This window comes from Schistosoma mansoni, chromosome 6 (assembly GCF_000237925.1).
Source record: "Schistosoma mansoni strain Puerto Rico chromosome 6, complete genome".
Classification (NCBI taxonomy): domain Eukaryota; kingdom Metazoa; phylum Platyhelminthes; class Trematoda; order Strigeidida; family Schistosomatidae; genus Schistosoma; species Schistosoma mansoni.
In genome coordinates, this window is record NC_031500.1 from 17,963,393 (window position 1) to 18,035,481 (window position 72,089).

General features: G+C 36.6%; 2 protein-coding genes and 2 non-coding genes across 4 annotated transcripts in view; 2 read left to right on the plus strand and 2 right to left on the minus strand.

Annotated features, from left to right (window-relative positions):
* Positions 1-2,804: 2,804 nt before the first annotated feature.
* Smp_tRNA_00124_Pseudo_TTG.1.1 lies at positions 2,805-2,871 on the plus strand. The gene has a single exon. It is a non-coding gene (tRNA).
* An 18,205-nt stretch (positions 2,872-21,076) lies between these two features.
* Positions 21,077-48,136, minus strand: Smp_127140 (cell wall protein Awa1p-like; the record flags this gene model as incomplete). The annotated part of the gene is made up of 12 exons (XM_018798471.1): positions 21,077-21,391; positions 24,087-24,826; positions 26,971-27,550; positions 30,239-30,373; positions 33,949-34,124; positions 34,743-35,336; positions 37,014-38,015; positions 40,586-40,874; positions 44,431-44,561; positions 44,708-44,836; positions 47,694-47,804; positions 48,094-48,136. The coding sequence occupies 12 exons, from the start codon at positions 48,134-48,136 to the stop codon at positions 21,077-21,079; spliced, it is 4,245 nt and encodes a 1,414-aa protein (XP_018653410.1).
* Positions 48,137-68,216: 20,080 nt separating this feature from the next.
* On the minus strand, positions 68,217-68,288 carry Smp_tRNA_01271_Pseudo_TGG.1.1. Its single transcript has one exon. It is a non-coding gene (tRNA).
* Positions 68,289-68,846: 558 nt separating this feature from the next.
* The window catches only part of Smp_127130 (venom allergen-like (VAL) 20 protein), a gene marked incomplete at both ends in the record, with an annotated part of 9,227 nt that continues 5,984 nt past the window's right edge, over positions 68,847-72,089 (plus strand). The window contains one exon of the mRNA XM_018798472.1: positions 68,847-69,023. Coding sequence (XP_018653411.1) covers positions 68,847-69,023 — 177 coding nt within the window. The remainder of the gene's footprint in view (positions 69,024-72,089) is intronic.

A 72,089-nucleotide genomic window follows, 5' to 3' on the forward strand; every position in this document is an offset into this window, starting at 1 on the left:
TATATATTAATAACATATTTCATTTTGTACAGTGTTTTTATCCATTTAATAAGGGACACTTTCTTGAAATCTATTCTCAATTCAGTGACTGTATTCAATATAATCATTACTTATATTATTTCGTCTTTAGATTGAGATGGAAAACATTATAACGAAAAAAGTAACGAATACTTTTATAGAACAATAGCCAAATAAAGATGATCCATTTTAACGATCCTGAGCTCATCGAGTTAGATAGTTTGACAATGAAGTTTTCATTGTCATTCTGAACAACAATAGTTTTTTTGAATTTACTGATATAGTTGAAATCATGAATCAATTGAAGCTAGACCACCATGGAAAACCTGGAAGCACTGGACAGCCCAGGTTCAGGTATTCCATGGTGGTCTAGCATCAATTGACTCATAATTTCAACTATATAAAATTACTAAAATCTCGACAAAATCCCCTTCTCGATTTACTGATAAGTGAAAAAGATTTTGACTTCTTTACAGAGCTAAAACTGTTGCGATTAATGATAGCCCATTTTTACTCATTACTGATCTCATCTCCTGGTCTCCCTCATTGTCTGGACATTTTATTTATCGTTCTTAGTTGTTTTTCTGATTGTTATATAAAGAATCTTGACTTTCACCATAAAGCCTCATAATTCTTCAAATCCCAAGCCAGAGTATAAATAGTTCAAATTATTTATTCTGGTTGACGTTTTTCCAGCAAGGTTGTTCATGGTAAGATTGAAACTACGAAGATCAATCGAAAGGACTTTTAATGCAGGTAAACTACAACTAATGTTTTCCACACGCCCAATGATCACGCCGACATTGAAAGATAAATTGCCTAGACTAGCCACTTCTTTCTGTATCTATCAATTCAACTGCTCCTGTGGAGCAAGTTATATAGGCAGATGTTCTAGGAATTTGTATACTCGGGCTCGTGAACACCTTCCAGTGTGGTTAAGCAAAGGTGTAGTCAGAACGGTTAACAGCTCTGTTTTAGCCCATTTAGTTCAGACGGGACATAGAGCCGACATTGAGCAATCTTTCACAGTAATATATCGTGTAAATAGCAGTCTACCTAATTCTGTCAGACAGAGAATCCTGCAGACGGCTGAGGCAATTGCTATTCGGATCAAAAAGCCAGAGCTCTGCATCCAAAAGAAATATGTCCAGCCGCTCCTTTTACCCTGGCCAACTTCAGGGTCAACTTGTTAATGATCAATTTTGTAATATGGTGACATTAATTTGATTAATGTTCACTTCTTTATCTACACATCTTATCAGTCATTATTCTTATTCTTATTATTATTATTATTATTATTATTATTATTATCACACCTGCTAACCTTTTAGAGAAATTTATTCGTCATCCACCCCCTATCTACTATATCTGACCTAATTTATATAATTCTACATATTACGTAATTTCCGATTTGTAATCCCACTGTTCTATCTCTCACCACCATGTCAACTATTGCATATATTCTGATCATCATTTTATCTTACGATTTTATTTCACCTATAAACTGATTCAAATTAACACTTCATATTAGTTATCCCCAAAAACATTAACGATTCGATCTTATTTTATATGACAAGCAACACTCCTTGATTCACATATTACAGTTATGTTAAATTGATGTACTCTGCCTTAAACTTGGCCAATCTTCTTTTATGGATTATTAATTTATAATTGTAGAACCTGATGAGAAATTATTGAAAAGAATATTCTTCGTTCATATAATTGTGTTTTAATATGATGGGAATTTTTTCAGCGATTAAAATCTTACATTTGAATATATACTTCATCGTTTCATAGAGGCCATATTTTCGTAAACTATAACTTGCTAAATAATTTAGAAATTCTTCTTTGTTGACCAATTTCATTCTGATTATCTTCGGGGTAACATGTCTATGTCAAGTATCCGCAGTGACTAATCTTTTAAACAAGATACTCACATCATGTACAATAGATTCTTACCTTACACTCACCTCTTTTTCCAGTCAGTTTATTAGTGAAACGAAATAACTAGTCATTTAGTCAAGTGTTCATCAGAACCATGTAATCATTTAAATTATATTATAATAGTTGAGGAGTTCGAACACTAGTTGTTATCATTTCTCTTATTACAACCCAGCTATTCCTATTGCTTAGAATTCTTGAACACCAATTCACTCGAAAAGTCCCCAAATCAGAACACGGTTAAACAGGAACGAAATTATATTCTAAATAACAAGGGTATATGGATGTAGGAAGCACAATAAGAGAAATGTTAGTTTACTCATAGTGTCTACATGAGAAGATTCTTGAGTCTTCTCTAAGTATCCACTAACGCTGATTGAATAAGAAGTAACCAATCAGCGTGCACCAACACAATCATGAACGGAACATGCTTTCATCCAATCTATGTTCCAATAACATCAGTTTAATCCAACACGTGTTACATTGTTTCTTTAGGTATTAAGGTAACTAATCATTATCTTCAGATGGAAATGATCAAAGTCCAAGTTGAACAATAAACCAAATAATATGAATTCACTTAGTATTGTTTGTTTGAATCTTCCCATCGATGTGTTAGGACTGCAACTGGTCAGTCTCTAATTGGCATATGTGCATACTGTGTGTATTGCCTCGATAAAGCCTTAATTAAGCCTTAATTCACAAGCATTGTAAGCAAAGATGGATAGTGGCCAGCAGTGGAATCCAGGATGCGCGTTTCGTCCTAAGCATCAATGGGAACATTCAAACAAACAATACTATGTGAATTCAAACTCCACCCCATTGCACAAGCAAGTGGCTATCAGGACTCAGTGGCCGAGTGGATAATACGATGGCGTTTGAAGCGAAAGGTACTGGGTTCGAGTCCCAGAGTGAACATCAACTCTGAGATACAGGTACATCCAGCTGACGAGTCCCAAATAGGACGAAGCGGGGCGCGTCCTGGATTCCACTGCTAGTCACTATCCTTCTTTACTTATAAACCAAATAATAGTTTCAAACTTATTATATTGACTTCATGAAATTCACTACTGACAAAAGACAAATTTCTCAAAATAGAAACTTCTACCGGTAAACTGTTGGTATTTTAGGGAAAGTCAACTTGCATTTATGATTTTCATAGTTGAAACCATGAGTCAATTGAAGCTACACCACCACCATGGAAAACCTGGAAGCACAAGACGGCCGTTTCGTCCTATTATGGGACTCCTCAGCAGTGTGCATACACAATCCCGCACCCGCGAGTACAAGTATTTCTATGTATAAACCTCAATAGTGTTGAAATTCCTATGTCAAATTACATTTAAACCAATAAAATCACTTTAATCAATCTAAGGCAAACTAAAATGTTCATTATAAACAAACACAAGGGGATCGGTTAGTATTCATTTCCTACTATGATATACTTTCAATGTCTATCAATGAATGATAAAGTCTCACATATATAAACCATTATCATTTCTTATTAATAATTAACATATATTCAACCCCTATATATGACCTTGACTTATTATAATAGAATACTATGATTTGACCGACTAATATAGGTCATAATAGTTATATTATGTTTATGATTTAGTTAATCTAAAATGTGAAGATGAAATCTATTTGAATTGATTTGAGGTTATTCCAATGACCTGTAGATTAGTTAAGAAGTATATAGATAAATCACGAATAAGTAACCCAATTGAACATTATTATAATTGTAAACAAAGATGGATAATGGCTAGCAGTGGAATCTAGGAAGCGCATTTTGTCCTATTTGGGACTCATTGGCATCTCAGAGTTGATGTTCACTCTGGGACTCGAACCCTGTACCTTTCGAGTCCCAGAGAGAAAATCAAGTCTGAGATGCAGGTACATCCAGCTGACGAGTCCCAAATAGGATGAAACACATGTCCTGGATTCCACTGCTAGTCACTATCCACCTTTGCTTACAATGCTTGTGATAAAAGGCAATATCGAGGCAATACGTACAGTATGCATATATGCCAATTAGAGACTGACCAGTTGCAGTCCTAACACATCAATGGGAAGATTCAAATAAACAGTATTAAGTGAATTACTATAATTGTACATCTTTAAGAGTGAAATCTTTGAAATATGACATGTACATGTACTTCTATTGGTGTTTTAGACTGAAGGCTAGATGTATAAACGAGAACAAATCAAGGATGATCAATCAAAGGAAATAGAGGAATGTTAGTAATAGTAGACTGAAACTTGGAGAACTACCATCATCAAAAATACACAAGTATTTCTAAACAATTATCTACGTAAGATACTCATTGTCCGTTGACTGGATACAATCAGCAACACTCTACAGTGAGAGAGGACAAACAAACTTCCAGCTGAAGAGGAAATTAGGAAAAGACATTGAAAGTGAATAAGATACACATTGAGGAGATTATCGAATCGCATCACGAGGTAAGCAGTAACTCGGTATCCTGAAAGGAAACGGAAAAGGGAAAGATCAAAGAATACACTGCGTTGAGAATTGAAAGCAGACAAGAAAAGAATCAATAGCAACTGGAAAGGATTGCCCTAGACAGAGTTGCACAGAGAATGCTGGTGGGTGGCCCATGCTCCTCAAATAAGGAGTAACAGGAGTAAGTAAGTAGATAGTAAGAGCAGAATGTGCAATTCTATTGACATGATAATTCACTGATAATTTAGTACAAATCAGCGCTTCTTTACGTCATTAACCTGATGGTTGGTCGTCTTCAAGCACAGTTTCTCGAAATATAAAAGTCATGTTTTGAAAGACAATTAAAGATAAAGGTTAAACTTAAATCAACAGTAAATGAAAGTTCCAAGAGATGTTATTAACTACATTCGAATTTCGATATATCATAAGAGGTTAAATAGGTCTAACGATGAATCTACCCTACAGACTAGTAAACAGAAATTGAGATGAGACTGAATTAAAATCCCAAATACCTAACAAGTATTGTGATTGAGATTCAAAATGATATCTTTTAAACTGTTAGGACAGAATGATAACAAAATTCTGTGTGTATTTCACTGTTCTGCGACAGACTGCGTCTGATAACAACACCTGTCTGTATCGTTTTCTTCGTAATTTCTTAAGCTACAAGATGATCTTAAATCTGTGCTATATCACCATAGTCTCCAACAAGACCTTAACATAATATATTGATTGATTTAATTATTTAAATACATAAATATTGGTACAAAGAAGCACCAGATATATATGCGCCTCACAAATCTTATTCGATTTGTGTGAGGGCTTTGATACTTCCAGGGTGCCCAAACTGAAACAGGTGGTTTTCTCAGGTGGCCACACCCAGAGCCTTTGACCTAAAGATCTGATTCACAAGGCAGTGGAACATCGTGAGGAGATGCAGTCCCATGGTAGCCGGTGACCGACGATTGATTCATACACCATTTGTTCCCTCAGGATACTGGAACCAGCCCATGTGCACCATCGGTTCGGAATCATGGTTTCCCAACTCCCCTAGGTGAACTTTTCGTGTCCACCAACCCGGTTAAAGCTCCGGACATTCGCTTTTCGTCCTCTCAATTTGGGAACCAATACCTGCGCCATGAGAAGGCAATGAGTAGGACTTCCCTGACAGAAGTTATATACTCGTGGTCATGTGAGAGCATTTCTAGAGGGAGAGTGGACTCTCATCACTCTCGGTCGTAGCAAGGCATTTGGGGGCTCTTAACATAATAGTCATATGAAATATCCCAAGTTGTGTTCCCCTCATACATCATCACTTGACCTCTTCTCATGTCAAATGTAGGATTTCAGTAAATGTTAGTATAGTATTAGGAATGTATAGAATGCAATGATGGAATATAATCATTTCTTTGAATAAAAAGCCAAACTATATGTTCTGCACTTATAACCTGACAAAATAACAGTTATTTACGACGCACTAACAAACTAAGTCAGATGTATAATAGATCACCTTTGAACAACAGATTTGTATATTAAGTCATTCCAGGGTCAAACTGTCCCAAGAAAGTTCACCTTACATTTCATTCCTTGTTGATTATATAAAGCTGTAATGAAAAATGTAAAATAAGAATGAAAAGTTACTCGTTTTTTAAAATCTTAATCGGTTTCAATAAGTGAAAATATGACAGTGAAACTAAGTTAGAGTATACAAAGTGTAGGATAATATTCACAATTTCAGGTTTTATCGTTCCGGTTCTCTGTTGTTTAGAATTCTATGGTAACTGTAGTTAGGCTGAATTCATTAACTCTTATACATATTTTCGGTTAATTCGAAGGGGAAATTACCATAGTGAATTTTTTCAGTGTATCCCCTATTTTTATTGTTCTATATCACAAATTGATCTTAACTAGATCACTATCAGATCTTGAGTGCTGTTAGAGGTATGAGGGAAGTTATCACTTCCCGGTTGCCCACACCGTGGAAGGGTTCTTCTAGAGGTACCTGAAAAGGAAATTGGGTTAGAAGTGATCTTAATGACCTGAGAGTGTGACCGCAGTGTCCAAGAGATAACTGCTTGAGGTCGGTCACACACGACCTTTTTCTGAGTAATTTTTGTGTTAGCTCCGTACTTGTCGGGACCTAACCGTCGGAGACGGATATCCGTGGGATAAGGCGAGGTGTACATTTTTAGGGTCGACCTTTTCTAACCTCACCCCTCCTTGTGGGAAAGCAGCATCGCTGTTATGCTGGTTGTGTGAAGGAAACACTTTACTGCTGTCACACCTCTGTACAGTCAGCAGTACGACTTCACCTTCGGACCTTGAGTTCGCTACTTTTCGTCTTACCGCTCTTCAATCGACCTGCCTGGCATGGTAGGAACTTGAGAAACGATTGTTCCAGCCATTATAGCTCGATTGGCTCATCACGATAGGCAAGCCTTACCACCACGTCAAGGTAGCAGCAACGGTTGGGACTAGATCACCATAGAACATCTCAAAGTAGTAGATGATCGTTTTGTTTTACTATATGGCTTAAGTAGAATCCAAACTAAGGTTTGGACTGAAGAATAACTGTCTAGGTAGTTTAGATATGCGCTATTGCCCAGTTAGAAACAAAACAAGGTGATTGGGTAAATGAAAGTTCTAGGTTTCATTGTAAGTATACATTATTATCTAAACAGATATTACCATCCAGTTATTCAACCAATAATTGTTCAATCAGTAATCAAATCTAAATTACAATCAATAAATAAGTTGATAAAGAATGTGAGAGAACTAGCAAGTGCAACAAATAAATGTTATCCCATCATTTCTGGATAGATCACATACAGATTCGTTCGAAGGATAATATTTGATAGAGTTATAACACAGAGTGTTTTCAATTCTGGAAAAGTACTTCAATATACAATCAAAAATGTACAATTTCAGTCAATGCATACAACACAATCAAAATGGGGAACAAATCAATATGGCCGCCGCCAAAACTAAATATCAACTAAAACAACATCAATGTAACTCAGGAAGAAACATGGAAACTCAATGAAGGCGAAAGAGAAATTAAACAGTGTAATAAAATACAAATATTACCATTTCAAATAGAATCAAAAAGACTAACAGAATGTACAATTGAAGGAATCAATAGGAGAAAATTAAAAGTTTATATATGAAGGAATTTTCATACAAATAACCTTCAAAATAGATTTTACACCGGCTGAGAAAATTCCCTCCATACAACACAAAGCAAATTCGATGCTTTTGGTTATGGTTAACTATATAACATAATCTACACTAGAGGAGGGAGTAGGACTTACAACAGTATGCCTACTTGTCCTGCCTACATTGGTATAACAAGGAACTACTTTGATCCTCCAAGGAGACATACCTTACATATATTCCTATTAACCAATACGTCATTCATATGAACAGTTATCATCCTAACCTTTCCTTAGTTATCTGTTTCATTGCCCCCAAGTGCCCTGGTATGGCCCAAAGTGGTGAGAGTCCGCTCTCCCTCCCGAAATGTTCTCACATGACCACGCGTATATAGCCTCTGCCAGGGGAGTCCTACTCACTGCTTTCTCACACCACGGGTGTTGTTTACGAAATTGAGAGGACAAAAAGCGAATGTCCGGTGCTTTAACCGGGTTGGTGGACACAAAAAGTCCACCTGGGAGAGTTGGAAAACCCTGACTCCAAACCAATGGTGCACATGGGCTGGTTCCAGTATCCTGAGGGAACAAATGGTGTATGAATCAATCGTCGGTCACCGGCTACCATGGGACTGCATCTCCTCACGATGTTCAACTGCCTTGTGGATCAGATGTTTTAGATCAAAAGCTCCGGGTGTGGCTCCCTAAGAAAACCATCTGCTTCAGTTTGGGTACCTGAGCAGTATCACAGCCCTCACACAAATCAAACGTGATTTGTGTGGCGCATGTATATCGGGTGAATCTTTGTACTAATATTTATGTATTTAAATAATAACAACCACTCTTAAGGACTACCTTCCACCGGTCGAAATGTCCAAAGCCATGATTACTATATCTCCCTTCTGAAAATTATCATACTCAACTAATCATTTTTAATATGTTTCTAAGGATGGTCAATATTCTCTTAACCACCTATACCAAAACACATTAATATCTAATATCCTATTCATAGTTCAGTCTATATAGACAGTTCACTGAACCTTTATCAAGCATTTGACTATTGACTCTACAAAACACTTATTGTATAAATTCACTTAGTATTGGTAGGCAGAGATGGATAGTGGCTAGAAGTGGAATCCAGGACGCGCCCCGCTTCGTCCTACTTGGGACTCGTCAGCTGGATGTACCTGCATCTCAGAGTTGATGTTCACTCTGGGACTCGAACCCAGTACCCTCGCTTCAAACGCCATCGCGTTATCCACACGGCCACTGAGTCCTGACAGCCATTTGCTTGTGCGATGGGGTGAAGTTTAAATTCATTCAGTATTGTTTGTTTGAATCTTCCCATCGATGTTTTTAGGATTGCAACTGTTTAGTCTCTAATTGGTATATGTGCATACTGTGTGTATTGCCTCGATATTGCCTTGATTCACAAGCATGTTAAGCAAAGGTGGATAGTGACTAGCAGTGGAATCCAGAATGCGCGTTTCGTCCTAAGCATCAATGGGAACATTCAAACAAACAATACTATGTGAATTCAAACTTCACCCCATTGCACAAGCAAGTGGCTATCAGGACTCAGTGGCCGAGTGGATAATACGATGGCGTTTGAAGCGAAAGGTACTGGGTTCGAGGCCCAGAGTAAACATGAACTCCGAGATTCAGGTATATCCAGCTGACACTTATTGTATAGTTGATACAATTAAGTTTATTCAAGATTAAAATAAACTTTACACAATGTTTACAATTTATCAACACATATTCATATACACCATACGAAAACAAACAATTTACTTACTTACTTAGTTACTAACTTATTTACGTCTGTTACCTCTCGTGGTGGTGTATAGGCCTCACACACACACAGAAACAAACAAACATATCTACCAATTACAAAAGTCATTAAAAAACTTGAGTAAACTTGTATTCATATTGGCCATTTCAATGAAATATCAATATTTAAAAGAAAAAAAGAAAAAAAAGAGAAAAGAGAAAAAAAAGAAAAAATTTTTTTCTTCTAATCACTATGCAATACAATTTACATTGTATAGATACACATAGATATTAAAGTGTACCGTAGTTTTAATAACCTTAATATTAACATTATACAAAATATTAAAAAAAATGGTTGTCAACTCCTTTATATAATTTTTTCTCCTTTTTTTCACTTTTTTTTAATTTATCATTACCAATTAATCAATAATAAGTGATTGTTGACCTTAATTTATTGATTATTTTATAAATCGTTAATATTCATATAGAAATGAGTAATATTGTTAATTTTTTTCTAAATGCACCAAATGCCCTGATACGGCCGAGAGTGGGGAGAGTCTGCTCTCCCTCTCAAAATGCTCTCATATGGCCACGCGAATATATAGCCTCTGACAGGGAAGTCTTACTCACTGCCTTCTCGTGACGGGAGTGTTGTTCACAAAAGTGAGAGGACGAAAAGCAAATGTACGGCGCTTTAATCGGGTTGGTGGATGTGGAGGATCCACCTAGGGTAGTTGGAAAACCCTGATTCCAAACCAATGGTGCACATGGGCTGGTTCCAGTATCCTGAAGGAACGAATGGCGTATGAACCAACTGTTGGTCACCGGCTACCATGGGACTGCATCTTCTCACGATGCTCCACTGCCTTGTGGACTAGACCTTAAGGTCAAAGGCTCCGGATGTGGCCCCCTAAGAAAACCACCTGCTTCAGTCTGGGCACCTGGCCAGTATCACAGCCCTCACACAAATCGAATGAGATTTGTGTGGCGCATATATATCTGGTGCTTCTTTGTACCAATATTTATGTGTTTAAATAAATAAATAAAATTTTTTTTAAAAAAAGAGAGAGATTAGGTGAGATAATATAAAGTTTATATAAATATGATGTTCATAGTTGAAAGCGTGAGTCAATTGAAGCTAGACCACCATGGAAAACCTGGACAGCCGTTTCGTCACGCTATGGGACTCCTCAGCAGTGCGCATCCACGATCCCGCACTCGTGAGATGCGAACCAAGGACCTACCAGTCTCGTGCCAGAGCAGTTAACCGATAGACAACTGAGCTGGCATCCAACGGTGTTAATATCTAACTTCAACCAATTCACGATGTTTGAGCAACCGTTCACCAATTGTCTTCAGTGTGTTGATATCTCTACAACAGACTTGGTTGAACTCCACTGGTCACTGCTTCCCACCAGAACTCAAGGTAAAATCCCTTGAAGTCAGTCACTAATGAGCACATGATTATAGATCAGTAGATACTGAAATCTCCACAAAATCCCTTCTGAAATTATGATTTTGTTTAGAAGTTTTGGATGTGAAAACATGATGGATAGTGAAGGAATTTTGTGAATTGATTGAAGTTAGACATTAACATCATTGGATGCCGGCCGGTTCAGTGGTCTAAATGTTAAGCATTCGCGCGTGGGACTGATAGATCCTGGGTTTGAATATCACGGAGTGGGATCGTGGATGTGCATTACTGGGGAGTCCCACAATAGGACGAAACGACCGTCCTGTACTTCCAGGTTTTTCAAAGTAGTCTAGCTTTAATTGACTCGTGAATTCAATCATTAAATTACTAAAATCTCCACAAAACCCCTTTCTAATAATTAAGTTTACATAATTTTAGGATTAATAACATTTATCTAAATGAAAATAGTCTCACCAAGTAATAATGATTTAATAAACAACTATTAGGTGTTGAGGCATTACATTTAATACCATTTCATATAATGAACACAATATGGAATAATTGTCATTACCGGTAAAGTTCAATCGAGTAGGCAAGAAATGAAATCATTCAACTAAAAAAAATCTAACATCATAGCACAGTTATTTTGATGTGAAATAATAAATGTTACGTAATAGCGAGTCTAGATATGATCTTAGCTCAGAGACCCGAGATATACATCAACTTCATTGACTATGAGAAGGTGTTTGATAATGTGGACAAGAAAACATTATGGAAACTACTTCGACAATATGGAGTTCCTAAGTAGATTATCAACATTATCCAGAACTCATATAACAGACTACAGTGCAAAGTGATGCATGCAGGACAGTTGACAAATGCATTTCCAGTAAGGACTGGAGTCAGACAAGGCTGTCTACTCTCCTCCGTCCTCTTTCTTCTACTGATTGACTGGATTATGAAGACTTCGACATCTGAGGGGAAGCACGGAATACAATGGACATCTCAGAATCAATTAGACGATTTGGACTTCGCAGATGACCTAATCCTCCTATCCCATACACACGAACAAATGCAGATGAAGGCAACTAGTGTAGTAACAGACTCTGTATCAATAGGCCTCAACATACACAAAGGAGAAAGCAAGATTGGATAAGTCTTTCTTTATTTTTTTAAATTCATAGCAACTACTACAACAATCGTCAAGATGGTGCAAGTATTTATAAACAGTTGTCTACGCAAAATACTCAACATTCACTGGCCGGATACTATCAGCAACAGCGTTTTACGGGAGAGGACAAACCAAATTCCATCTGAAGAGGAAATTATGAAAAGGCTTTGGAAGTGGATAGGACGTACATTGAGGAAATCACCAAACTGCATCACGAGGCAATCCCTGACTTGGAATCGTGAAGGGAGTAGTAATTCGTATAATAATAATCCATAGGTCAAAATGAAACTTATAATAAGGGGAATACAGATATAAAAAATATAATTACTCAATAGTTAAACAATAAGAATATATATAGAATAATCGTCCATTAACAGATTCCGGAAGTTACCCGTACTCACGTCTTCGCTAGGATGCAATAGTATTTTTCCACGTTTCAGCTCCTTAGAGTAGGACTGTCTTCACATTCGTATTGAAGGTTCTCACTTCGTAATTAGTTGACAGTTGTTTTTAGTTCTATATGTTCTTCAATTGTAGGAATGCAGTCCCTGCTTTGCCAATCGTTACCGTTGCAGCTGCATCCGATCCTCCTTGTTCATCAGTGATGCTTCCTAGGTACGTGAATGTTTCTACATCTTCCAGAGTTTCGCCATCAAGTGCGATTGGGTTGGCGTTCTTCTTGCTGCATTTGAGAATCTTGCTTTCTCCTTTGTGTATGTTGAGGCCTATTGATACAGAGTCTGTTACTACACTAGTTGCCTTCATCTGCATTTGTTCGTGTGTATGGGATAGGAGGATTAGGTCATCTGCGAAGTCCAAATCGTCTAATTGATTCTGAGATGTCCATTGTATTCCGTGCTTCCCCTCAGATGTCGAAGTCTTCATAATCCAGTCAATCAGTAGAAGAAAGAGGACGGAGGAGAGTAGACAGCCTTGTCTGACTCCAGTCCTTACTGGAAATGCATTTGTCAACTGTCCTGCATGCATCACTTTGCACTGTAGTCTGTTATATGAGTTCTGGATAATGTTGATAATCTACTTAGGAACTCCATATTGTCGAAGTAGTTTCCATAATGTTTTCTTGTCCACATTATCAAACGCCTTCTCATAGTCGATAAAGTTGGTGTCTAGTGACGAATTCCATTCAATTGATCGTTCCACGATGATCTGTAGTGTCGCAATCTGGTTTGTGCACGACCGATCCTTACAGAACCCGGCATATTGATCTTGAAGTCAGTGACAATTGAATTACATAATCATAATTCTGGTTTAAATTTAATACGATTGAAATCTTTTTTGATTTTGTTCTAATAATTAAACTGTTGAAAATTATTCTGACTTCGTACCTTATAATGTTGGGGTCATCTATATAACCTTGATTTGAACAATTTTAAATAAGTTCAAACAACTTTTTATATCAATGCCATCATATTGTAATATATACATATAAACAAAGATAGATAGTGGCTAGCAGTGGAATTCAGGACGTGCCCCGCTTCGTCCTATTTGGGACTCATCAGCTGGATGTACCTCCATCTCAGAGTTGATTCCATTGCCAGCCACTATCCACCTTTGCTTACAATGCTTGTGAATTAAGGGCTATATCGAGGCAATACGCACATATGCCAATTAGAGACTGACCAGTTGCAGTCCTAACACATCAATGGGAAGATTCAAACAAACAATACTAATTGTACATACATATAAGGTTGATAATTTATACATCTAACTGATATGGACTTGTTGAATTAGTTAATAATTAATCGAAAGTCATTATTTAATAGAGAAAGGAGAGATTGTATTTTGAATTAAAGTACATGGAGTTAGTTGGCTGAAAACCCTATATGATAACGATTTCTTTGTAGTTGGTAATCGTCATCAGCCCGCATCTATTTGATGCTTAAAGTAGAATTAGAATTCATGTCATCAAGCAACATTATACAAGACGTCACTATTGATCTATTCAGGTTAAAACTAATCTCGTTTAGGAAGATCTATTATAGTGATTATAGTGACCGACATTTTCCTTACCTAGGCATTACTGATGATAAGATCACATCGTTCAAGTCTGAATGTTCATTTAATTGTTGCCTATAGTGGTCAACTATGCAGGCATGTTCGGGATGCGATTCTCTTCCTCGAAATGCAAAATGTTACTTCAGGATTGGGTTGCAGCGACACCTGAACTAATGATAGGGAGTGAAGTAGTTGAGCGTGTAGACCACGTCTCATCAGCCCTTGTGGTCTGGTGTATGACGAAATCTCAGCACGGATACAGAAGGCTCGGCTAGCTTTCGCCAACTTGCGTCATTTATGGCGTAGGCGAAATATCCGTCTGGCAACCAAAGGACGGGTTTACTATGCAGCAGTTCGCTCCGTTCTACTTTATGGCAGAGAAACATGGCCGATAAGAATGGAGGACATTTGTAGGCTACTAGTATTCGATCATAGGTGTCTTGGAAGCATTGCTCGTATATCCTGGAACCACCGGGTAAGTAATGCAGTTGTTAGGAAACGGGTACTAGGTAAGGATGGCAAACCAATTGATGAAGTAGTGAAACTTGATCAGTTGAGATGGCTGGGACACGTGTTACGTATGCCCAACCACCTACTACCCCGACGTGCAATGTTTTAAAGTGTAGGCGTAGGTTGGAAGAAAGCTAGGGGCGGCCAGACCAGAACGTGGCACAAATCCATGAAATCACTGACAATTGGACTGGGGCATGTTGGTAGGTGTAGACTACCTGGTTGGGATCCGCGAGATGATAGCAACCGACGGTTAGAGACCTTAAATGACATGGTTCAAAATCGTTTACAATGACGAAGGTGCATCCACTCTTTGTGTTCTACCAAATTCTAATCTTCTGAATTCTTCATGCCTCGATCTTTCTTCTCTTTCCAAATTTATTTCACTGGATTATACTCCTTGAATAGCATCTTCAAACCCTAATCTTTCTGATTACTGCTTATACTCTTATTACTTCTACCACTATGGGATTTGAATGGACAACTGTATCTCTGTGTTATTGTGGTATGGCAACTCGAACTGATGTACGTACGTCAGAAGTTCTACGTTGTGACTGACTGACTGACCTTACCCCTTGGCAGATCAGGTAACCCGAAAGTCACGAGAAGACCATCAGGGCATATGACAAGCTAGGGGCTAGAGGCAAAATCCGACTAACACGTCCTCGTCGTGCCTCTTGGATCATGGCAACCATCCCATATACTAACGTGAGCGGTAATGTGGGTGGAGGAGATCAGCCTAATCAACTACTCTACCTATACCCACAAACGATTACGAATACTACAAAGAGTCATTGCATAACTATAAAAGGTTCAAAAGGATGGTAAAAAATAAGTCTGCTCAAAAAAATACCGAATGTGAGTGTTATGTAGTGGTTCAGCGTAAGCAGTGCAAAAAACAGCTATCCCGCTCCGGTAGTTGTACCGTGCTTCGATGTAGTACTCTTCTCCAGAAGGGCCTACTAGGCTTCACCATGTTCCTCCTCTTATTTAATTTTTGGTTCATCTAATCATTCACGCTAAATCATATTATAAAAAAGTATGACCTAGAACTCCGTTGCAGAGTATTGCTCATTTAAAACACAGGTAAAGGTGTATTAAAGAATTGAGCCATTTAACCAATACGTTTTACAATTCAGTGTAACGATATTCTCACCATAAAAGCAACATAAGATGATTATTATTTGCTTTATTCAATATTATATTTTTGGTACAATATAGACTTCTCAGCACAATGTTTCCGTTTCTTATTTCCTGATCGATCCTGATAATAAGTACTGAGTGATCGTCAGTTAAATGTTAGCAGTTCAGGAATCGACACCTGAATAATCTTCATTCTTTTCAATGAATACTGACTGTCAGGCACCACGATATTTCTGATTGTACTTTCTGGTAACTTGCACAGCGAAAGGTCGTAAACTTTTCCTAAACGCATTTGAATAGGTTATACGATGAACAGACATAATAATGTATTAAAAAACAGACAAGGAAACATATAATTTGTTGAAATATCTTAGATGGAAGGAACAAGTAGCCCAGATATTCAAACAGGCTGCTTGGGGACTGTTGAAAATCAACGTATACTAAACAATTGTTTTATCCTATTTGGGGATTTTTCAGAACTGTGAATATATAACCCTACAAGGAGTCCAAATTAAAAACAATATCGTTATCACTATCATCAAACACACTTATCTAAATCTCAGTATTAAGATTTTGTTACTGAATTTCAGAAATCCTTCGCAGGTCATGATGATTGAACATTAGTTAATGAAAACTAATTGAGCCGAGATTTTGTTGTCTTTATTACTTCAACCGATGCTAACGTTAGGAGAGAACTAGGTAAAGACAGGAAATCAGTTGAAATAGCGAATCTCCATCGAATGAAATGTTCATGAGCTTCATTACAAATGACTGACAACAGTTTACATCTATGTGAAAATTTGGAAGTTGCAGAAATGGGTTTGGAGACAAAGCAGCAGCCCATGAAGCTAGCACCTATTGAACTAAAACATGTAGGTAGATGAAGATTACCTGGTTGATATACGCATGGTTATCGTGATCAATGATTGAAGATGTCGAGTGAGATGACTTTAAGAGGTCTTAATGACGAAGATAGATTCACTTTTCTCCTTTAGATAGTGAATTTTAAAATTACCTTATCACAGTGCATGTGCCGTATATGTTCTGTAAAGCTCTGGAAGAGTTGTAAACTTTCACATACTTGGACAGGATCATCAATAAAGAAGGAGATTCTAATGCAGATGTAAAGGCACGAACTAACAAAACAAGGGAAGCATTCCCACAATTGACGAACATTCGCAACTCAAAACAACTGTCAGTCATCACCAAAGTCAGGATTTTCAAAATCAACTTCAATACATTTCAAGTGTACGAAGCTGAAACTTCGATAATATTACGTCTGGCCGATTGGACGCTATATTCGCTTCCCTAAGCTAGTTCCGTACCCCCAAGCTAGAACTATATATCGACTTGAAGACCAGAGAAAAGGCACAAAGTGTGAGGGAAGCACTTTACTATATTAGGATCCTAAGCTATTCTGATAACCCCAGGCTAGAATTACACAGCGACTTGAACACCAGGGAGAAGACTCGAGTATGAGAGAAAACACTTTACTGCAAGGATCATTTATGTACAGAAAATACAGGGATTTTATAGTAATTAAGAGACCTTGAGTTTACATAGTAAGTGTGTCGATCAGCCAATCAGGATCTCGTTATTTTAGTAACAGCTTCTGACTAATCGCTGATTGGTTGGGGCTCTTTATGAGCCTCTGTTAGAGTTCTCTGGAAGCCGACTTAACAGATAACAACCTCAACTATGATCAGAAAAGCATAGGTATTCATAAACAATTGTCTACGCAAAATAATCATTGTTTGTTGGACAGATACCATCAGCAATAACCTATAGTAGCAAAAAACTATCCAGCTTACAGATAATGGGGAAATTCAAAAACGGTATCGGAGAAGGACAAGACACAAATTGCTAACAACATCAAACTGTACCACAAGACAAGCCCTTATCTGGAGTTCTGAAGGCGAGAAAGAGGAAGGTCAAAGGACATATTTGGCGAGAAATTAGAGTTATACATCAAAAGAATGAACAGCAATCAGAAACTGGGAAGCAGTCCAGAACAGAGTTGCTTAGAGAATCCTTGTCCGTAGCCTATGCTCCTACGGGGTGCAACACCAAATCATTTCTCCACTCGCTGTCATTATCACTACTTCTACTATTCCAGCATTTTTCTGAATAATTCCATCTGATTATGATATGAACTGATGTAAATACGTGCCATTTTGTTCTAAATTGCTAATAACTAACTGATGGTTAAATATACAACTTGAAGTGTAAGTTGTTGTAGTCTACATAATGGAGTTCAAGCAAGTCTGTTGTAGAGATATCAACACACTGAAGACAATTGGTGAACGGTTGCTCAACTTCGTGGATCAGTTGAAGTTAGACATTAACACCGTTGGATGCTGGCTCAGTTGTCTATCGGTTAACTGCTCTGGTGCGAGACTGGTAGGTCCTGGGTTCGAATCTCACGAGTGAGGGATCGTGGATGCGCACCACTGAGGAGTCTCATAGTAGGACGAAACGACCGTCCAGTGTTTCCAGATTTTCCATGGTGGTGGTCTAGCTTCAATTGACTCATGATTTCAACTATGAAAATACACATTATTTGACGTAAAAACGTCAGTGAGGTAGTCTACACACACACACGTTCCTTACTAATAACAAAATGATCAACTAATCCGAATTCTAATAGTTTAATGTGAAAAAAAACAAAAGACAAATAGAAAGGGTAACAAATAGAATCTATGCATTTGTATATGAATATTTATGTATAGAGAGAGTAATAGTAATTTACTTTTCAAATGAATAATGTTAGTGAATTAAAATGAAAAATACAAACGCGTACACACACACACATCATCGTACATTGAGGGGGGAGGGATTAATGTACTCAAGAAGAGAAGTAGGAAAAATGAAAAAAAAGCATGTCACATTTGGAAATGCAAGACAAATACACATACAGATTTAATTATAGGTACACCATAAATATGTATGTAAATGAAAATTACATTCATAGATATCACTACAGCAGAGCAAAACAACGAAGAAAACAGCAACCATTTAGTTGAAGACTTTCTGTTACCAAGAAAAAAAGGTAAAAAAACAAAAGGCGAACAGATAAACTGTTCCTTCCCTTTAATTTATACCCAGTATTAATATGAAATGGTGAATGTAAACACATAATCATCAATCTAGAAGGTAAAAGAGATATTGAATAAATTTAACAAATGCCTAGATAGAATCAATCATTATTGATGACCCATATTAGTTTTCTATCTGTCAATTACATAAAATAGACTGTGGTACATAGATATCTAACATGTACGGAATCCAATTGTTTGAAGGAACCCCACCCCACCCCAGTAACTGAAAATACATATACATTTTATGATTCAAGATAATTTTTAAGTAATGAATATTTTCATATATATATATATATATATAAGTAGTACAAGTAAAAGACACTAATGTCATGCGTGTATTAAGATAAAATATGAAAAACAAAAAGGCACAATGTTTGTTCCAGCCACTTATATATGTAAAAAAAATTACAGAAACGGGGAATAGTTCACATACACAAACAACTTATTGAGTACATCTAATATACACACAGAAATATATAGGAGAACTAGAAAGATTCAATCGATGTAACATAGTTGATTGATATCAATGATTTATAATAGATCCTGACAATATCATTGATATTATACTACTAATAACATCAACAGTAGTATGATGAACATACGAAAGAAATTACAATCAAAAAGGCAATCGACAAATTGTTTTGATAAACAAATATGGACTGACTGATATATTTATTGCTACAGAATTTTTCTAAGGAAAAAAAGATAGGAACTCGAATGCGTGCGCATGTCTATAATAAAAAATGGGGAGGGGGGAATAAAGGAAATGCCTTTCTTTGTTCAAATTGAAAAGAAGTCGGGGAACGAAAATTTCCAAACATTTTCTAGTCTGTTTTCTATCACAATTCACACTCTTAACATTTATTTACCATTTTAATCACTTTTTCTCTTAACACAAAGAGATCAGACGAAATACACCCCCCACACACACACACATTTATGTTAACACAATCCCACAATATACCCAGTTGCCCGACGAAATACGATACTCGTAGATCAAAAAACAGAAAAAGGGGGCAGTTAACTGATGAATCAGACAAGAGAATGAAACCAATAAACATACAAACAAAAATAGTTATGAAATAAAAAAATTCTTTTTTTTAATGTAAAAGGTTGAACACAATGAATATTCCTTTCAATATTGAATGAAATAAGTCAGAAAATCATAAAAATATAACATAGAATCGCATAAGTGGTGTTGCATAATGTTGACAAGATTACAAAAAAGAAATTATGATTACTGTGCATATATTTTTCTAATGAAATACCCCCACCCCCACAGACACAATGATTAGTTACCATATAAGAGATGTGTGTGTTTGTGTATGGGTTCATCATGTATATATATATATAGGGAGGGGCGGTAGAAGGGGGGGGAGATAAGATTGGATTGCAATCATATTAGTATTCTTATAATCAATAGCATTCGACACAAAGAAGACATTTTTCTTTCAAAATACACAATTAACAAACACAACAACAATTCATATGATTAAAAATAATAACAAGTTGATAAGTAAACAAAAAATAAAAACTAAATTTATGAAAAAGGGAATAGTCACATGAATGAAACAAAAAATTACAGTACAGTACAATTTATGTAAACTATCATGATTCTATTAAACAATATCAATATACAAATGTTTGTTTGTGTGTATATATGCGTTAAAGAGAGAGATGGAAAAGTACACAAAGAAGTCGAAATATAAAAACAAACAAACAAGTTGACAAGGAAAATATCATGGTTTGTTGTTATACATGAACAGGTTTAACATGGAGGCAATGGTAAATAGAAAATTTAGGTGAAAGTCGGGGGGGGGGGTTAGGTGAATGGGTCGTTGGGGCGCATTACAAATAACTATGTTTATTATTTATTTATAGTTCATTGATATAATGCATTTTATCACTTGATGAAATTTTAATATTGAGCTAACTGAAAGAGATAGTTAATATGTGTTCTTTTCTTTTTGTTCTATGAGGCACTGACTGAATAGTTGGATATACACAAAGGTAAACATGATCGTGTTATTACTGTTATTATTATTGATGATGATCATGATGTAACAAAATAAAGGAAAAAAAACAACCAAACAAACAAAAAAAGAAGAAATAATAAGCAGTACCAAATGCTTTGTGATATTTCTATGAATAATACCATAGATAATAAAGCTAATTATTAGAATAATAATATGTGACAAATGGAACACTAATTAACACAAAGTGTATACATACATACAAAGATACGTATAAAGTAAATGATAAATGTGAATAGTTATCAGTGGACAAATCGCCAACGAGAGAGAGAGAGTAGGGATCAGTCCCGGTGCTAATATCTTGATCACAAAACAGTAGAGTCTGAATTATTATTGTTGATGTTGTTTAACTATCGGAGCTATGATTATTGACAGTCGTGACAACAGTGTTAGCAGGGGTACTAGTAGCAGTAGTAGTAGTTATTATTGGAAGAGGAAGTGAAGGACTGGCACAATTATTATTATTAGTTGTGGCATTTATTCCAATTAATAAATGATTTGATCCAGATAAATCACTGCTTGGTATATTATTATTATGGTTGGAATTAAAATCACATTTCATGATATTGCATGACGATAATTGTGAAATGGAATGAATAGTAGCCGATGAAGTTGACTGAGATCCATCGGCATTTAAACCTTTCAGGCGAGAAGCTAATGACTAGAGGTATAAAGAAAAATATCAATATATGTATTAAATACAGAGAATATAAGAACACAAAACTATATATATATATATATATATCGCGTTTAAGTAAAATTGGACTACGCCTAACCATTGAGTTCCAGATACGTGTTTCGTCTTGTTTGAGATATATCAGCAAGACGTACCTCCATTATAGTCTTGATAGTCGCACTGAGATAAATCAAAACTATATTATGATATTTCACACAGCTAGCTAAAACTTCAAACTACAGATAACCATTCAAGTAATCCATTGACGATATATGCAGTAGGTTGATCGATAATGATTAAATCCAAAGCTGATAACCAAAAAGAGCGGAGAAGTGCCACCACTTAAACGTATATATTAATATCAGAAGGGGCTTTTTGTGGAGATTTAGTATTTTCATAGTTGAAGGCATGAGCCAATAGAAGCTAGATCACCAAGGAAAACCTGGTGCCCCCAAATGCCCTGGTACGACCGAGAGTGGGGAGAGTTCGCTGTCCCTCGAAAATGCCCTCACATGACCACGCGAATATATAGCCTCTGCCAGGGAAGTCCTACTCATTGCCTTCTCGTGGTGGGGGTGTTGTTTACGAAAGTGAGAGGACGAAAAGCGAATGTCCGGTGCTTTAACCGGGTTGGTGGATGTGGAGGATCCACCTAGGGGAGTTGGAAATCCCTGATTCCAAACCAATGGTGCACATGGGCTCCAGGACCCCGATGGAACGAATGGCGTATGAACCTACTGTTGGTCACCGGCTACCATGGGACTGCATCTCCTCACGATACTCCACTGCCTTGTGGATCAGACTTTTAGGTCAAAGGCTCGGGGTGTGGCCCCCTAAGAAAACCACCTGCTTCAATCTGGGCACCTGGGCAGTATCTCAGCCCTCACACGAATCAAATGAGATTTGTGAGGCGCATATTTATCTGGTGCTTCCTTGTATCAATATTTATGTGTTTAAATAATAATAATAAAGGAAAACCTGGGACATTTATTTAAGAGAAGATCAGTCAACTACCACGTAGGTCAGGCACATATATGATCGGGCCACGCTGCCATGAATATCCACTGGAAAAGATAGAGCACTTAACTGGTAGACCAGTAAGCCGGCATGCGTAAAGAAGAGGAGTCATGCAGTAGGACGAACCGAGCCGTCCCAGGGTGCTCCAGGTATTCCTTGGTAGTCTAGCTTCAATCGACTCATGCTTTCAACTATGCAAATACTAAATGTCCACAAAAACCCCTTCTGATGGTGATATAGTTGTAGATTACCTACAGAATGTTGGACCATTGATTAAGAGCATATGATACAGGTGTGATCAATAAATGATATGCTGAAAAGCCACAGAGTTCGGAGATGTGATTATTTGGTACGTATTAAAGTAGTGTTACATTTACGACAATATAATCTGGATGGAATCATTTCGAATCTCTACAACGTTTGTAAATTAATGCGTTTACGCAATATCTATTTCATTCACAGAAGCTGCATTATTCTCATTGGTTGGTCTTAAGGTCGCTATTACAATCATTCAAGAGCATAAACACAGCTGAGTTCTAGTGTGAGAAACAAACTAAAAATATTAACACAATAACCACAACTAAACTTGTAAAGTAACAGTATTGTATAATACGATGTGGGAAGGAATTTTTAACCATATCCTTGCAAAATGAAAATAACATCCCACAATTATTATTCGAATATATTAAAACTCGAAATGAATAAAAAAACAATCGAAATACAGTAATGATAAGTCGGTTGCAAGAGTAGTCAAATCTTATTACAAAGGCTAAAATCTCTTCAGAAAAGGTAACCACTCGCACACTTTTTATCAGTTCGATTTTCCGCACGACCTTTGACCTCTGGTTGGTTGTCATGTTTTTTGCAGTTCGCTAAATTGCTATATGCTTGAAGGTCATACTTTCTGTTACCATAACAACGATGTTTGTACCAGTTCCGCTTGAATTGCTTGTCATACCATAAATATCAAGTCACCTGCAATTCCGTCTTCTTCTTATATCAGCTGCCGAGGTTTGATTTGTTGAGTATAATTGGCTGTTTTCAGTTCCGAAAAAAACCGATCCTATTAGAGTAGTTCAATCATTTTCGTTCTTAGATCCATAACGTCATAGGCCATACTGAACCCCAATAACGAGACAACAATTGACAACAGGAATGGCTGTTAAAAGTATTGCTGATAAGCTTGGAACAACAGCTCAAGCTGATTGACTTAATTACGCCCGTTACACCTCGTGGAGGAGCTTGTGCAGCCCACCAACACTATTCCTCCAACTCTGTCCTGGGCAATCCTTTCCAGTTGTTATTCATGGCAGCTTGGGCCGATGCATATATGTGCCTGGACCTACGTTGTAGCTGACTGACTCTCTCTTATATAAACTATCCATTTATAAAAGCTGTTCTCTGATTGATTTTACAAACAAGCTGGAAATTCACTGCGGTTATTTTAAGGTTATCTCTTAACTACATCTACTACCATGGATCAACTTACTAACCTCAGGGAATCATCTTCGCCCTCCTAAAACACACAAACTCGATGTCAACATATCAAACAATGAAAGCATTTTGAAATAATAAGAATGTACATAGACGTATGTGTACATTTCGTAAAACTGTTCAACATGCAATCTATAGACCACATAATTTTTATAACAAATCAAATTACCTGAATCTCTTGCAAATGAAGAAGTGCTTCAGTTGGTGTAATTAATTTAATCGACCCATAACAACCAGTAGTCTGTTGTTGTCCGTTATTATTAGTATTACTATTACCACCTTCTAAAGTGTCATGAACAATAGACACATGTGTAGGACTATTTAATCCTAGTAGAACCCAACGAGCTGACATATTCGGATGAATTTCAAAATCGATATCATTATTATTACCATTACTATTAATAGAAGCGGTATTAGAAGAATTTCTATCACTGGATTCTCCAGATCGAAGGATATGATTGTTTAATGCTGATGACACAGTCATTTTTAACATCCCAACTGATATATGTGGTGGAATGTTATGTGCTAGAAGCCATGATTTACTCGATATAGAAACAGGAATTATTGGATGATAATCTAATCCACTGTTGTGTAATTCATCAATTTCATTAACACCAGCACTAAACGATTGTCGTCTTGTATCATTTATTGAATTAGTCACATCATTCATCATATCTGACCATCTAGGATCACCAAGTGATGAAAGTTGAGATGATATAAACGGCGGTGGTAGTCTACTACTACTGTTGCCGCTGACGCCACCAACGACTCCGCCATTGCCACCACCACTACTACCACCAGACGGTGTCCAACGCCTGTCAGTTGCTAATGAATTACGATTAGTTGGGAAATTCTCGTGTAGTTGTGGACTAGAACCTGACCAAGGACTAGATTCCCATAATAAAGAATCTTTAAAAAGGAAAACAAAGAGAGAAAATACACTAGTGTTTATTAAACTCGAGGGGGGGGGGACATGAAAAATATATACATAACCAACCAAACAAATAAGCAAATAGAAAGATCATTTCTATGAATAGAGAAGGAACATCAAAAACTGTAACACTAATGGTAATACATAAAATTAATGCACCAATTTAACAACAGCACAATATTAAGGTAAATTTGTTCACTGACTTATACAATGAAATCACCTTAGTTAGACAACCATTGGAAACGAGAGATTAATCTAAATCTATTTAGCAATATTTATGCAACACCTTCGCAGTTATGAACATTACAATCATATCGAGGGTTCCATATAAGATCTGTGGAGTTCAACTATGAAGGGTTTGAGGTGCTTAGATGCCTATAGCATGAGAGGAAGTTTGCGCAAAAATGTGAATTTCCTCGAACCAGAAATGCAAACCATCAGATATTAATTTAGTGACCTAAAGATTAAGAGCTCTCTCTGAGACATGAATGTCCTAAGTTTGATTACCTACGGGGTCAAAAGTAGGCATTCATTAGAAGTTATACAGCTGGACGAAACAGCTCTTTGTTTCCCAATGGGTCCCAAACTAAGGTCTGTTCGTCAGATATTATCACAAACTAACAGGAACCTCATTCAATATTTGCATCAATTAAATGATTGAAAGTTAAGCGTTAGATGTAGCAATTTGAAAATAACAACAGCTGATAAAAGAATTGTGCAAAACAAATGCCAATAAATATATTTGTCAAAACATCATGGATAACAATTTGTACAAGAATAAAACAACAGACTTTCAGTCATTAAATGATCACATATTTAGATAGTGTTTAACCAATTTCACTTCACAAAGCTAAATGGTTGTGGTGTACCAGCCATGAGGTTGACCCGGCATTATTGGGAAATCCTATAGGCTTTACTGGCAGGAAGACTGTCATATTTTGAAGCACAGAAAACCGCTATGCGAATATGTTTTCACGGGGAAATCGAAAACCCTCGGGTCTTAGTGAATGGGTGTCATGAACACAAGGGACTAGTATACGTTATATGCACGTCGGTAACATAGGTTTTCACTTACAGTCCGTAAGTCATCTACGACGTAGGACCAGGCACATATATGCATCGGTCTAAGTTGCCACACCTCATTAACACACCGAATTCATAGAAGCAGGGAGAAAGAATTAGTTCGTAGAAAGAAAGGTATAAAATAGTCTTAATCTCACGACTTAAGGGAAGACAGAGAGTGTATACACCTACGTCATTGTGATCGATTCTGAGCTGTCACCCGAAATCTTCAACTATTGGTCACAATAGTCGCGTGGACCCCAACGAAGCAGTTTGCATCTACTAACATTGCTCAGACCAGAAGTTAGTGACTTCAATGACTCATGCCACGTTTTGGTTTTACCGCCCTTACTTTCTTCCATTCGTCTCCAACACTAGTAGTCAGCATTGCGCGACGTGATAGTCAGTGGTAAGGTATGCGTAGTACGTGGCCCAAGCAACTCAGTCAATGTACATTCACAACATTAACTGATTTTCCATCATTACCCAATACCCTGAGTCTAACGTCACTATTACTTACCTGGTGATCTTAGCAGATGTGGGCAATATTTCTTAGACATCCCGACCGTCGATGCTACCTTAACGTGGTAGTCGGGCTTGCATATCGTGATGAACCAATCGAGCTATACTGACTAGAACCATTCAACAACGTGGGCAATCGGGAGGTGATAATAGCCCTCATACTTCTTACAGCACTCAAGACCACTGAATATACTATAAGTATACATGTTAACAAATCATTTAATAAAGGTGCTTCAAAACTCAGTCATGAATGTAAGTGAATTTCATCATTTCAACATTTGTTAACCATTCAACAAGAATATCTTTGACGAAAGAAAAACAAACACTAAAAATACGTGTCCACCGACTATTTGTATTACGATACCACTATGGGATTTGAATCAACAACTGCATCTCTGTGCTAATGTGGTATGACAACTCGAACTGATGTACGTACGTACGAAGTTCTACGTTGTAACTGACTGACTGACCGACAATTAAGAAAAGTTATTTAAGATAAAACAATTATTACTAATACAAAAATATTGATTTAACTTACTCATATTAAAATTTGATTGATCCGGTAGAAAATCAATACTTTCCGAACCATTACTATTATTACCGACTACAGAAATATTTAACGGTTGATTTGTTTTGTTACAACCACTAATCATATTACCACTTTGTGTTGAAATAGCACACCATGATGATGGTAATGCAGAGGTGGATGATGATAATGATGAACTATTACTGCTAGTCAATAAATTAAATCCACTACAATTGACTGGATTAGTTGTTCCTGTTAAACAATTAGGAATTATATGTTGTACATTAGTAACAGATTGACCAGTAGCACCACCGCCATGAATCATACCACTACTAGCTAATAACGATGATGGTGTAACAGTGGTTATATTAGTAGTGTTTAAATTTTGAGATGGATTAGATAAATTCGATGAGGACATAGTTATCTGTCGTAGCATGCCAGCTTGACTACGTACATGTTTTAATTGAGCCTGTTGAGCATCGATTTGTTGACCAACTTGAAATGCTTGTAACTGTAATTCATGTATAACAGGATTTGTAGCAAATGGAACATTGGTTGCTGAACGTATATGTGAGAGTTTTTGGTTTAAATCCTGTTTTAAAAAAAATCAGATAGTCATTTATGAGTTTGTCTTTATTCCAGAAGTATTGAAAAAAACGATGTCATCGTGTGTCAATCCTTCTTAAGCAACGTAGATTCCGGCATATATGTGCATCGGTCCAAGTTTATATATTATATCAGTGCAATGAAATGAGATTATCAAGATAAATATCAAAATAATAAACATGGTAATTGGAGTCATTTTCACCGATTTTTAATGACGTCAGCCAACTCCGCTAACGACTAGTTATTATCATAGCGCCAACCCCTGTACCTGACAAAATAAACCAGGTCAGCAGTCAATCAGTTCATAGACAGATTTCTCCTTTCTTCTAGCTTACTCTCACATGGAAAAACATAGCTTACCACCGTAGATGGTGAGTGGGGACAAGTAAAACATGTCTTAACCACCTCAGTCATGAAGATTCACTAACTCATTAGCCGGTTTCCCATCTGCACCTAGTACTCTGCATCTAACCTGAGTATTGTTTACCGGATGGTTCGAATACACGAGACCAACGCTTTGAAGTTTTTAATCATGATTAAAGCAATAATAATAAAAACTAAGGAATGAATTAAAGTTAACCAAAATGACATTGTACAAACAAGGTAATCATAAATGATACAAGTCTAAACTAAAAAAGAAAGTTATCAAATCACAGCAGATGAAATTAAGAAATATACAGTTTGCAACTAATCTAAGCTTGGAGGAAAATGGGGGGTAAGTGTATCTATGCCAGTGCGTGCGCATGCGTAATTGCTCTGGTCTTCAAAAGTACAGGTCATCTATGCAAGACTAGACACGAATTTTAGATCGGCCTACACGAACACACTCTATATCAGTATTATGAGAGCAAACAGACGACGAAAAAATATGGAAATCAACAGAAATCTAAACATGTACAACATAGTTCTAACAATGAATATGAACGAAATTGAATATATGAGTAGTACGTCATCACAAAACAAGCACACCAAACCTAAAAAAAGAAAGTATAAAGAGTAAATGCAACTAACTACATTCAATTGTAACCTATTTTAGACTATTTCATCAGCAGATTACCCTTATTCAATAAATTTAAAATTGAAAGTGTAAATCTACGTATGCAGTTCATTCCAACAGTTAGTGATATTACAGGTATCAATACCGAGGTTGGACTTGGTAGTTTTCAATAAATTGAACATTGGGTAGAGAGTTAACAACAATAAAAAAATTTGTGTTATATCGTAACGAGTATAAAAATTGCATTTTCCGACGTTCCGTGACTTAATGTCAGCCATTTCTTAAGAGTACTATCATACTATTTCAACTTGTATTAATTCAATCCGGTTATATAGTTACTCTGAAGAAGTAGCCGACATGAAGTCGGGAAATGACAGAAATACATTTTTCCACTCATTCGGACATAACAAATATATATTTATTATTAGTTAGTGATATTTATAGACTGATATTATATCTTTATTCAGTGACACCTAGTTTTTTTTCGAACGAATGATAACCGAGACAGCATTGTGTCCAGGTAAGTATAACAAGTAGACAATCGTAATAGAGATTCTAATCACTTTAAGCCGAATAGTTTATTCGCTTTTGAGTTTGTTTTCTTAATATTTAAAGTATAAATATACCAACCGGTCCACCAGGGTGTTTGGTACCTGAGTGGTTGCGCCACAGGATTGGGCCGTGCTGTTCCGATTGTAGCGTTGAAGCCTTTATAGTGTCTGGTTCTCCTATAAGGCGGGATTGAGCTGTACTGCTTGGGTTAAGCCTGGGTAGTGTCTGGATCTCCTGTTAAACAGGATTGAGCTGTACTGTTTGGGTTGCCGTGTGAAAGTGTGGATGGTGTCTTGTTCTCGTGAAAACCAATGAAAGATTACCCTGGCTCATAAGGGTATATTATATACCAGCCGGTTGTTTAAACCGATGTAATTAGAGATGGATTCAAGTTTTTGACCTAGTATTAGTAGTATTAGTAGCAGTCAAAAATCGAATGATTTGACAGTTGGAATATCGTTGCAAGATCCAGTCTGCAAATATACTTTTATATGTGAACATACTTCATAAAAGTTACAAATAAATTCAAGTGACCTGAAGTAGTAAGTAATCAAATTTTATGAAATTTTCTCAATTAAAATATTTATAAATTAAGTAAATTAAATAAGGAATCATCAGTCAGCTACAACGTAGGACCAGGTACACACATATGCATCGGTTCAAGTTGCCATACCTCACTCATTAGCACAATAAGATGAACACCGGATTCATAGAAGTAGTTAATTTAGTGGTGGTAATATGTATAAAAGATAGGTTGTATATAAGGATATAGTACAGGAAGAAAGACAGATATGAAGCAATTTTAATCTCAAAGTTTAAGTGAAGATAAAGAGATACCTCTAACAGCACTCAAGATTACTGTATTCATAATCAAATAAGGAATTTTGATGTAGGTTTGTTCTCTGAGCTGGAGCTTTCATTGTTCTACTGAACGACATCATCAGCATGAAAGCTCCACGAACAAAACCATCCAACTCAGAGAACAAACCTACATCAAAATCACCCACCTGAACTACAAATCTTCTCTACTAACTCAAATAAGGAATACAAAAGATAGATGAAATTTTGTAATGAACACATTAAATAAACTGTAGTTTATGTATGATCATCTAATTTATAACTTACTTGATGTTTTGAATGTAATTGTACAATAGTTTGAAGTATTTGTGTTTCACGTTGTTGTAATAATTGTAATGATAATTCTAAATTTTCTGTAGGTTGATTACTATTACTACTGACTGGTATATTGGATTTCATCATCTATGTATATAGGTAAAAAAAAATGAATACATAGATAACCCGTAAAAAATGTTAAACTGACTTTTAAACAATAATACGTTTCTACAATTGATTCAAATTGATTTATATTAGATAAAACGATGATATCTGAGCAGATCAAATACGTAGTTCAATAATCGTTTTATTCTCTTACTGACTATGTTATAAATTCGTGTACTTAGCTTTGAGTTACACATTGTTAAGTATGAGACCTAGTCACTCAGTCAGTCACAACGTAGAACTTCATACGTACATACATCAGTTTGAGTTGCCATACCACATTAACACAAAGATGCAGTCGTCGATTCAAATCCCATAGTAGTAGAATTAGTAAGAGTATAAACAGTAGTCCGAAAGATCAGTGTTTGAAGATGTTATTCAAGGAGTACAACCCAGTGAAATAAATTTGGAAAGAGAAGAAAGATCGAGACATGAAGAATTCAGAAGATTAGAATTTAGGAGAACACAAAGAGTAGATGTACCTTCGCCATTGTAAACGATTTTGAGTAATGTCATTCAAGGTTACTAACCATCACTTTCATCATCTCAATCATTTCGCCGATCTCAACCAGGTAGTCTACACCTATCAACATGGCTCAGTCCAATTGTCAATGATATTATTCGGTTGCACAAATTCAAACAGATGAAAAGACGCTAGAAGCAGAACTATATAATGAATGAGAATCGAACGTCTAAACTACTGAGTCACAGTACAACTGAATAATCAATAAATAATGATGTGATGTAATTATTGTATGCAGGTATTTATATTTGACTTAAAGTTACAATTCATTCAACTTGAAATGCATTGAATTTATCCGTTTTTGATATGTTTACTGAATTTTGATCAATCATAGTTAGAATATGTGCAGCCTACGACGATTGCCTAGATATAGCCATTACAAAACAAGTTTACACGAAACAGCTTAAATATGGTTAGCGATGAAATTTATGACGCGCGTTATAGCCTCTGCCGGGGAAGTCCAATTCACTGCCTTCTCGCAACACGGGTGTTATTTACGAAATTGAGAGGACAAAAAGCGAATGTACGGCGCTTTAACCCGGTTGGTGGACACGGAGGGTCCGCCTAGAGGAGTTGGAAAACCCTGATTTCAAACCAGGTGTGTACATGGGCTCCAGTATCCTGATGGAACAAATGACGTATGAATCAATCGTTGGTCACTGGCTACCATGGGATCGCATCTCCTCACGATGCTCCACCGCCTTGTAGACCAGATCTGTAGGTCAAAGGCTCCGGGTGTGGCCCCCTAAGAAAACCAACTGTTTGGGTTTGGGCACTCGGGTAGTATCACAGCCCTAACACAAATTAAATGAGGTTTGTGTGGCGCATATATATCTGGTGCCCCTTTGTACCAATATTTGTGTTTAAATAAATAAATAAATAAAAGATATAGCGATTACTAAACAAGTTTACATGAAACAGCTTAAATATGGTTAACGATAGAACCTATGACGCGCCTTAAGTCCAATTCAAAACTGGTCATCTGGATGTACTAGAACTCCAGAGTTGACGCCCATTTCTGGACTTCAACTAAGTGCCTTTCGTTTCAAACGTCATCGTGTTATTCATTTCAGAGAACATGAAATCAAAACAAATAGTATTTTCCATTGTGATTGAAAACTATTCGTCTATAATGTAAATTTTGAGGAATAAAATATTTGAAAAATTAGTTAGATTTTGAGATTTAGTTCTGAGTCAATGACAGGAATAGTAGTAGATGGAGACAATTTGTAGCTTAGGAGTAGAATGTAGTTAGAAGTATGGCATTCTCTGAACAGAACGATTTAGTTGTGGAGCTTTCCTCGTTATCTTCAACAATAACGTCAAAGCATCCATCAAGTAGAAATAAGTCTTCCTCTAAAAAAAAAAAAACTTCGTAAGTGATTATTCAGACAATTGTAATAATGTTGTTTGTAATCGCTTGGTTACCTTAGTATCTTTTTGTTGGGGATGTCAAATCCCCAGAACTTACTTGGTAAATGGCTTAGTTTTGTAATTTTATTTTGAAAAATTTGAATTTAGCTGTTTTCGCGCCAAACGCGCTCTTTTTACCTTCACGTCATATTTCCCACTTGTAAACTATCTTAGACGCTATTGGTCCATTGTTTCTTTGTGTGTGCTATTTACTAATGATGCTCAAGGACAAATTGTTGCTGTATAAATGTGCTTGACTTTTTCCCTTATTCGATTGCTAGTACTCGGCTGCTTACGGAATACATATATATTCCCCTACTTGCCTTGGACTTCTTCATCTAGTTAGCGGGGCCTGGGACAACAGATTAGAATAGCTTATCGTGTCATTGTGTCATTAGCTTTCGTTCGTTACCACGGAATCGATTTAGTATCCAGCATATCACTTTTTTTCGATTATTTTGTTTAATTGATCTATTATCAGGTGATCAATTAACCTTTGTTATATAGATTGATAAAATCAGATCTAAGTGTAAGTCAAAACAATGTTCACTCTGTTCACCATGGATAAAATTTATTTTATTGGTAGTATTGGATTTATAGTTTTACACCATTAGATTATTCGATTTACATAAAAATGGAATGAAGTGATTGTATAGTCATTTGAGTGTTAATGGTTTCAAAAGGACTCTGACCTTTTGTAATGGTTTTGAAAATGTTTTTCATACATGGTAGAACAATCTGATTTATAGGTATGATTTAACAGTAGGTCATAAGTAAAGCCCCCGAATGCCCTGGTACAATCGAGAGTGGGGAGAGTTCGCTCTCCCTCTCCCAATGCTTTCGCATGGCCACGCGTATATAGCCTCTGCCACACAAGTCCTAGTCACTGCCTTCTCGTGGCCGGGGAGTTGTTTACAAAATTGAGAGGACGAAAAGCGAATGCCTGGGGCTTTAACCGGGTTGGTGGATACGGAAAGTCCATCTAGGGGAGTTGGAAAATCCTGATTCCAAATGAATGGTGCACATAGGCTCCAGTATCCTGGGTGAACAAATGGCGTTTAAACCTGTTGTTTGTCACCGGTTACCATGAGACTGCATCTCCTGACGATGCTCCACCGCCTTGTAGACCAGATCTGTAGGTCAAAGGCTCCGGGTGTGGCCCCCCTAAGAAAACCACCTGCTTTGGGTTGGGTACCCGGACAGTATTACAGCCTTCACACAAATCAAATGAGATTTGTGTGGCGCATATATATCTGGTGCTTCCTTGTACCAATATTTATGTGTTTAAATAAAAAAAATAAAAAAATGAGGTGCTGATTGATCAGACGGTTGTTTCCTTTAAGAAATTCCATGGAGTGAAGATAAATATCTTCGACTTTATGTGAAGAAAGAGGGGAATCATCAAAAGGCTAAAATCTAGTTGGAGGCGCTGATTATCTTATCGTCTAAAAGAACAATCATAAATTCGCAATTAAATTATTTAGTTTAGTGAATGTGATACCACCACCAGAAAAGAATCTTTATTTCTGATGAAAATATAACAATAACAACTGTGAAGAAGTACTAAAACAAGGTAAATAAAATGTACATGTAAGATAAATAAAGAGAGAAACCTTATTACCTCATTTCCCCGCATTGCATTCATAGAACGATTGGGATTTATACTTTGTCCAGGAAGATCTGATTGTTGTCTAACATCATTTGGATTAAGTGTAGGCAACAAATTGGAAGTGATTGGTCTCAAAGCATTGATTAATTCATCAATACCTGGATGGCCTGATCGATCACGTAAGTCAACTAAAAGAAGGTATAATTGATAAGCAATGGAAGTTATCTCTTTGCTTATAATGTATAAAAAGTATAGCATGCAAAGATGAATTACACAAATGAATTGATGATATTGTGAAGAAATAAAAGAGAGAAGCGGTATATAATTGATAAATAAATAAATAGATAAGGATAGTAATCAATATGTGATAAAGTTCAGTCAGAAATACAACCAAGAAAGACGCTTCTCAGTTAATGTCTCTCACTTTCATAAAAGTGGAGACGAAAATCATTGGGAGAGTACCACTGGGTTCTATTCTGAGAGATGTCTGATGACGTGCCAACTCACTGGAGTTACACAAACTCTATAACCACAAATAAGAAGTTGTAATACACAAACAGTTGTTACTTCCATACAGATATCTTTAATATCGTGGCGTCAAGTCATAAACTAACTATATTTGTATGAAACAAGGGACTCATATTAGAAAGAGTTGTTCTATTTTGTCATAAAGCTTTGTAGTCGTTCCTGATGATCTCAAACATACGAGTGAAATTTTTGATAACTTTAATTCTAGTAAAAGGGTATAATAACTGAGTACAGATACAACCATGACTATGAACTAATTAATCTGAAATACAACTTACTCAATGCTCGTTCCACATTTGTATTTGTATCAGCGAATATAGGTTGTATTTCATCTTCAGTAAAACCGAAGTTAAAAAGTTGCCGCATCACATGGGCACGAATCATACTCTGTTGTTGTAGTTGATGTGAATGTTGTTGTGGACTCATAAACATACGTTGCGACATAGGTGTTGACGAAAAACCGGGAGTTATGGGTGGATAGAAGGCACTCTGAGGTGTTCTAAATGACTGGTTTACACCCCGAGCAGGAGTTAATGACGAAGGAAACTCTGAGGTACCAATCTGTTGAGAAACTCGAGGAGCTATACTTTGAGTAGGCTGATTGAAAAATCCTCCAGCACTACTACTATCCATCCCAGAAGCATTAGTTGACCAAGGTCCTGGAACAGTGCCTGGGCGTCGTTGGTCTGTATGTGGCCATATGCCTTGAATATGTGTAGTTGTTGCACCAGGAGGCCATCTCATACCAGCAGAAGTCATATTAGGCAAAACATGAGGTGTTGGATGTTGTTGCTTACCAGGTAAACGATTCATATTTTGTCCGGGCCATCGAGACTTATTACCAAAATTAATCCCAGGAACAGAAGGATCAACTATAAATCCAATAAAATTCAAAGTTAAATGATGAGTTATATCAATGTGTTGACAGAAATGAAATGCAAAACACAGAATATCAACTTATATTGTATGGAAAATAAATCAAAAGGAATTGCTTTACAATGTCACATTAAGAACCGAAGAATTATTGAAACAATAAGGCTGCAATTTTATAAATTGTTCAAATATCACCTATAGACTTCGGCAAAAGTTGTCTTAGACAAAAATTAATAGTTATGTAATATGCAATTAGAGTTTATTCACGACACATCAACTATTACATTAGTTTTGAGAGTCTAAGTATACCAACCATATGTCAGTCAGTCACAACGTACAACTTCGTACGTACATACATTAGTTCGAGTTGCCATACCACATTAACACAAAGATGAAGTTGTCGATTCAAATCCCATAGTAGTAGAATTAGTAAGAGTATAAACAGTAGTCCGAAAGATCAGTGTTTGAAGATGTTATTCAAGGAGTACAACCCAGTGAAATAAATTTGGAAAGAGAAGAAAGATCGAGGCATGAAGAATTCAGAAGATTAGAACTTGGGAGAACGCAAAGAGTGGATGCACCTTCGCCATTGTAAACGATTTTGAGCCATGTCATTCAAGGTCTCTAACCATCGATTGCTATACCAACCATAGTAACTGTTGTGTCGGTCAACAGTGAAATGACATTAAACTGTTAGTTAAGTATTCAATTGTAAATACAGAGATGTTAAAAAGTAAATGATAAAATAAAAACACAAAATTCAGCTAACGGATCTCTTTTCAACGAATTTATTATCCTACCGATCCACAGGTTTATTTCAAGGTTGTTTTTATACAATTCGTTCATATTTATCTAGATTTCTTCGTAACCAACTCCTTAAAACAGCAAAAGTTTTTACCATCTATGAGCTGAAGTCAGAACTGTGTGTACAAAAGAAGTACGTCCTAACGTTACTTTGGCCTTATTCTATTATTACATTTCGTAATTGAGAATATCCCCCTCTCCCTTTACTTATGTCTCATATTCTCATGATTTTATTTGTAATTGTTGTAGAGATCGCTTCATTTAATTTTACACCTTTATTACCTTTAATTACTGTAACAAAAACATTTTAATAGCTGAATTCATTAGTCGATCTAAGCTAGACCACCACTGAAAACCTGGAAGCCTTGAACGACTGGTTCGTCATAGTATTAGACTCCTAAGTAGTGCGCATCCACGGTCCCGTATATGGGACTCAAACAGAATCTTCGGTTTCGCGCGCGAACGCTTAACCTGTAGATAACTGAGTCAGCATTCAACGGTGTTAGATAGACTCATGAATTCAACTATTGAAATTACTACAATCTTCACAATCACCCATTCTAATAAAACATTTTAATCATCTTACTACATTCATATTATAATCCGTTCCTAACTTATTTTACAAGGCGCTCTCTATTTGCACACACACACACACAATCTTATTGCATCATTATGTTTATTCCTTGATTATGTCATCACGGAATTAAATTCTAAGGAATTTTAAAAGTGTTTCAATACTATTTCTATTCTATTTTTATTTATTTCTATGAAAGAAAATGGAAGATTTGATATTCTATATTGATATTGATTATTGAAAATAGAAATTATCAAACTAAATCTACAAATAGCTAAACATGAAAAATTTGACAAACCTGGCTGTGTTCCCGAGGTATAGGGCCAAGAAACTCCTGAACCAAGATTCACCGGATTAGCTATTGGAAAATTTCTAGATGAACCACCACCACTACCACCACCAGTTCCGACCATATTGCTATTAACAGGTCCTATTGGATGATTTCCACCGAAAATCGGTCTTGTATTCAAATTCATAACACTCGAATTTGAAGGTGGTTGTCCTAAAGGAAATATAGTCCCTGGGACTGCACGATTGATTCCACGAAAACTTTCAGTACTTGGTGGCAGTTGACCTTGTTGAGGTCGAGATCTAATAGTAGGATGTGAAGTTTGGTTAGAAGTGAAGTTAGGGGGATTGATAAGATGTGATAAAAATGGAGCCTGAGATGTTTGTGTTGAATTACCACTATTTTGATGCCATCGGGCAGTTCTCTCACCAAGACTTTCGTAATGCGACTCCCAAATCCCAGTACCGTTTGGAGGTTCACTTGGCCAAACATTTGATTCCAGATCTCTGCTAAATGAAGAAGCTGTGGAGCTAAGACGCCTGGAATGTAAAGATGACTGAGAACCTGTCGGTTGGATAGTTGATACTCCACTAGGTTGATTATGACCTGAAATTCGTGATGAAGCAGAAGTCTCACTCACAGGTGGAGATCCTGTAATTGGTCCAGAGGAATGTATTGACAAGCAGTCACCATTTGCTTCAGAACAATTCCATGGTGTGCTTTGATCAACTGGATGAATACCCCATGGTTCAGTTGTATTAACCGCAGTGCGAATAGCTTCCTCGGCATCACATGTTGAAGAGTCAATATCAGAACTAGATTTTTTTAAACTAGTTTGTCCAATATCAAATTCTGATAACTTGTTACTACCTCGTGTATTATTGTTTATGTTAGAAGAGAGTGATTGATTTTCAATAAAATCAGAAGGATTGCCGAATCCACTGACGGAATTATTACTATTATTATTAATGTTAATACTTGATAAAGGAAAAGCCAATCCAGATCGATCGTCTGAATCACGGGGAAAAAAGAAAACAAATGGATTTTATCGAAATATATGAGATCTCTTATAAATGGTAAAATAGCAAACATGAGATTACTTTGGATATAGATTTCCACTCCATAAAACATACAAATTTTTATTTTATTTAAACACATAAATGTTGGTACAAAGGGGCACCAGATATATATGCGCCTCACAAATCTCATTCGATTTGCGTGAGGGCTGTGATACTGCCCGGGTGCCCAAACTGAAGCAGGTGGTTTTCTTAGGGGCCCAAACCCGGAGCCTTTGACCTAAAGGTCTAACCCACAAGGCAGTGGAGCATCATGAGGAGATGCAGTCCCATGATAGCCAGTGACCAACATACAAACATACAAAACAATAAATGATATTTGATATCAGTGCGAAAAATAGACTAGAAGTAATGATGAACTTTTCACTAGATAAACGGAGGTGTATAATGCTCCAAAATAAATAAAAGATGCAAAATATGACTTAGCTACGCTACATAGGAGTATATGATAGGCTGTGAGGTAAACTAATATAAAATAAACTCATTTAAACGAAATCCGTGTCTAAATTTAGTGAGACACAGGATGAAGGATCGGTGAGATTTACATAAAATGATAGATAGAAACAAGTAGAGACATTACATCCATTAAGAGGTGGCTTAATGTTTAAAATGTTTAGCTTTTAACGGTTCCAGGTTAGAAATCCGTTTAACCAACTTCGGTTTGGGCAATTGGATAGTATCATAATCCTTCACATTGACTGTGATTTATGCCAAAGTACCTGATGAATGAGCTAGTTATGTAATTTATCCATCCACTGAAAGTAATTAGTATGTTTAAATTAGTCCAATCAGGTACACAACTATTATTATACTACAAAAACTCATTTAATACGTAAAGATTTATGCATCAGACTTTAAGCCATATTGTTTGTATGAGCACTAACGACACATACTGAGTCGTCTGAAACCAAAACACACAGATAAGAGTACTTCAATGCTGAATAAATTATGATCAATGCCTATACAACACAAGGTAATGATGGATATCCTATTGATTGGATATTATCTTAAATCAACTGGGCTTCCATAACCTTAAAATAGTATGTTTTGGATTATTACTACATTGAAAAAAAGTCAACCATGCATAAATTAAACCCAAAATAGTGATAAGATTCTCATCAAACTTTACATACTAGGACATACTACTTATTTCAATTTTAGTCATATGATAAATCATCTAATTAAACGCTTGATTCAGTTTCTTAAGCTCTTCTAGTAACCCCCAGGTTAAGTCTACACGACAAATTGAACACGGGAGAAAAGGCGCTAAATATGGAGAGAACGATTTAACCCAAAGTCAGTTTATATACATAAAATCTAGGGTATTTATAGCATTTAAGATGGTCTTGGGCTTCCGGAAAGTTCTGGAACCCTTCTAAACATAGTAGCAGGATAGGTAACCATCCAATCAGAAGTGTGGCACATGACTTTTCACTTTCTAGACGTTTCTGAGCGACTTCTCTTGAATGCTAATTGGATAAGATGTTTCCCAGCGTTTTCAGGATCCTTTTGGGCTTTTTTCGAGGAATTTTCTGGGCCTCCTCAACATCATAGTTTCTAGAATCTATTACTAACTATGAAGTATTGAATTAGTATCAAGGTATTAAGAAAATTATATTTGCATCAATATTAAGCTGCATAAACCAAAGACAAATATGAAGACATAAAAATCACTATTCTGTTAACAGTGATTTCACAATAAATATCATACTGCAGTGTATATAAGCAGTAAAAATGACGAAATCAATGTATTATATGCCCTTCGGTTTGAGCACCCGGGCAGTAGCATATCCATCACACATATCAATGATAGTTGCTACTGGCCACATTATAACTGTGTGGTGCATATGTATTCGGTGCCCCCTTGTACCAATGTTTATATGTTCAAGTAAATAAATAAATAATATGCGCTGAAATTTGTGATAAACTGTTAAGAATTCAAAATGACATAGGTAGATAATATTAACTAAGAAGTACACCTGTTGGCATCCTTGGTTGGATTTTGTAAATGATGTCAAAGGATGAGTCTGTATAGCTTGTATCCTACTACATATTGCATAATAAATGAAGTAATTAAAATGTGTTGTTCCTTATTAACCTACACTAGTGGATGAACCTAATTGCAACAAAGTGGGTTTGGCGAACAACCTATGAATCGAGCAGGAAAGCTTTAGTACAATCTACTATACTCACACTCTTGTATGCCACTCCATGGAAAATAAGTTGCCATAACTGACTATTTCAATGTACATATAACAGTTTACTTGTTCCCATGGAATTAGTCCATACAGATCATTGAAGCCACTTTTTGTTGCATTCGGAGACATACCGACAGGGATCAGCAATCGACAACATGTACCGTTTACTTCATCTATTCTACATCATGCAGTAATAACAAATCGAATTTTAATAATGAATTCAAACTCTTAGTAAAACGTCATAGTAACAGATGCACAATTCAAGATGTTTAATTTAAAAAAAAGTAGGACATACAAACACACATACCATTTAACAAATCTTGTTCATTATTCAATGTTGTCCAATGCTGCATATAACGACGAGAACGATCTGGATTCAATGTATCCGACGGTGTGTTTGCTAAGGTTACAACATTATTTAATTGTTGACCAGTAATTGCTCGAGGCGCAGTAATAGAACAATTATTATTTGGATTATCGAAAGACCATGGATTAAGAGCTTGTATATGATTATTACTGATAGGAAATGTATTAGGTGAACCTAATAGAGAGCTGACATTTGAAGTTGTTTGACCTGAAAAAGGTGTGGTTGCCCACTATGCAAAAAAATATGCGTTGAAATAAGTGAAGTACTTACTAAGTTAAGTAGGAAAAATTAGTGACTGGAAAATATATTTTCTGGAATACTGAAGAAGATCGCTCAGTCCTACCTTATGGGTGTAAAATTTAGCAAAAAAGAAAAGAAGTGCTATGTCTTCTACTTCAATCTAGTAATATTCTATTACCGAGTATTCCTTGGACACTACTCCATCCGACTGGTCTCCGAGTCGAATCACAATATGGGCAGGAACGTAATCATATTCTAAACAAAACAAGTCAACTAGGTTCATACAGTAAGAAAATATTAGTATATTTATAATTTTCACACTGGATGTCTCCAGTAATCCACTAGAGTTAACTGGTTGAACGTTGGGCAATCAGTATGCTGAAACGTAATGCTATCTGAATAAAGTTTTAACTGTATCTCTGTCCTGTTAACAAGGGGATATTCATAAGTTATTAGTACTAGAACACACATATCTCGGAAGAATCGCTTGTGTATTTTGGGACCACAAAGTGAGTAGTGCTAAGGTTAGGCATAGGATATAGCCCAAGCGCCACCTACCTTGACGAGTGGATGTCTAGTGAAGAAATAGGTTGGAAAAAGAAAGGAAAGCACGAACAAAATGTGACATCCATTCATGAAGTCATTCACAAGTGGATTAAGAAACTCCTGTTATTAGGTCCAAATGATTATCATAACTAGTGGTAGGAGAGTTTAGGTGATATAGAATGATTCGCAATGCCGCAGATGCATTTACACCTTGTTTTCCCTTAGAACATGAGCTTTGAAATCTTCCTATACTTTCTTTTCTCTTTTTTCTATGCCGTCTTTTCTACTATAACTATTACTGAAACGGTTGCTACTTATACTACTACACTAGGATTAGCCTTGACGACGCTATCTCGCTGTGCTAATATGTCGTTGTAACTTAAACCGAAACACATATGTGCCAGATTATATGTAAAATGAATATGACTGACTGGAAATCATGATAATCGAACCTCGATATCAGAGAAAAAGGAAAATATAAACTACAAATACTAACCATCTATGCAAACAATTCAAAAACTACATAAATGCAACGTATACCATAAAGTATATGATTATCATCGAAGCATCAGCTAAATGGTTAAGGTGTTAAACCTTCAGTTACTAAATCCAAAGTTCAACACAATCTCTATTAATGCCGGTCTGAACAACTAACTGGATAGCATTATTAGCCTGCATAGATTTGGAGTGTAATTTAAAGTCAAGTACAAGAACCTGTGCCTACTTAAGTGAGTTAGTAGTGAATATCATCAAATTGACTTTTTTTGCCTACATCAATCCTTAAGTAAGAACAATTAGCTCTCTTTGTTGTATATACTCAGTCAGTCAGTCACAACGTGGAACTTTGTACATACGTACATCAGTTCGAGTTCCCATACTACATTAACACAAAGATGCAGTCGTCGATTCAAATCCCATAGTGGTAGAAGTAGTAGGAGTATAATCAGAAATCCAAAAGATTAGGGTTTGAAGAAATTATTGAAGGAGTATAATACAATGAAATAAATTTGGAAAGAGAAAAAGATAAAGACATGAGGAATTCAGAAGATTAGAATTTGGGAGAACTCAAAGAGTGGATGTACCTTCGCCACTGCAAACGATTTTGAACCATGTCATTCAACGTCTCTAACCATCGGTTGCTATCATCATCTCGCGGATCTCAACCAGGTAGTCTACACCTAACAACGTGGCTCAGTCCAATTGTCAGTGACTTCATGAATTTGTGCCACGTTTTGGTCTGGCCGCCCTTAGCTTTCTTCCAACCTACTCCTGCACCATGGAACATTACACGTCAGGGCAGTCGGCGGTTGTGCATACGTAACACGTGTCCCAGCCATCTCAACTGATCAAGTTTCACTACTTCATCAATCGATTTGCCATCCTTACCTAGTACCCGTTTCCTAATAACTGCATTATTTGCTCGGTGGTCCCAGGACGTACGAGCAATGCTTCGAAGATACTTATGATCGAAAACTAGTAGCCTACGAATATCCTCTACTCTTATCGGCCATGTTTCACTGCCATAAAGTAGGACGGAACGAACTGCTACGCAGTAAACCCGTCCTTTTGTTGCTAGACGGATATCTCGCCTACGCCATAAATGACGCAAGTTGGCGAAAGCTAGGCGTGCCTTCTGTATCTGTGCTGAGATTTCGTCACATACCAGACCTTAAGGGCTGATGAGACTCCCAAGATAAGTGAAACGGTCGACAATCTGAACTACTTCATTCCCAATTATTAGTCCGGGTGTCGATACAACCCAATAACGAAGTAACATTTTGCATTTCGAGGGGGAGAATCGCATCCCGAACATGCGTGCATTGTTGCTTATAGTGGTCAGAAGACTCTTGTGTATATTTATTTGATGGCACATTAAATTGAAAAAAATATCACAACTTCAAAAAACAAGATGATGTTAAATCGGATTAGATTTCTTTTAAAACTTTCATTGAACCCAATGATTAGAAATGCACGCATTAATGTATTTATTTTTGAGTGACATTTTTTTAGATACGAAAAAATTGCAGCTTATCACGAACGGTAAGTCTCATAAGTGAAATTAAAATAATATTGATAGATTCAAAATTCGAAACTGGCATGAATATGTAAAGACTGCTAATCAATCTAAAACACGACGCAATGTCTTAATACTTTTACTACTTCTACCACTATGGGATTTGAATCGACAACTGCATCTCTGTGCTAATATGGTATAGCAAATTGAACTGATGTACGTATATACGAAGTTCTACGTTGTGACTGACTGACTGAATCTAAAAAACAAGAACTCCACAAGATGAAACACTTTACAAGACTAATAGTTTGCCAGTGAAAGTAAAACGAATGGCTTAAACAATAAAGCAACTGATAAAAATGTTTATATAGAATAAAAGGAATGCAGTTAACAGTGAAATAGAGGACGCGAGTTTCGTCCTATTTAGGACTCGTCAGTTGGATGTATCTGCATTCCAGCTTTGATGCTCACTAAATGCAGTTTTTATTAAACATGACTTTAAGTTACAATATACTCTAGTTGAAATTGACTGGATTATCCCGGTGTTGATTGAAATTTGGTCGATCTTGGTTGGTATATGTCCATCATACGGATTGCTTCGATATACACATTATAACACAAGTTTACATACAACAAGTGAACTAAGTAGCTATGGTGGATGATGCGTTGGTGTTTCCAGAGAAGGGTACTGGGTTCGAGTCCGGGAATAGATATCAACTCTGGGATGCAGGTACATCCAATTGGGAAGTCCTAAATAGTATGAAACATGAGTCCTAGATTCCACTGTTAATCACGTTCCATCTATTTCATCTGAGCTTGTGTCATAATAGCTATATCGAGGCGATCCCCACAGGATTAACATGTGCCAACCGAGATTGATCAAAGTTTTGACAAAACATCAACCACAACGCGATAATCGAAAAACTATAACAAATTAGAGAATAAGGATATTCATCCAATCGAATTAAATATACATCACTAATACCTGGCTATCAGTTGTTGATTCCTGAGGTAAAAATTCTCCACCTCCCTCACCACCGACAACAACAGCATTACGATCAGAAGTTCGGTTTGTGTCGAAAATTGAAGGAAGAGGCCACATCTGACCACCACCACCTGTAGTAAGAGTAGTATGGGAAGTTTTCGGATTATTACCATAAGATATCAAAGAGTGAATAATCTGACTTTTATCAATAATATCTAATTAACAGATATGGAAAAAAGAATAAATGATTACCCATTTTATAGATAAATTAGAATACCTTCAATTTGACCACGTCCTTGTATTAAATCTACGGCATCATTTCTAGTTGTAGACCATGGAATATTTGAGGGCGTTGAAAATGTTGGATAAGAACTAACAGTACCACCAGTGCCAATACCAGGTTTACCTAGAATGAGAATTAGATTTTTACACTGAATTAATGTTGTCAATGTTATAAAAAAACAGTTTCGTCATAAATAAATTAAAATAATCAATTAATTAATCAACTGATAGGTATGCTAATTGAACGGTTCTTACTACCTTCATAGCCGCTTTCTCTAATTACAAACTACATTTAGACTTCACCAATTCAGATAATAAGGAAATGTGAGAAAGAGCTTTACTCCAAGAGTAGTTATGTACATAAAACCCAAGGTATTTATAATTCTATGTGATCTTAGTCTTCTAGAAACAGACTAAACATAACAACGTTATAGGTAATGATCTGATCGAAAAGTGACACACAACCGTTTATTTTTCCAGATTTTTCTGAAAGGCTTCTGTTCAATACTGACTGGATGAAACGCTCTCAGGTGTTTTCTGAGACGTTGACGAGAAATATTTTCTATGTTAAGCTGCTATGTAGCCACTAATCTGTCTGACTCAGCATTGTGTGCATCATCTTGAGATACTCGGTTAGGTGGCTAGAGGCAGTAAGCAGAAAACCCTCGAATCCTCAAAGATTAGGCCTACCAATAAGGTCCTAATTGGTTGAGGAATGACTGATCTGCAAATTAATTACCTCCAATCGCCTACGAAGTTTTTTCATATCTATTTCGTGTTCAGATTCTGTACATAATCACGTTATTTTATTACACCGAAAAATCTATTCATCTGGTAATGGTCTCATCTTTGGCTTTCAGTCATTTGGAAACTTAAACCAATTGTGCGATATCGTGGACGGCCATCACTCGGATACATTATATTATTGTGATTCCTTGACCCAACAGAATTCTACTCATTGATTTAAACAATCGAAAAACTCTTCCCAATCATTGAAAACTTCCCCCCTCTTATAATAGTTCCGTTCTGGCCCTACAAGAGGCTAGTTGTGGTTTCGATAGCTCAGTCTCACACTGTGAAATGGAATCACACAGATCTAGATGCTACATAGTCCATTAGGCCCCTCAGAAATGCAGGTCTACCTTGATAATGGATGGAAACCAGCACAAAACCTAGTCCCGAGGTTTCACCTGAAACTGGTTCATTCTGTGCATATTTTTATTGTTGTAACAAGTGGATTCGGAGAAAATAACGTAGCACTTAGCCTAAGCATACTAACAGGAGATAAAGGCGATATAAGACGTAAAAAAAAGAAAATGGATGTAAAAACAAGATACAAATGTCATGGATACCTGACAATTTGAACTGACAGTTTCTACCAGATTCTATTCTACATTATGTCTATTCCTTGGAACCAATTGTTTATTTAGAAACAATTCTGATTCCGCATCTTCCCACCAAATATCTCCAAGACAAAAAAACTTATCTATTCTTAATTTATAATACGACTGTCCGTTTGGTGATTTACTAAACCTTATATAAGCTGATTTATTATTTTCATCGCAAAAAACAATACGTGCATGTATTATGCAAAAGGTACACGCCTAATTCAATTTACCTTTAATGTAGTTTATAAAGTTACAGTTCAATATTGTATTGTCTCCAAAATTCAGGGTTAGCTCAATTAGCTAATCAGTAATATATAGGAGAGAAAAGTGGCGTTAATTTATCAGGTCATATTGGAGGGGTAAAAAATGACTAAATGATTTACATTATGAAGTAGTAGATGTGTAGTATACAAAAGAGTACAGTAAACAGATGTATAATACCAACCACAAATGAAGTAGTATGTTTTAGAAAACAGATACCACAAGAATCCCACTTCAAGATGATAACATATGAATAGTACAAAAACGAGAAAATTAATGAAGTGGACAGAAAGATATCAGAATAAACAAGAAGGATATCAGTTCAGGCAAAAAGGGTAGATAGATGAAACGTAGAAAGGCTTTTTTAAGATTTAAGGAAAAAGAAAGGATGACGAAAATTTTATCATTGAAATCAGTTATCATCTGTACCATTTGAAGTACCCAAGCATTTAATAGCTAGTGTTAATTTTGACTAGGAAACTAGTGACTATTAACATTAAATGATTATGTTACGTCTTGATCTGAACGTCTTTGTCAACTAATTATTAAGTTTGTAAGGGGTAACGTATTGAACAGACCAGGGTATGTACATGTATAATGTATATCCTAAATACCTCAGTCAATGGAGATTTAGTGATCGAATTATTCTCCATCAAATACTTCATGATTAACTTTACCATTGTTTGTTGGTGCCAACACACACTGGAAATGCTTTGGATACACCAGTCGATAACAAGAAATGCCCTTGAAATACGACAGTATGGATATTTGACGCCTTAAAAATTCACAAGTTAGCAGTACAGCTTAAACATAGTAAGTAATACACATAAACACTAACAATTTTAGCTATCCTATGAGTTTACGAAGTTATGTAACTATATTAATACAATCCCTGTATTATACATACAGTTAAGTTAATCACGTTGTGCTAACTTGGTATGGCAACTTGGGCTAACGTATATTTGTGTCGGGTTCTACATTGATGATGACTGACTGATGCTCACTCGCAATAATAATTTCTATAGTTTAGTTAAGAACAGGAGTATCGAGTAGATTTTTACAGAGAAGCACGCCCAAAAAACCTATTACGTAGCAGAAAGTCTTAAATGTGAACATGAAACAACGATTATGCAATTATTAATTTACAACTTTTGTTAGTATGAATTCTAAGAGTTGAATACATGAACGCTAAATATGAGTAGCACCACCACCATTTTAAACAAATAAAACACTGAGACTGAAGCTTACATCAACTTTTGGATTGCAACTTAACGACAGATATGGAAATAATAGAATAGGATGGAACAAAACAACTACGAGATAGCTACTTACCGGGAGTTCTGTTCCATGGCGTATTATTACTGTTATTATTACTGATACCAGTGGTAGTATTCGTGACTTGAGACATCAGGTGAAAATTGACTGAGCCCAACAGAAAGGCATCTGCAATAAACAAGAATGAAAATAAATTAGAAACAGATTTCAGGCACAGATGGTCACAAATTAAGGCTGGTCAACTTGACTCACAATGAACCCATATGCTAAGGGTGACGTTTTTACGATCTAAATGAATGATTACTCAACACTTAAGAGTAATTAATAACAAGGGTAGTGTTAAACTTGACACAACAGTACTTAGGTTTGAATGGATTTACTTTAAAAAATTGCAGTGACAAACAGCTAAAAAAGTGGGGAAAACGTGTAATACTTTAAACCAGTACAGGAAACTTACATTCAGAAGATAAACGATGATAATCGTGTTTTCTAGACCTCATCAAGTACAGGTTTATGTACTCAAAATAAGGTCACGCTGTTTATGAAAATGCTAGTAATACCAAAAGGCCTTTTTTCTCTACTGTTCTAATATTGATATTTTATTTATTTACTCTAACACATATTGATACAAGGAAGCACCAAATATATGTGTTACACAATAACAATGAGGCTGGCTCCTATTTCGAACCAGGTCTGATAACGTCTCTAGCCAGTGTTGTACCATCTCCGGGACCCCAACCAGGGAGTTGTGAAGGTCCAACAAAAGCTAGTCGTGTACAGCTTTCATACCACGACACCATGTCATACCCTGACAACCTCTCCGCTTTTTCCAACTAGTTCCAGCGTCGACAAATAATGCACAACGCGGAATTCTCTGGGACGACACTTGTAGGACATGTCCAAGCCACCGAAGTCGATGTTTCAAGATAGTGACACTAATTGAATTATCGTCGCTGTGCTCGAACACACGATGTCAAACTTCCGTATTTTATTTATTTATTTGAACATATAAACATTGGCACAAGGGGACATCAAATACATATGCGTTACACAATCATAATGTGGCCAGTAGCAGCTATCATTGATATGTGTGAGGGATGTGACACTGCCCGGGTACCCAGACCGAAGCAGGGAGCCTCCGCATTACTAACATTGTATCACCACAATATGTCAGTAATCCTTCGGAGACAATGATGATCAAACACAAAGTCGTCTAATATTCTCAACTCCGAGAGGCCAGGCCTCACTAACACAGTACAAAACTGCTCTCACCAATGCACTGTAGATCCGCCCCTTTACGGCCTGACTAACATCACGAAGGCGCCGAAGATGGCCCAGATTGACATAAGCCGCTCCGGCTATCACTATACATGAACTGATCTCATCATTCATACCAACACCAGCATTTACGCAGCTACCCAGATACATGGAATTCACGACTACTTCCACCCACTCACTACCCAGAGTGAGTGCAGGATCAAAGTCCTGTCAGTCTTGTAAAAGTAATTAACACTTTGAAGGTATTATTATTATTATTATTTAAACACAAATATTGGTACAAGGAAGCACCAGATAAATATGCGACTCACAAATCTCATTTGATTTGTGTGAGGGCTGTGATACTGCCCAGGTGCCCAGACTGAAGCAGACACTTTGAAGGTGCAAAGCATACAAAAAAGAAACCTCATAGGAATAAACATAGGATACATCTTCAAGTGCGCTAGCACGAGAAAACAGCAAAAAGAATCCAATGTTGGCAGAAATACAGTTACTTGAAGTATAAAACATGGGAAAAGTAAATACATGAGTTGAGGAATAATAAACAAAGACAGAAACCATGTGGGTCGATACCCATAAACGATATTTTCCCTCGACTTTTGTCAACTAGAAATACATTTATGATAAATGGATCATGTACAATTTACATACACCATAATAAACCTTGAATTTATCAATGAAATTAAGACGATTTACAAAATAAAGGGTTATTCACGTAAGCGAAAAACAACATGAATATGTGAAGAAAGATAGATAAACTGTGATTCGCTGATTGAAAAACAATTTTCATGAACCACATGTTCAACAATAGTTTGACGAGAACAAGACAGTGGAAATCTTAACAAGAATAAATCTAATGGGATATAAAACACTTTTTAATGTGAAACATAGGAAGTATGTGATTACTTTGAAGTACGGAATTGTCTAATCACCTGTTTACATAGCCAAGCATCACTAACCAGCTTAATCTAAATTAAGGCCTTAGATGTTAAATAGCGAGTGTAGCCCAGTGTTTACGACGGCTTTTTATGTTGCAAGTGTGGGCAGTAAGATCCTAAAGTATGAGAAATATTAGCAGCATCAGTGGTAGCAGAAAAGTGTAATAATATTTCGGGGCTCATGATCTTGAGTGCTGTTAGAGGTATAAGGGGGTGTTATATTTCGATAACAATAATGAATGGTAACTTTAGGATCCATTTATGGACCAATATTATGCATAAACTTTTTATCGTATAATTGCAAAATAACAACCATTCGTATTCGTGTTCCCCTTATTATAAGCTTTATTTTGACCTATAGACTATTATTATACGATTTACCATTCTGGAGTTATCCCTAGTCTATTAATTGCTGCCTCCCACATTTACAGCCACATTTGGCTAAACCTTGTAGAAAATATTATTTTCTATTTTACTGGTACGATGTGGTCAGTCTGTTTGGTATATAAACTCTGATTAGCGGTCTTATCACGTCATACCTTAACTAGACATCCACTCGACTACAAGAGATAACAGGGAGGTTATCACTTCCCGGCTGCCCACACTGTGGAAGGGCTCTTCTGGAGGGACCTGAAAAGGAAATTGGGTTCGAGTTGGTCTTAGTGACCTGGGAGCGTTACCGTAGTGTCTAAGGGACGACTGCTTGAGGCCGGTCACACACGACCTTTCTGTGAGTAATTTTAGTGTTAGGTCCGTACTTGCTGAGGCCTTACCGTTGGAGACGGATATCTGTGGGGTAAGGCGATGTGTGCATTTTCGGGGCGGACCTTTTCTAACCCCACCCTCACTCATGTAAAGGCAGCATCGCTGTTATGCTGGTTATCTGAGGGAAACACCTTATTGCCGTCACGCCTCTGTACGGTCAGAAGTATGACTTCGCTCTCGGACTATGGGTTTGCTACTTTTAATCTTACCGCTTTTCAATCGACTTGAGGAACGATTGTTCCAGCCAGTATAGCTCGAGTGATTCATCACGACAGACAAGCCCGGCCACTAAGTCAAGATAGAAGCAATGGTCATCTCACAATGACTATATCAAGGAAATACGTTAAGGATGCACACATGACAACCAAGATGGACCAAATCTTAGTCAAAATATCAACTATATTCAATCCTGTTTGGTCACTGTAGGGGAAATCGTGAGGTTCTATGGCAGTGTTTATCACTGAAAGGAGTACCCAAGAAGTACATTAACCTTATAAAGGCTCTCTACTCGAACACAACTGGTCGAGTTAGAGCTTATGGTGAACTGTCATCAGAATTGATTACCTCAAGTGGTGTTCGTCAGAGTTGTCCACTCTCTCCATTCTTGTTAAACTTTATCGTAGACGTGCCTTTAGAAATAACACTTTCCTCATCCAAATTTAGAGGGGTTGAACTTCTACTAGGGGATTCACTTGTTGACTTAGAATACAACGATGACATAGTTCCATTTGGTGAAGACGCTGACAAAATGCAGTCTTCTGACCACTATAAGCAACAATGCACACATGTTCGGGATGCGATTCTCCCCCTCGAAATGCAAAATGTTACTTCGTTATTGGGTTGTATCGACACCCGGACTAATAATTGGGAATGAAGTAGTTCAGATTGTCGACCGTTTCACTTATCTTGGGAGTCTCATCAGCCCTTAAGGTCTGGTATGTGACGAAATCTCAGCACAGATACAGAAGGCACGCCTAGCTTTCGCCAACTTGCGTCATTTATGGCGTAGGCGAGATATCCGTCTAGCAACAAAAGGACGGGTTTACTGCGTAGCAGTTCGTTCCGTCCTACTTTATGGCAGTGAAACATGGCCGATAAGAGTAGAGGATATTCGTAGGCTACTAGTTTTCGATCATAAGTATCTTCGAAGCATTGCTCGTACGTCCTGGGACCACCGAGCAAATAATGCAGTTATTAGGAAACGGGTACTAGGTAAGGATGGCAAATCGATTGATGAAGTAGTGAAACTTGATCAGTTGAGATGGCTGGGACACGTGTTACGTATGCACAACCGCCGACTGCCCTGACGTGTAATGTTCCATGGTGCAGGAGTAGGTTGGAAGAAAGCTAAGGGCGGCCAGACCAAAACGTGGCACAAATTCATGAAGTCACTGACAATTGGACTGAGCCACGTTGTTAGGTGTAGACTACCTGGTTGAGATCCGCGAGATGATGATAGCAACCGATGGTTAGAGACGTTGAATGACATGGTTCAAAATCGTTTGCAGTGGCGAAGGTACATCCACTCTTTGAGTTCTCCCAAATTCTAATCTTCTGAATTCCTCATGTCTTTATCTTTTTCTCTTTCCAAATTTATTTCATTGTATTATACTCCCTCAATAACATCTTCAAACCCTAATCTTTCACATAATGCTTACACTCCTGCTACTTCTACCACTACAGCTGCATTTCTGTGTTAATGTGGTATGGGAACTCAAAATGATGTATGTACGTACGAAGTTTCAGGTTGTGAGTGACAGACTGGAATATATTCCAGTTTACTTTTTTATTAGGACTAGTTCAAGGCTGGAATGTTATTAATGATATGCGTCATCTTACTCGCTTTAATAAGTTTCTCTGTCATTATTATTGTTATTGTCATCAACGTTTCATCCGTTTGGTTGTTCAGTAACTAGAACTCATGCATTATGGTATCATTTCCACGTAGCTTTGATGAGCTCATTTATTGACGTCAACTTGGTTATTTATTACTTTCATGACTAATTAGTGTTTCTTTCCATCAATCTATCTTATAGGATCAGCACCAAAAAGTGTTTTTAGTATACGAAAAACTATATTTATTTATTTAAACACATAAATATTGGTACAAGGAAGCACCAGATATATATGCGCCACACAAATCTCATTCGATTTGTGTGAGGGCTGTAATACTGCCCTGATGCCCAAACTGAAGCAGGTGGTTTTCGTAGGGGGCCACACCCGGAGCCTTTGACCGAAAGATCTGATCCACAAGGCAGTGGAGCATCGTGAGGAGATGCAGTCCCGTGGTAGCCGGTGACCAACGATTGATTCATACGCCATTTGTACCCTTAGGATACTGGAGCCCATGTGCATCATTGGTTTGGAATGAGGGTTTTCCAACTACCGTAGGTGGACTCGCCATGCCCATCGACCCGGTTAGAGCGCCGGACATTCGCTTTTCGTCCTCTCAATTTTGTAAACAACAGTAGTGCCATGAGAAGGCAATGCGTAGAACTTCCGTGTCAGAGGCTATATACGCGTGGCCATGTGAGTGCATTTCGAGAGGGAAAGCGAACTCTCCTATCTCCCGGCCGTACCAGGGCATTTGGGGGCTTGAAAACTATATTTAGTGACTCATTAAACTCTCCCTTAGCATTTTTTAAGCTTTCTGTGAATGTCTGGAAGACAAGTAGTTAATATACCTGAAATATGGCGAATGACTGACTTGCTAAACAAAGTAGATACGTATGTACCTCAGACAGACTGAGTCAAATCATGTACGGCGATTAACTATAAATAATCACACGGAAACTAAATAGAGAGTGAAAACCTCAGGATATAACTTGGTTCAATAGCCAGTGTCTAAATGAGCTGATGTTATGCCTTGGTCCGGCTGTCTCAACCTACTACACCAGTCAACATTCCACGTTGCGGCAAGAGGTGACTTGATATGTGTAAGCGACTAGTGTGACGTTATGAAATGTATCATTTGGCTGCTAAGAGGATGAAAATTTGGGACAGACAACTCGGCCGCATGAAGTCGCTAAATGAAATGAACTAGTGTAGGATTGCACGGTACAGTTTGTGACCTCTGAGTTTACGCTAGTGTTTACAAATAATTAGTTACTGAGTAGTGACCAATGTCAAGCTCTTATTAGAGCCCATCGCATTATATCAACCGAATCGAAATATGGACGCCGGTGACTAGACTTCGCGTGCACCGCGTTGAGGTTTAAAGTGGTTATTGGATAACGTCGTCACGAAAATGAGTGATACATGATTAGATCTGCCAAAAGGCATCAGTTCTCTCAAGATTACGGCTACACCTTGCTGACAAGAGCCAAGTAGCACGAATCCTAGGTCTGAAGTATCCTGTCGTCTAACTCCAAATACCACCTTACACCAAAGGTACCCAGGAAAACTAATTTACGTCCGCTTACAAAGTTAATGTAAACCAACAGTCAACAAACTCACTGTGTAACATGTTCAGAAATGTATTTGATGAATGTTTTGCTTTCCTGTAAAAGCGTAAAGGTAAATATCAAATAAATTCAAGACGGGTAGCTTTATTACTCAGAGATGCTTTGAAAGCAATAAAGAAACATCGAATTATTTATCCACAACAGTAATTTGGCCACTAAGAAATGTTTGGCGTGAAACATGGCTCAAGTTGAAGGCTTTAAATAAGCCTTTTCTAAACTCGGCAAATAACAAATACCCCGATTGCGTGGTTTACAGGATGCACGAATAACGAATCAACCATAAAGGTCTAAGTACCGCACTCAGTTTGATATTAGGACACCCTTCGTCCATTAGTCGTCGTAATACACCGTAAAATATGCTTAGGAAATTGTCAAAGACTAATACATAACTGACACCCTGACCAACCGTGACTATGCAAACATGAAGAGAGTGAGGCTGAGAATACGTAGTTCACTATGTTTAGAAAAAGTACCCTTAATTACTTGGAGTTCATCAATTTTTATAACATACTTGTATAATGACGTTATATACTCCCAAATGCAATGGCCGAAGACGGAGAGTTACATCTTATAGACCGCGCCATTGATATGTAGACTAACAAAGAACAATAATTTTCAATATAACGTTACATTTCGAGCTATACACAACTACAGAAATTTCTACAATATTAAAAGTAATATCAATGCGTTTAATGTTGTTTTTATGTTTCACTATCTATAAATACTGAAAAAAATTTCAGGTTCTGAACGCTACATGCTCTTTCAGCTCACTTATGTAATCCATTCCATATTGATCTGTTTGGAATTCTTGACGATAGAATAGAGTAAATTTCATATTAACAGGCTCTTAAATCCTTCAATTGTGAGCCTTCTCATCCAAGCACATCTTAGTACATTTAAAAAAGAGGGAAAACAAAGTATTTCATTGTAAGAAGGTTTTCTGGGTAACCTAAGAGACATGTGGACTCACTACTACAAAATTTCATCTTTACTAAGGATTTCAAATTATGTCTCATCATTTGAAGATATCGGTTTGCACGAATAATCACCTTCAATTTGATATGTAAACCAAAATTGTGTGTTTCAAACCGACTTTATGACATTTGTATGAGCTTCGTATGCAGTTTCATGTATTTTTCGGTCTTTGGTCCTGAGATCACATCTAATCTCGTTGTTTATCATCACACACTTTCAATGACTTAATTATTTTCGGAGTGGATCCTAGAATCATGGGTTAGAACTGGAGTCTCTTTTAGGCTACGAATTCATTGTAATTCCTTCTGTTCAATCTATTCTTGCTAATAATGGCTGCCTGTATTAGAAGATTTGTTAGTTTCTAAACGTGGGTGAACAATATCACACTGATGCTCTCTATCTCAGAAAAGCTCCTATCTAACTTTACACTAATGTGTAGAATACAAAATAATTATTTAATCATATTCAATCAAATGTTTTGCAACCTTTTATTAACAAGGAATGACACAAGTGAACTCGCAGGCCAGTAATTTCTACTGGTTATGACTGTACGACATGATAAATTTATAAATCCTGAGTTCGACTAAATTATAGTATATCAAAAACATGCCTGACAATCCGTGACAGTTGTTGCTGTGCTTTTGTTCAACCTGCCTTTTCCCATCAAATGCGGCATTTCAACCAAGTTAGATAGTTGTAACGTAAGGCAACCGAGGCCTCAGTTATTATATCCATACGCACGTTTTGCCTTTGGAATAAGTGTGTCTGTTATCTTAAAATATTCACACCGCTCAAACTACTTAAATATTGATTCACCCTTCACCAACATATTTCAGCTAGGAATATGATTTTTATATTCACTGTCCCTCACTGTCTATTTTCAGCGTATGTGTGTTTATGAAACATAAACATCCCGAATACTCTTAGAAAACTTCCTCGCTATTAACGAGAGTGGCTTACAGAACACTTGTTGTCTAAATAATGATCAATATTCCATCGGAAGATATTCTGAGAAATGAGTCAGATTATACTTAAGCCATGACTGGATGTGACAACACCAAGTGTTCGACGATGACTTCCAGAGAAGATAAAAATGAAAGGTGATGATGGCTTCTGGGAAAACTATTGTTAATTGCATCAAGATCCAGGAGAAAACTAGACTTCTAAACAGGAATTCTGGAAAATGATATTTTCACATTGGTTCTTATTGTGGTTGCTTGATAAAGAGCTTTTAGCTAACCAAGTAGCTAGTAATGAGGATTATTTCACTCTTGCTGTTTAAGGTATGGGGGCACGCTGTGGAATGGTACTTCTAGAGATACCTGAATAGGGAACTGGGTCCGAGTTGGTCTTAGTGACCTGAGAGCGTGACCGCAGTGCCCAAAGGACAACTGCTTGGGGCCGGTCACACACCTTTACGTGGGTAATTTTAGTGTTAGCTTCGCAATTGTTGGGACCATACCGTTGAAGACGGATATCCGTGGGATAAGGCGAGGTGTTAATTTTTAGGGTCGACCATTTCTAACCCCACCCCTCCTTGTGAGAAGGCACTATCGCTGTCATGCTGGTTGTCTGAAGGAAGCACCTTATTGCTGTCACACCTCTGTACAGTCAGCAGTACGACTTCGCTCTCGGACCTTGGGTTCGCTACTTTTCGTCTTACCGCTCTTCAACCGACCTGTCTGGAATGGTAGGACCTTGAGAAACAATTGTTCCAGCCATTATAGCTCGATTGGTTCATCACGATAGGCAAGCCCGACCACCGTGTCAAGGTAGCAGCAACGGTTAGGCGAGGAATATTTACAGATCTATTTTAGAGCGGTACATGCTACCACTGTTCGCCCCTCCATTTAGTTAAAAAGTTAGAACCCTTAAAAGTCGCAAGACGAAATCCTAGACCCACTTAATTTTTCAGATGTTTTGAGGACCACGCGGTTCCGCCGTAACGTAGTTTTTTGTTTAACCATGCTTTTTACCATTTTGATGCTAACTGCGAATGTAGAGTGTATGATCTGTATATTCAACCTTTAACAAGTTGATGACATCTCATCTTATCTATGTAGAAGGCATTTTACTCTAATTCGCACTTCAGTATGAGCTGTTGATAAAGGCTATAACTCTGTTGGAATTTCTACAGTACTTAACTGAAGTCAGTTTTCAGCAATCTGGACCAACCACTAGCTCGTTTACTAAAATTTGAATATTATGCGTATCTATTTTACGTTCGATAAAGGATTCAATAAGTTGGCTAGAATTAAGCATTCTCCTGTGCTCATTATAATGTCTCCCAAGTCCCTGGTTCACAAGGTGGAAGTTAACTTCTTTACTACGGCTTCCCATGCATTGTTTACAGTTTCGTGACCCTGTATTGGTATCAGTTCCTAACCACATGATATTTGAAGCTGAGCGTATAGTTGGTGAGAAGATTTACAATCAACACGTAAAACTAAGAGCGGGTCAACAGTCGTGAATACGCAAGGTAGGAATCGGAATGGCATGGCTCGGTCATGCAGGTGTGGTCACTATATAACCCATACAACCCATATTATTCTTTACCCAGCCCAAAAGTGTTCTTCAGAATATTTAGATGTCATATTGCCTAGTTTCACGACAGGGCGAGTCAGTGTTGACTATGATGTGGCTTCCACATAATATCTTATAGATTAGGTTGTCATATAATGACAAATCTACAATTTTGAGACTAGGTCTATTGTTACAGTGGTACTAATGCCAAACTAGACCATACTCCTGCAACCCCTTATAATGTTATTGTCAATGTACTGGAAAGTTTACTCAAGAAATATTGTCCTAAATGATATGAACAAAGTTCTGGAAGACAGATTAAGTTTAGGAAGTTCGCTTTAAGAGCATTTTGATCGTTTGTTGTGTTTTTGTTACAGGTGTTTGCCATTATATCCGAACTTTCAACTACAGTTTCATTGAATTACGAGTATTTATTAATGTTTCCGACTTCAAACCAAATAACTGGAACACCCAAATTTGAAGATCCAAATTGTTAAGTTTTGCCTTCATATCGTCAAGGCACCAAATGTTGCTCTGTATAGTAATTGTAGCAATATATGTCGTAATAAATGAAAGGCAAGATTCGGACTGAAAGTCTGAGGTCGAAATAATCGAAAAAGCATGTTCAAAACCTGCTATATATTTCAAGCTAGCTCTCAGGTTGTGAATGGGAAATTATATTCAGATCGTTCAACTTGTTGACATAAAACTAATCGAATGAGTAAGAACCCGAATAGCATTGTTCCTAAATGCATACTCGTGTAGATGAATCAATTGACATTTGTAGTAGTATTAAAAAGAATTTAAATAAAACAAGATTAGGTGGACAAACTGGACTGAAATATTTGTAGCTTTGGATTAGTATCAGGATTAAACTTTTCTTAGTTGCATTGAATTTATATCTACACTGTTAAAATCATCAGCAAATATATTCGAATAGACACAAATTCAGAATTACACTAGACAGATCTGTGATAATTTGAAATATTCGAATTGCGGTACAAAATAAGGATCCCTAAAACAACGCAACTTATCAAGAAGTACTAGATGAGCACGAACGAATGTATTGTATTTGGAATTCAAAATCAAGCAGTCATCAAGTACAAAGAACTCATTAGTTCACACAAACACCACATCCACCACAGCTGAAATGGGATTCTAAGTATCTGTAATCGATTGTACGTCTTCTCCTTAGGTTCATCCTATGTCTGTCCGACAGTGTATTGGATATAGACTCGATATTATCTAGAATGTATTCATTAGTATTATAATTAACAACCGACAATGGAACAGATTCACCTGGGTCCTGGAAATGTATTTGATCAACATGTAGATTGTGCATACTCAAGTCAGTGATGTCTAGAATTCGCACCACAGATGTTCCAACACTCTTCACCACAATCCCCGTGGCTGGTCGAAGATCATTTTCATGATATGTAACTTCTGCAGACCCCAAACACCTCATATTAGAACGGAAAGTTCTTCTTTTTAATAGCTTTTGTAGACTCTCTTTCGTCAAAGAATGTTTAGCATTTTTACATTGCAGTAGAAGTGTGCCTACTTCTCTCGTCAGTTCATTAAATGTTGAAGCAGCAATGGAGTCATTAGCACTTTGAAATGTCCTGACAAAATTTTCTGCCTGACCATTAGAACAATGGTGCCTGGAAGCAGTAGACAGATGTCTGCATCCTATACCATTAAACCAGACAGTGATTGCATCCTCAGCAAAATGAGAGTCGTTATCAGTCACTAACACCATGAGAACCACTTCTCGACTGAACACCTTTCTTAATGATTGAATTGTGAAGTCAGAATATGGGGAATTTGTGAAAAAAAACACCAGCCACTTCGAAAAAAGATAAACAACTACAAGTGTATGGTATTTGCCACGAAATTGGCCACAATAATTACTTACTCCTGTTATCCCTCGTGGAGGAGCATAGGCCGCTCACCAGCACTCTCAACCAGCACTTCCAACTTAAAACATTTTCTACAAGTGTTTGCTGGACGATATATATTTGAATTTATCTCTGGCCACTAACATGTGAGCCTTGCCAAGGACTTCATTTTTTCAACACCTAAATGTCCATTATGAAGATCTTCAAGGATAGATTTACGTAGTGAATGAGGAATAACAACACGATCATTTAAACACAAAATACCATCTGAAGTAGTGGATAACTCATCCCACTTTGAAAAATAGACAGGAAATCTACGTTTCAAATTGGCATCTCAACCTTTCCGTATAGCGCTGAGTATACATTCAAATTATCTACGACTTTCTCTAATGAGATCTGGACGTCTTACCGGTAAAGATTGCAATAACATACAGTCTTAAGTATTAACAGGTCTATCTTGTAATGATTGTCGAGAAATGTAGTCAAAGTATCGAATTTGTTTTTCACTTCTGTACTGAACCGTATAGTTATAGGCACTCAAAGCAATACTCCATCGTTGAACCACAGAAGCTGAGGAACGTGCAAAGGATTTTTCAGGATGATAAATGAACTTTAAAGCTTCATGATCAGTAACAATGGTAAACTTCTTTCCAAATAAATATCTATGTAGCCTTTTAACAACCCAAAACACAGCCAATGCTTCTCGCTGAGTTTGTGAGTAACCTTGTTCAGCAACAGTAATTTTGCATGAGATACAGATAACTGGTCTACCTTCCTGTTCCAAAACTGCACCAATACCCACAGGTGATGCGTCAGTAATAAGTACAGAATGTACACTGGGTGAGTAAGTTCGAAGAATAGCATCACTTTGAAGAAACTTTAGCAGACTTCGTAGGCATGACTCTTGTTCTTCACCTCAATTGAATGAATTGGATGTCAAAATATTAAATAAACAGTAAGTACAACAAGAAAAATTAGGAATACAACAGGAATGATATTGAAGATCACCAAATAATGAACGTAGTTCTGTGAGATTTTTTGAAGACGGTGCATTTGTCAGTGGAGCTAGTCGTTTCATATCTAATCGAAAACCATTACCATCAACTAGGTACTAAGGCACTCGAAACTAGATACACAAAATGAACACTTATTTGGATCGACTGTAATATTCTTCTTAATTAAACGACGCAGTAGAGCAATAAGCCCCCAGTCACGAACCACTTTATCAGAAGCATGAATAATGAGATCATCTTGACAAACTTCAATACCTTCAATATCACTGACTACCTTATTCATCACTTCCTGAAATATGACTGGAGAACAAATTAGACCAAATGGAAGGAAGTTGTATTTGAACAGACCAAAAGGAGTGTTAATTGTTGTTAAAATAGATGAAGATTGATCTTAAGGGATTTGAAGACAAGCGTCAACTTTCGAAAACACTTTAGAGTCAGTAAGTCGATTTAAAATATCTTCAGCCTCCATAGTCGTGAACGTTTGATTCAACAAACGGGAGTTCAGTATTATTCTATAGTCACCACATATTCTAGGGGTTTTGCTATCCGACTTCAATGGCGTAACAATAGGAGTACCCCATGCTGAAGACTGAATCGGCTCAACTATACCATTCACACACAAATCGTTCAATGTCTTAGGTATTGCTTCTCGAAGACCATAAGGAATTATTCGTCTTTTAAGAAAGACTGGATCACCCTGTACTTGAAGTTTTATAGGCTGAATTTTCATACCTCCACTACACTTAGCACACAGAGCTATCATATCTTTCAGTAAGGCATCACAATTCTCTGTAGAAACTAGTAGAGACAATTCCACTTTAAGCCCTTTCAGATATTTAAAAGCCAGTATTGACAGTCCTGTTTCACTGACTAGTAACTCACAAGGTGCATATGAAGAATTATCACTTCTTATTATCAATTCACATCATCCTCTTATGGGCGGTCTGTTTCCAGTAATCCCCAATATTGAAACTTCAGTGGGTCTTACCACAACATTAGGATCTAAAGATTTCAAGTTCTTGAATGAAATAATGGACTTCATAGTACCTGTATCCACAATAAAGTCATGAAATGAATCAAGGAATATATACATTACCTTTCAAAACGGTGAATAAATATAGATGATCATTAGGAACAGTCGAATTATTGAGATCTAAATTACAAGATTTAGTACGACTTGAAGCAAAGTGAACAGTAGTTTTGCATACTGACTGAATGTGGCCTATCTTACCACATTTAAAACATTAAGCATTACTAAATGCACATAAATTACGAGAATGAAATTTGCTACAGGATAAACATTTACCAAACTTGCCCTCACCTTTGTTGTTTGCTTTGCAGTTCCTTGTTGAATCACCTCTCATAATTTCACGAGAACAGGAATCACTAATAAACGAACGCAAGTTTGGCCGACCCTGAGATTGTATTTCATCATGACGACTGATCAAATATTAGAAATTTTCATCGACTGGATATCATGTTCATTCACTGCTTCGTAGTTAGTACACACAATTCTAGCATCTTGAAAGGAACAGTTCGGCATCCTTAATAGCTGTGTTTCAGACCCCGTATGGTAATTCCTGCAATCAATCAATCCCTCAGCTTCACATGAAGTTGATCACCAAAATTTCATTTGTCAGTTGTGTTTACAATTCAAGGATGAATTTCATAACCTTTTGATTATTCCGACGAATCATCTCTCACAACATTCAAAACTGGTGCACTTTACATGATTTAATAGTAGTTCATAAGGATGTGAGATAGGATTTTCTGGATATGTCAAATTTTTATTAAACTGCAGGCTTCTTTCCCGATGAATGTGAGGAAATGTGTCACATTTTTATCACCCTTCACATATTTCCTGATCATCTTCCAGATTTCAAACCCTTTCAAATAATTCTCAAAATATTAGGAAGTTGAATGAATGTTCAACCGTTCTATCGCATGCTCCATCACGATGCCACTGTGATAGCTTGAAGTAGTTGAATTATGGTACAAAGTGGGAATTCCAGAAATAACACAATTTAACCAGGAAGAACTAAATGAGCATGAAAGGACATATTGTAAATGGAATTCAAAATCAAGCAGACGAAAATAACCTTCAAATCAACAAACTTAATATAGTATGCTCTCTATCGAGACTAATCATTTTTAGCCTAAGTCTTATGTAATTCTGATGAGTGATGCAAACTATGCTCCCAAATGCCCTGGTGTGGACGAGGGTGGGGAGAATCAGCTCTCCTTCTCGAAGTGCTCTCATATGGCCACATGCATACAGTCACTGTCAGGGAAGTCCTACTCACTGCATTCTAGTGGCGGGTTGATGTTTATGAAATTCAGAGGGCGAAAAGCGAATGTCCGATAGATATGAAGGATCTATCTAAGGGAGTTAGAAGTCCATAATTAAAAACTAATAGTGTACATGGGCTCCAGTATCCTGAGTGAACAAATGGCGTATGAACCAATTATTGGTCACCGGTTACCATAAGATAGCATCTCCTCACTTTGCTCCATTGTCTTGTGGATCAAACCTTTAGGTCGAAGGCTCTGGATGTGAGGCCCCCGAAGAAAACCACCTACTTCAGTCTGAACAGTGCCACATTCCACACAGAAATCAAATGAATTGTGTGTCACATGTGTATTCAATGCCTCATTATACCAATATTTATGTGTTCAAATAAATAAATAAATAAGATGCAAACCATATTATATCCTATCCTTCTCAAATGATAATCATAAATGATCTTGGTCATAGATTTCATCAATCCAATCCCTTTTCTAAAGTTAATTTATTTACCCATTATTGTTTTCTAACTATTAATTCTTAAAATGATTTAGGTAGGTTCATTCAAATTCAATAAATTTTTTTTTTGTTTGTTTTTCAAAGTTAACGAGTTGGATACTAAAATGATTAATTCTGCCCTAATTGTATGTTGCCTTATCAACAAACTTTTTTTAAAAAATACATTTGATAAACTTTTTTTATTTTAAAAAAATCGACTTTCGACAGAGTAAAGTAAAAAAAAATAATGATGAAATTATAAAAAAAAAAAACAACAACAACACATTAAACAAAATAAGAATAGGTGTATGTATATAGATGATGTGTTCATTTAAATTGGGTGTCATTTAGTATAGGTAGCTTTAAAACGAAAAACAAACAAAACAAAACTTTTCAATGTTAATGAATTGTTCTAATAATCAACTTTATTATTTGTATGTTAAACTTTATAAATAGATCTCTTTTATCAAACTAGTTGAAGTTAGACATTAAGATAATTGGATACTGGCTTAGTGGTTTAGAGGTTAAGTGTTCATAAGTGAGATTGAAGGTCTTGATTTTGAACTCCATATGTGAAATTGTGGATCCACACTGCTGAGGATTTTCATTCTTGGACGAAACGGTCATCTTGTGGTTCCAGGTTTTCTATGGTGGTCTCAGTCAGTTAGTCAGTCAGTCAGCTACAACGTAGGACCAGGCACATGTATGCATCGGTCCAAGTTGCCATACCCCACTCATTAGCACAACAACATGAACACCAAATTCATAGTAGTTAATTTAGTGATGGTAATATATAAAAGATAGGTTGTATATAAGGATATATAGTATAGGATGGAAGACAGATATGAAGCAATTTTAATCTCAAGGTTTGAAGAAAGATAAAGAGTGTATACACCTGCGCCTTATCCCATGGATATCCGTCACCAGCGGTAAAGCCTCAACAAGTGTTGTGCTAACACGAAAATTGCTAACAAAAAGGTCGTGTATGACCGACATCAAGCAATTGTCGCTTGGGCATTGCGGTCGCGCTCTCAGGTCATTAGGACCAATTCTAATCCAATTTCCTTTTCATGTACCTCTAGAAGAACCCTTCCACGGTGTGTGCAGCCGGGAAGTGATAACTGCCCTTATACCTCTAACATCACTCAAGACCACTGTTCTATGGTGGTCTAGCTTTAAGTGACTTATGAATCCAACAATTAAACAAATGTGTATATCAATTATGAGTTTTCTTTCTAAAAAACGATTAATTACTTGATTGGATACAGTTAAAGTTAAAACAGAAACTATGCTATAAATGATACAGAGTTCATGATTCAGTATGTTATACATAAATGCTGTAAAGAGCTAAACGTCGATTTCTCACTGTGCTTTACTCATTAATAAACGAAGTAAAGCGTGGTTTGTTATAAAGTTTTCACCTAACAGACTTGTCATCTATGTGACTATATGGGAAAAATTCCATTTGTGAGGTTTAGCTTATATAAAGAAACAGGCAATGTGATATTGGTAAGTAACCGGTTAGGTTAAGAATAATTAGATCAGATGATGTGATAAATATCATAGATTTGGGCTATTCATTTTAAATACAATGAATCATATTTCAAAATCAGTGAACTGACATTACTTTTTTGTTTAGTTATTTGAACACATACATATTGGTACAATGGGGCACCGAATGCATATGAGACACACAAGTCACTTGATTTCTGTGTGGAATGTAATACTGTCAGAGTGTCCAGATTGAAGTAGGTAGTTTTCTTACGGTCCCACATCCAGAGCTTTCGACCTAAAGAATTGATCCAAAAGGCAGTGAAGCAACGTGAAGAGATGCAGTCTCATGATAGCCGGTGACCAACAATTGGTTCTTACGCCATTTGTTCACTTAGGATCGTGGATACCATGTACACTTTGTGGTTGGTTGAGGTTAGACATAAACACCATCGGATGCCGGCTATGTGCTCTGGCGCGAGACTGATAGGTCCTGGGTTTGAATCTCGCGAGGCGAGGTCGTGGATGTTCACTGCTGAGAAGTCTCACAATAGGAAAAAACGGCTGTCCAGTGCTTCCAGGTTTTCCATGGTGGTCTAGCTTAATTAACTCATGATTTCGACTCTATTAATTCATAATCGTCAGAAAACTTTCAAAAATATCTTCTCAATATCAGTGTTCTCATAGAGTTTTTATCACCTGTTTGTTAATATCAGTAAAAATAAACTATATTCAAAAGATTATAAGGCAAGACTATAAACTATGGATGAACTAATCAGATTTACGATATCAGATTTTGAATTCTGGCATGAAGTTCATTCATCTATTTGACTAAATAGCTGATATCCGTTCATGATGAAAAGCCTAAATCTAATCACTAACCTTAACAATCAACTGTAAATATTAATCTTAATTCCTCGCACTCGTTTATAACCCTCATTCGGTCTTAGTTATTGGGTGAACACTCTCAAGGTCACTTTAGCGTCACTCAAAAGTCGTCTGCAAATTATAATCTCACCGACTATACTTACTATCCTAATCGGTAAGGATAATTTTGAGCCTAAAATGGATAATTGAACTGCATATATTAATCTGTTACTTCAATAGTTTAATTATACTTATGTCTAAGTTTAGTGATACCCCTCTAGTCTGATTTTTTACATTATCAATGTTAACAGTGATTAGTAAAACAAAACAATATAAACATTTGATAAGGTTGGTGTGAATCGGTGACACTATCCTAATTATATATCTTCTAGTTAATAATCCTTGTTACTTTACTATGATACTAATCTAAAGACTAAAAGTCAGAATATAAAAATATTTTCAGACTTACTTAGTTGTCAGTATCCTCTCTCATACACACGAACAAGTATAGGCGAAGACAACTAATGTAGAAACAGCCTCTGTATCAATAGGCTTCAACACACACAAAGGAAAAGCAAGATTCTCAAATGCAACACGGAGAACACCAGCCCAATCACACTTGATGACGAAACTGTGGAAGAGGTGGAAAAAATTCACGTACCTAGGAAGCATCATTGATGAACAAGGAGGATCGGATGCAGATGTAAAGGCGAGGATTGGCAAAGCAAGGCCAGCATTCTTACAATTGAAGAACATATAAAACTCAAAACAACTGTCAACTAACTTGAAAGTGAGAATCTTCAATACGAAAGTCAAAACAGTCCTACTGTATGGAGATGAAACATGGAGAACTACTACAACCATCGTCATGAAGATACAAGTATTTATAAACAGTTGTCAGCGCAAAATACTTAACATTCACTGGCCGGATACTATCAGCAACATCGTTCTATGGGAGAGGACAAACCAGCTTCCATCTGAAGAGGAAAATAGGAAAAGACGATGGAATTGGATCGGACATACATTAAGGAAATCATCAATGTGCATTACGAGACAATCCCTAACTTGGAATCCAGAAGGGAAGCGAAAAAGAAGAAGGCCAAAGAACACATTACCTCGGGAAATAGAAGCAGATATGGAAAAGATGAATTTTAACTGGAAAGAACTGGAAAGGATTGCCGAGGACAGAGTTGTATGGAGAATGCTGGTGTGTGGCCTATGCTCCTCCACAAGGAGTAACAGGCGTAAGTAAGTAAGTTAGTTAGTTGTCAGCATAACAATGACATTGATTTACATCTCTGTACTAAAAATGGTCTACATCTAACCACAAGGAATATATATTATGATCAGCTTAAATTCAACATCTGAATAGTTGATATAACATTCAAGAATTAGACTGACCGGTGAAAGATTAACTAGAATAGAAGTAGTTCTTTTCGAATTAGCTGTTATTCAACCATCTAGAGTTTATGCGTCTGTAAACTTTGTATCATTCATCGTAATAGATTCATTTGATAACAAATAATACCAACTTAAAAGAAAATCAATCACATACCTATTGAGAAATGCGCGACATTTCTCCATTATAAACAATTATGTAGCAATTTTAATAGTTGAAATCATGAGTCAATGGAAGCTAGACTACCATGGAAAACCTGGAAGTACTGGACGGTCGTTTCTTATTCAACCATCAATGTACATTGATACTATCTTGCTTAAATGTATATAAATAACAATTTGATTTCCTCATATATCAGCATAGGGTTATGAAGATTATTAAGTTTAGATTAAAATCATGAATAGTGGATGAATGTTAGACCACAATTGAAAAGCTATAAGCACTAAATGTTCATTTCGTTGTAGCATAGGACTGATCAGTAGTGCGCATCGACGATCCCTTACGTGGAACTCGAACCCGGGACACTACGTCTCATGTGTGAACACTTAAACTGTACACTACTGAGCAGAAGAAAAGTACAATAATTACTGCGAATACTTAGTTCTAGGATGCTTGATTTAAGTTAAGCAATATTGTGTTTATATTACAGTTATTTAGCCAGTATGTAATGAACGAGAACACTGGCGGTGACAACCAAATGTATTTAAACACAACTACAGAATCTCTTAGTAAAATCTGGAAAACCATATGGTAAATACTTCATTTACAAAATGTTAATCAATCAACTCAGACTTCATTGTTATTTCGTTTCCAGGCCAATCATTCCCTGTTCTTTTTCTCTTCTAATCGATCTTCTTAACCTTTTGACATCAGACATTTCACTTTCTATTGATGATATATACTACTTAAATCTATCGACATGAGTAGTACGCAACACATGTAGAATTATTTAAATTGTTTAAATTCACTTAGTATTGTTTGTTTAAATCTCCCCATTGATGTTAAGGATTGCAACTGATCAGTCTCTTATTGGCATATGTACATACTGTGAGTATTGCCTCGATATGGCCTTATTTCACAAGCATTATAAGCAAAGATGGATAGTGGCTAGCAGTGAAATCAAAGATGTGCGTTTCGTCCTATTTGGGACGAATCAGCTGCATTTACCTGCATCTGAGAGTTGATGTTTACTCTGGGACTCGAACCCAGTACCTTTCGCTTCCAACGCCATCGCGTTATCCACTCGGCCACTGAGTCCTGATAGCCACTTGCTTGTGCAATGGGGTGAAGTTTAAATTCACTTAGTATTGTTTGTCTGAATCTTCCTATTGATGTTTAGAACTCCAAACGATTAGCTAAGTGGAGAACGTGATAGCGTTTGAAGCGAAAGGTACTGAGTTTGAGTCCCAGAGTAAACATCAACTCTGAGATACAGGTACATCCAACTGACGAATCCCAGATAGGACGAAGCGGCGCACGTCCTGGATTCCACTACTAGCCACTATCCATCTTTGCTTATAAAATATTTAAATTGTTTGTTGTTGTTTGTTTCTTGTCAACAAAATTTAAACAAACATTCAGAATATACCAAGTTCGTTTTAAATCATAATTCACTTTTCTATAAATGACTAACTTTCTACATTTCTCCGAAGCCATCAATTCTGTACCCATCTTAGCATTAATCATAGACACACCCAATCTATTTTATTATTGGTTAGAATAAATATAAAGTAATCATTTCGTTCTTTTTTTCAAAGAAACCTCCAACAAAAAGGATCCTTTTTTCTTTGTTTCCTTCTTTCTTGGTTTCATTCATGACTAAAATTCTTATTCAAAGTAGTTTAATGTATCTATTCTACATTTTATATGGGAATACACAGACAACACATGAAGGAAGAACTTTATTTAATAAACATACAGATTATAGAAGATTATTATTAAAGTGTAAAGTTCCTGAACAACCGAGACCATTTTATTCAGAAGGAGAATTAGTAAGTGATCATTCATAATGAAAGAAATGTTTTCTTTTCTGTTTCTATGCCCCTAAATACCTTGGTACGGTTGAGAGTGGGGAGAGTCCGCTCTCCCTCTCCAAATGCTCTCAAATGGCCACGCGTATATATCCCCTGACAGGGAAGTCCTACTCATTGCCTTCTCGTTACATTACTATTGTTTACGAAATTGAGAGAACGAAAAGCGAATATCCGGCTCTTTAACCGGGTTGGTTGACACGGAAACTCCATCTAGGGGAGTTTGAAAACCCTGGTTCCAAACCAATGGTGAAAATAGGCTACAGTATCCTGAGGGAAAAAATGGCGTATGAACCAATTGTTGATCACCGGCTACCATGGGACTGCATCTCCTCACAATGCTCCACTGTTTTGTGGATCAGATCTTTGGGTCGAAGGCTCAGGATGTGGGACCCTAAGAAAACCATCTGTTTCGGTTTGGGCACCTGGGAAGTATCACGACCCTCACATAAATCAAATGAGATTTGTATGGCGCATATGCATCTGGTGCTTTCTTGTACCAATATTTATGTGTTTAAATAAATAAATAAAATAAATTTCTTTTTTATTATTCAATTAATGAGAAATTCACAATGAAATCTAATATCTAATTTTCACCAGCCAATAGATCTGATGTTAGCCGTATACATGTTAAACATTCTCTTTTGTTAACTGACTAATTCTAAGAACTTATTTACGCTTGTTACCTCTCATAGAAGAGCATAGTCCTCTCACCAACATTCTCCATCCAATCCTGTCATAGGCAAACCTTTCCAGTTGTTTCCAGTCGGTATTCATCATTTTCATATTTGTTTACAATTCCTGACGTAGTGTATTCTTTGACCTTCCTCTTCTTTGTTTCCCTTCACGATACCTAGTAAGCGCTCCTAAGGAAGTAAAGTATAAAAATAGTGCAGATTTTCAAACAATGATTATTTTTCAAACTATCATATTTGTTTATACCGTAATGAACAAGAACACGACTGGGGACAATCGAATGTATTTAAGCCCAAATTACAGACTGTCTCACTAAAATCTGATAACCATACAGTAGTAAACAGTTAATTTGCAAAATAACAAACAATTGTCTCAATCTTCACTGTTTCTTCCGTAAATACCAGTCCGTCTTCTCTAATTCCATTGTTTATGTATTTTCCTACCGATTACGATTCATTCCTGTTCCTTCTTTATCGATCTTCTACCAAAATACATTCTATACCTGACTATCACCATATACTACTTATATGGATATAAGTAGACCACACTACAATACTACAACGTATTCAAAGAGTAACAAGTCTAGATCATTCTACAAACTTATCAAAATGAAACAGTTGAAGTAGTTATACTATATCTTATTCATATAATTCTCATTAGATAAGAGTTTAAATACGAATTTATTATTAATTTATTAAAATACTGATATTAATGAAGTAGACTAAGTAGCCTATTCTACAATAAATCAGTCCCTAGATAGAAACTAGTCAGATTTCATTAAAACAGAAATACTAGCCAGTCAAATCGATTTATTATTTAACAATTGCAGCGAGACAAGTAGGTCCTGGGTTCAAATCTCACGAGGTGAGATCGTGGATGCGGACTGCTGAGAAGTCCCACAGTAGGACAAAACGGCCGTCCAGTGCTTCGACGTTTTCTTTGGTAGCCTAGCTTCAATTGACTCATGCTTTCAACTATGCGAATTGGAGATATGTATGAAATAATCGATTAAGACGGAACGATCTGTAAGGTAAAAAATGGCTTAAATAAAAATGAAGATCATAAATTATTCAATGATCCTTAGCCTTATATTGTCTTATAATATGGCTGTAATGTTTAGTGATGACACTTATCTGCCTGAATCTTGTAGATGAAGCTAACTTTAAAACTATCTTACTAGACTGGTAGTTGAGAATAAAATATAATAGATTGAAATGGTTAGACCATGTTTTCAGTTCTATGACCAACTATCTACCGTTTTGTTAATCGATTCTCAAAAGACTGTACTGAGTAAACCACAAAAATTAACCAATATCTCAAGTTGATTATTACTATTTAATATTGCTAGAAAGTATGGATAACATGGAATAGAATTGACTATTGTCATTGTACTACTGATGTTGACAGATATAAGTAGTATGTATCACCACTAGAATGTGAAATGCCTGACAGCAGAAGGTTGAAAAGATTGAAGAAAAAATAACGAGAACAGAGAATGATTGGTATGGAAACGAAAAAACAATGAAGTCTGTGACAAGTGATTAACATTTACTGTATGGTTTTTCAGATTTTATTAAATGATTCTGTGAGTTTGTATTCAACTATTGTTGTAGAGATTCAGTAAATTCCTTGAAAAAAAAAGCCGAATAAAGGCTCTGAAAGCGTTGGGAAACATCTTATCTAATCAGCATTCAATAGAAGTTATGCCAGAAACATCTAGAAAGTGGAAAATAACGTGTAGCGTTTCTGATAGGATGATTACATATACTGCTCCTATATTTAGTAGTGTTCCAGAAATTTCCGGAAGCCCAAGGCCATCTAAAATGTTATGAATGCCCTAGAGTTTCTGAACACAAATGAACCTTGGAGTAAAGCGTTTCTTTCACATTTCGCTCCTTTTCCCACGTGTTCAAGTCGCTGTGTAGATTTAGCCTGAGGGTTATTAGAAGAGTTGAGGAAACCGAATCTAGCGTTCAATTAGAAGACTAATTAAATACATTGAGTTGTTCCTTCGCTTGCGTTCTTGTTTTCTATATTAGTTATTTTTTTTAAATGTTGGATGTATAAAAAGATCAGAAAGGGTTTTTGTGGATATTTCAATGTTTTCATAGTTGAAATCATGAGTCAATTGAAGCTAGACCACCATGGAAAACCTGAAAGCACTGGATGGTCGATGAGCACTGCTGAGGAGTCCCATAATAGGACAAAACGGCCGTTCAGTGTTTCCAGGTTTTCCATAGTGGTCCAGCTTCAATTGACTCATGATTTAAACTATGAAAATATAAAAAGATGTTTGGAAATTCAAAACAAATTGAATTGTACATACTCTTG